The sequence below is a fragment of the Triticum urartu genome, chromosome 7 (assembly GCF_003073215.2).
Source record: "Triticum urartu cultivar G1812 chromosome 7, Tu2.1, whole genome shotgun sequence".
NCBI lineage: Eukaryota > Viridiplantae > Streptophyta > Magnoliopsida > Poales > Poaceae > Triticum > Triticum urartu.
The window spans coordinates 249,874,330-249,946,418 of record NC_053028.1 but is presented as its reverse complement, the minus strand read 5'-3'; the positions used below and the strand labels follow the sequence as shown (position 1 = coordinate 249,946,418).

Sequence of the window (72,089 nt, the reverse complement as noted above, 5' to 3'; positions counted from 1 at the left end):
CAGTGGCCGAATAAATAATTAAGTCGGCCTCGCTGGTATTAGCAAACACTGAGCATCGGCTATAGGAGTACAAGATAAACATGAGGAACACCGTTAACCAGATGCCCTATTTTTCCAATACAATGAACTCTCAGGGCGATATGAAAATATAGGCCATGCATTCTCATCTCAAAGGAGCTTGAAAATCCATCCACCAAAGTGTGAATAGCCGAAATAAATCAGATATTTCAGCTGGGGATATATTGTTGGGCACAAACTCTGATGTGACGGTTGCAGAACATGGATGATGCGCCGTTTGGAGTCTCGTATAGTGACATGAAAATCGTTGTTTTCGCCTACCGGCTTCACGCTTGTCCTCCCTTACTCCTGCTGGCTTCACAACAGGAGTTGGCACATCATTCTCTCCTTGACGGCTTCCCTTGGGGACCCATGCCATATTCCTCTTCTCCAACTCTTTGGCCCTGAGCCGCTTCAGCTTTCTTTCTTGCCAATGTGATAAGCCGAGTGAGCATCCCGGCTGTGATTTTGTTTTGTTCACTAGAAACTCTTTCCTGACCTTTGGCACTTCCAGCTTGGCCTGTCCAGACTCGATGATTGGGTCCTTGAAAGTTACCCGCTTCACTTCCTTTCCCATTAGTAGCCAACGTAGACCCGGCTGGCTTTTTGTCGTCCGGAGTCGGATCTGAAACAGCACACTTGCGGCCATCCTTTTTTACTCGGTACACTTGCTTGACCACGTCCATCTTCTTTGCTGACCCCCAGACCGATTCTTTTTGGTTGAGTCGGTCTTTCACATGTGGTTGTTGAACAAATGATGATCCTCTCGGAGCTGCATAATTTTGGTGATGTGGTTTAGAATATGATGGAAGGTGTGCCCTTGATTTATACTTGTTCCATGATTGATCTGAATAATAGACAGCATGGGAAGGTATCCATGACATCGGCATTGGTGGCCCAAAAGGAGGATATGGAGTCTGTTTTCTCAACTTCTTCCTTTGCCAATCCCAGTCCTCAAATTTATGCCTTAGGGGTGACTTCGATGCTTTTGTTTCACTCGGCCGATAAGCACTCTTTGCCTCACTTATCTTCTGATATTTTTCTAATAACTGCGCGAAAGTGACTTTCGGCCTTTTACCTTTGTGCTTACCATTGCCTTTGCTTTCTTTAACTATGCGTGCATCGGTCTTTGAATTTTCTTGTTGCCCCCCAGTGCTAGATGTCGCCATTGTAGCTTTGATGGAATTCCCATCTTCAAGATTGTTGTTGATGCACTTTTTAACCATATCCTTGCTCGAAGACTTGACCCCATCATCATTGGTGTGTACCTGTTGAACTTTAGGTGAATCGACTTGAGATAGCCGAGTCAACATTTGATTTCCATCAAAACCAATCTGATCCGATTGTTCATATGATCGTGCCTCAACAAACTTCAATCGTCTCGATTGTGCGGCTTGATGAATCACGTTGTTGTCTTTGATATTCTCTTCAAACAAACATTGAATTTGTTCTTGTCCTGATGGCTCGACATCATGATCAATTATAATAGGATTAGTCGACGATGCACCAACGATGTGATCAACTATGCCCGGACTGAAGGTACACTGCTCGTCCATTAACTGATATTGTGATACTAGCTCTGAAACAAAACAATCGAGCAGTGCTGGCTTAGCGTCACCCGACTCGGCTATGCATTGATTTTCATCCTCTTTTCCTAATGCTTTTGAATCGGCTACGAAGGACTTTGGACCTGGCTTTACGTTTCTGCAACCAAAATAATTATAGAATATACATCTCGTCCGAGACCAAATGTTAGCCAGGCATGAAACAAACAAAGTTGTCCATATGAATACAAAGTTCAGTTGGCATGATAAGAGCAACTTTGGTTTTGATAAGTTGTCACTATTAGCCTCTATGAATGATACCATGTGTTGACTATCATGATTAGTGACAATATCATTCCTAACAAATAGATTACTCATTTCAATTGGTCTTTCAAAATTAATTAGAATCTTACTAACGGGTGCATCAACAATATGATTTTGACCGAATCGAAAATTGAGTAAACTATCTGCTAGGTGTACCTTTGTGAAGACGTTGGAAGGAGAAGATGGTTGCACCACCGGAACAATACATTGCTCCACTTCTGAATAGTTCTCCAACGCCTCTTCCTCTTTTTCTGGATCTGGTGCCTCATCACTCGGATTGCCCGAGTATATTTCACTCGAATTGCCCGAGTATATTTCAGTCGGATTGCCCGAGTGGATTTCACTCGGACGCTCTTTGTCAGTTGAACTTTGCTCGACCGCATTTTCTTGGTATTGATGTTCATCATTAACTGAACTGTGTTCAACCATATTACTGTGTTCTTGATGCTCATCAATATCTTTAGCACGAAACTCATAGGGTAGCATGTAAGCTCCCTTACATCCAGAAAAATCGAGCACAGCCAATTTGTTGCGTTTGTCGTTCCTTTGCTCAGCCAAACTTGCATCTTCTATTTTGGTACACGCGGCAATAGTTGGCTTGACGCACTCGGCTTTAGCCGGTGATGCACTCGTCTGGAACGATGCACTCGGCTGGCATGATGCAACGCACTAGGCCTTAAACATCCCTGTGCTCAATCTGGTTTCAACCGAATCCACCGTATTAGCCGAGTGAATCCTTTTTTGCTGGTTTGCTTGCAAAGCTTCTTTTTCATCTTGCCTCAAAAGTGTAGAAGGGCCAAAATGGTTGCTACATGGAGGAAGGCACTTGACGTATTCTTGCAAATATCCATCTCCACGCTTCTTCTTGAGTGCTTCGTAGGCGTGTCGATATGCTGCTGGTAATTCCTCAAGGGTAGGTGTAGTAAATTCGTTGACTCTATTCCCTGTGAGCTTTGGCTTGATCTTGTCCACTTGGGCCAGATATTTTTCTTTAGACTCATCCCTACTTGGATTCGCTTGCCCCCCAATACTTTTACGATCTTTCGGCAATGAATTAATGTTGCCGAAATTTTGCGATTGTATAGGGGGTGTATAACATGCTGCAATGATAGGTGAAGACATGTGCACTTTTGTTGAATATTTTCTCACGCCAATTTGATCAATCGGTAACACTTCATCTTATTTCAAAACCCTAGCTTTTATTGCCTCATAATCAGGAACCAAACCTTTATCATGTTGCTCAAGGCAAAGAGTGGTAATCTTCTTATTTTGCGCTAAGCTTTTTAACGCAGCCAAAGTCACCTCATCTCCTGCAATATTAGACACATACACTCCTGTAGAATCTCCATTCACTCGGCCATAAAAGTGAGCCGAGTCATGAATACTTTTAGTTGCATATGATGCTGAACAATTAATATCATGAGGTGTATTATATGATGACTGAGGATAACTGGCCAAATAGCTAATGGAAGCATGACCGATTCCCCCATCCATCGGCATGTTTGGGGATGAACCCGCCTATTGCGAGTCGGCTGTCGATGGATAAAACTGCGAGACGCCCTCCTGTACATGAGGCGTCATATATTGATCACTCGAACAAACTGTGTTGTTCACCGGCATATTGAAAGATGTTGCCGATGCACGAAAGTTCATATTCATAAGTTGGATGTCGTGATTCTGTAAATTCCTAGTTTCTCCAACGGAATAACTAGTCGGCCTTTGCTCGTTAGGGCTAGCCGACATGACTTGTCCATTGAAAGATCTAGCAACCTCAACATAATGGCTATTTGCATCTACGTAAGGAGATTGATGATACATGTTACCGTTGTAGATTACAGCCGCTTGATGACGCCCTCCTCGTAGCAAGAACATGCTGGAGACTGTTCAAAGCTTTGTCCCCAGCGGAGTCACCAAAAAGTGTGTTCGCACATGAACACGTCACCGTGTACCCTCGACGCCGGGGGTGATGCACCGCAGCTCGCGTCGAAGGAGGTCGGACCGGCAGTGCGATACGCAGGACAGCCGGCAGACGCTTTTGTAGACCCGAAGCCCCGCTTACCCGGGAGGGACCCGGTCAGGGCTCGCGGCGGCTATGGGCTGCTCTAGGTCGATTCGCTCGCCCCTAGAGCTGAAGGAAATATGCCCTAGAGGCAATAATAAAGTTATTATTTATTTCCTTATATCATGATAAATGTTTATTATTCATGCTAGAATTGTATTAACCGGAAACATAATACATGTGTGAATACATAGACAAACTTAGTGTCACTAGTATGCCTCTACTTGACTAGCTCGTTAATCAAAGATGGTTATGTTTCCTAACCATGAACAAAGTGTTGTTATTTGATTAACGAGGTCACATCATTAGTTGAATGATCTGATTGACATGACCCATTCCATTAGCTTAGCACCCGATCGTTTAGTATGATGCTATTGCTTTCTTCATGACTTATACATGTTCCTATGACTATGAGATTATGCAACTCCCGTTTGCCGGAGGAACACTTTGTGTGCTACCAAACGTCACAACGTAACTGGGTGATTATAAATATGTTCTACATGTGTCTCCGATAGTGTTTGTTGAGTTGGCATAGATCGAGACTAGGATTTGTCACTTCGATTGTCGGAGAGGTATCTCTGGGCCCTCTCGGTAATGCACATCACATAAGCCTTGCAAGCATTGCAACTAATGAGTTAGTTGCGGGACGATGTATTTCGGAACGAGTAAAGAGACTTGCCGGTAACGAGATTGAACTAGGTATTGGATACCGACGATCGAATCTCGGGCAAGTAACATACCGATGACAAAGGGAACAACGTATGTTGTTATGCGGTCTGACCGATAAAGATCTTCGTAGAATATGTAGGAGCCAATATGGGCATCCAGGTCCCACTATTGGTTATTGACCGGAGACATGTCTCGGTCATGTCTACATTGTTCTCGAACCGTAGGGTCCGCACGCTTAACGTTACGATGACAGTTATTATGAGTTTATGCATTTTGATATACCGAAGATTGTTCGGAGTCCCGGATGTGATCATGGACATGACGAGGAGTCTCGAAATGGTCGAGACATAAATATTGATATATTGGAAGCCTATGTTTGGATATCGGAAGTGTTCCGGGTGAAATCGGGATTTTACCGGAGTACCGAGAGGTTACCGGAACCCCCCGGGAGCTGTATGGGCCTTAGTGGGCTTTAGTGGAAAGGAGAAAGGGGCAGCCCAAGGTGGGCCGCGCGCCTCCCCCCTCCCCTAGTCCTATTAGGACAAGGAGAGGTGGTCGGCCCCCTCTCTCTCTTTCCCCCCTCGAGGAATCCTATTCCAACTAGGATTGGGGGGGGGGGGAATCCTACTCCCAGAGGGAGTAGGACTCCCTTGGCGCGCCCTCCTTGGCCGGCCGCTCCCTCCCCCTTGGCTCCTTTATATACGGAGGCAGGGGGCACCCTAGGGCACACAAGTTGATCCTTGAGATCGTTCCTTAGCCGTGTGCGGTGCCCCCTGCCACCATATTCCACCTCGATCATATTGTAGAGGTGCTTAGGCGAAGCCCTGCGATGGTAGAACATCAAGATCATCACCACGCCGTCGTGCTGACGGAACTCCTCCCCGACGCTTTGCTAGATCGGATCCCGGGGATTGTCATCGAGCTGTACGTGTGCTAAGAACTCGGAGGTGCCGGAGTAACGGTGCTTGGATCGGTCGGATCGGGAAGACGTACGACTACTTCCTCTACGTTGTTTCAACGCTTCCGCAGTCGGTCTGCGTGGGTACGTAGACAACACTCTCCCCTCTCATTGATGTGCATCATCATGATCTTGTGTGTGCGTAGGAAATTTTTTGAAATTACTACGTTCCCCTACAGTGGCATCCGAGCCAGGTTTTATATGTTGATGTTATATGCACGAGTAGAACACAAGTGAGTTGTGGGCGATATAAGTCATACTGCCTACCAGCATGTCATACTTTGGTTCAGCGGTATTGTTGGACGAGACGACCCGGACCAACATTACGCGTACGCTTACGCGAGACCGGTTCCCCCGACGTGCTTTGCACATAGGTGGCTTGCGGGCGACTGTCTCTCCAACTTTAGTTGAACCGAGTATGGCTACGCCCGGTCCTTGCGAAGGTTAAAACGGAGCCAAATTGACAAACTATCGTTGTGGTTTTGATGCGTAGGTGAGATTGGTTCTTGCTTAAGCCCGTAGCAGCCACGTAAAACTTGCAACAACAAAGTAGAGGACGTCTAACTTGTTTTTGCAGGGCATGTTGTGATGTGATATGGTCAAGGCATGATGATTAATTTTATTGTATGATATGATCATGTTTTGTAACCGAGTTATCGGCAACTGGCAGGAGCCATATGGTTGTCGCTTTATTGTATGCAATGCAATCGCGATGTAATGCTTTACTTTATCACTAAGCGGTAGCGATAGTCGTGGAAGCATAAGATTGGCGAGACGACAACGATGCTACGATGGAGATCAAGGTGTCGCGCCGGTGACGATGGTGATCATGACGGTGCTTCGGAGATGGAGATCACAAGCACAAGATGATGATGGCCATATCATATCACTTATATTGATTGCATGTGATGTTTATCTTTTTATGCATCTTATCTTGCTTTGATTGACGGTAGCATTATAAGATGATCTCTCGCTAAATTATCAAGAAGTGTTCTCCCTGAGTATGCACCGTTGCCAAAGTTCGTCGTGCCCAGACACCACATGATGATCGGGTGTGATAAGCTCTACGTCCATCTACAACGGGTGCAAGCCAATTTTTGCACACGCAGAATACTCAGGTTAAACTTGACGAGCCTAGCATATGCAGATATGGCCTCGGAACACGAAGACCGAAAGGTCGAGCGTGAATCATATAGTAGATATGATCAACATAACGATGTTCACCATTGAAAACTACTCCATCTCACGTGATGATCGGTTATGGTTTAGTTGATTTGGATCACGTGATCACTTAGAGGATTAGAGGGATGTCTATCTAAGTGGGAGTTCTTAAGTAATTTGATTAATTGAACTTAAACTTATCATGAACTTAGTACCTGATAGTATCTTGCTTGTTTATGTTGATTGTAGATAGATGGCTCGTGCTGTTGTTCCGTTGAATTTTAATGCGTTCCTTGAGAAAGCAAAGTTGAAAGATGATGGTAGCAATTACACGGACTGGGTCCGTAACCTTAGGATTATCCTCATTGCTTCCCAGAAGAATTACGTCCTGGAAGCATCGCTGGGTGCCAGGCCTGCTGCTGGAGCAACACCAGATGTTATGAACATCTGGCAGAGCAAAGCTGATGACTACTCGATAGTTCAGTGTGCCATGCTTTACGGCTTAGAATCGGGACTTCAACGTCGTTTTGAACGTCATGGAGTGTTCAAGGAGTTGAAGTTAATATTTCAAGCAAATGCCCGGATTGAGAGATATGAAGTCTCCAATAAGTTCTATAGCTGCAAGATGGAGGAGAACAGTTCTGTCAGTGAGCATATACTCAAAATGTCTGGGTTTAATAATCACTTGATTCAGATGGGAGTTAATCTTCCAGATGATTGCGTCATTGACAGAATTCTCCAATCACTACCACCGAGCTACAAGAGCTTCATGATGAACTATAATATGCAAGGGATGAACAAGACTATTCCCGAGCTCTTCGCAATGCTGAAAGCTGCGGAGGTAGAAATCAAGAAGGAGCATCAAGCGTTGATGGTTAACAAGACCACTAGTTTCAAGAAAAAGGGCAAAGGGAAGAAGAAGGGGAACTTCAAGAAGAACGGCAAGCAAGTTGCTGCTCAGGAGAAGAAACCCAAGTCTGGACCTAAGCCTGAAACTGGGTGCTTCGACTGCAAGCAGACTGGTCACTGGAAGCGGAACTGCCCCAAGTATTTGGCGGATAAGAAGGATGGCAAGGTGAACAAAGGTATATGTGATATACATGTTATTGATGTGTACCTTACTAGAGCTCGCAGTAGCACCTGGGTATTTGATACTGGTTCAGTTGCTAATATTTGCAACTCGAAACAGGGACTACGGATTAAGCGAACACTGGCAAAGGACGAGGTGACGATGCGCGTGGGAAACGGTTCCAAAGTCGATATGATCGCGGTTGGCACGCTACCTCTACATCTACCTTCGGGATTAATATTAGACCTAAATAATTGTTATTTGGTGCCAGCGTTGAGCATGAACATTATATCTGGATCTTGTTTGATGCGAGATGGTTATTCATTTAAATCAGAGAATAATGGTTGTTCTATTTATATGAGTAATATCTTTTATGGTCATGCACCTTTGAAGAGTGGTCTATTTTTGATGAATCTCGATAGTAGTAACACACATATTCATAATGTTGAAGCCAAAAGATGCAGAGTTGATAATGATAGTGTAACTTATTTGTGGCACTGCCATTTAGGTCATATCGGTATAAAGCGCATGAAGAAACTCCATACTGATGGACTTTTGGAACCACTTGATTATGAATCACTTGGTACTTGCGAACCGTGCCTCATGGGCAAGATGACTAAAACACCGTTCTCCGATACTATGGAGAGAGCAACAGATTTATTGGAAATCATACACACCGATGTATGTGGTCCGATGAATATTGAGGCTCGTGGCGGATATCGTTATTTTCTCACCTTCACAGATGACTTAAGCAGATATGGGTATATCTACTTAATGAAACACAAGTCTGAAACATTTGAAAAGTTCAAAGAATTTCAGAGTGAAGTTGAAAATCATCGTAACAAGAAAATAAAGTTTCTACGATCTGATCGTGGAGGAGAATATTTGAGTTACGAGTTTGGTGTACATTTGAAACAATGCGGAATAGTTTCGCAACTCACGCCACCCAGAACACCACAGCGTAATGGTGTGTCCGAATGTCGTAATCGTACTTTACTAGATATGGTGCGATCTATGATGTCTCTTACTGATTTACCGCTATCGTTTTGGGGTTATGCTTTAGAGACGGCCGCATTCACGTTAAATAGGGCACCATCAAAATCCGTTGAGACGACGCCTTATGAACTATGGTTTGGCAAGAAACCAAAGTTGTCGTTTCTTAAAGTTTGGGGCTGCGATGCTTATGTGAAAAAGCTTCAACCTGATAAGCTCGAGCCCAATTCGGAGAAATGTGTCTTCATAGGATACCCAAAGGAGACTGTTGGGTACACCTTCTATCACAGATCCGAAGGCAAGACATTCGTTGCTAAGAATGGATCCTTTCTAGAGAAGGAGTTTCTCTCGAAAGAAGTGAGTGGGAGGAAAGTAGAACTTGACGAGGTAACTGTACCTGCTCCCTTATTGGAAAGTAGTACATCACAGAAAACTGTTTCTGCGACACCTATACCAATTAGTGAGGAAGCTAATGATGATGATCATGAAACTTCAGGACAAGATACTACTGAACCTCGTAGATCAACCAGAGCGAGATCCGCACCAGAGTGGTACGGTAATCCTGTTGTGGAAATCATGCTGCTAGATCATGATGAACCTACGAACTATGAAGAAGCGATGGTGAGCCTAGATTCCGCAAAATGGCTTGAAGCCATGAAATCTGAGATGGGATCCATGTATGAGAACAAAGTATGGACTTTGGTTGACTTGCCCGATGATCGGCAAGCAATTGAGAATAAATGGATCTTCAAGAAGAAGACTGACGTTGATGGTAATGTTACTGTCTACAAAGCTCGACTTGTCGCAAAAGATTTTCGACAAGTTCAAGGGGTTGACTACGATGAGACTTTCTCACCCGTAGCGATGCTTAAGTCTGTCCGAATCATGTTAGCGATTGCCGCATTTTATGATTATGAAATTTGGCAGATGGATGTCAAAACTGCATTCCTGAATGGATTTCTGGAAGAAGAGTTGTATATGATGCAACCGGAAGGTTTTGTCGATCCAAAGGGAGCTAACAAAGTATGCAAGCTCCAGCGATCCATTTATGGACTGGTGCAAGCCTCTCGGAGTTGGAATAAACGCTTTGATAGTATGATCAAAGCATTTGGTTTTATACAGACTTTCGGAGAAGCCTGTATTTACAAGAAAGTGAGTGGGAGCTCTGTAGCATTTCTGATATTATATGTGGATGACATATTACTAATTGGAAATGATATAGAATTTCTGGATAGCATAAAGGGATACTTGAATAAGAGTTTTTCAATGAAAGACCTCGGGGAAGCTGCTTACATATTAGGCATAAATATCTATAGAGATAGATCAAGGCGCTTAATTGGACTTTCACAAAGCACATACCTTGACAAGATTTTGAAGAAGTTCAAAATGGATCAAGCAAAGAAAGGGTTCTTGCATGTGTTACAAGGTGTGAAGTTGAGTCAGACTCAATGCCCGACCACTGCAGAAGATAGAGAGAAAATGAAAGATGTCCCCTATGCTTCAGCAATAGGCTCTATCATGTATGCAATGCTGTGTACCAGACCTGATGTGTGCCTTGCTATAAGCTTAGTAGGGAGGTACCAAAGTAATCCAAGAGTGGATCACTGGACAGCGGTCAAGAACATCCTGAAATACCTGAAAAGGACTAAGGATATGTTTCTCGTATATGGAGGTGACAAAGAGCTCACCGTAAGAGGTTACGTTGATGCAAGCTTTGACACTGATCTGGACGATTCTAAATCGCAAACCGGATACGTGTTTACATTAAACGGTGGAGCTGTCAGTTGGTGCAGTTCTAAACAAAGCATCGTAGCAGGATCTACATGTGAAGCGGAGTACATAGCTGCTTCGGAAGCAGCGAACGAAGGAGTCTGGATGAAGGAGTTCATATCCGATCTAGGTGTCATACCTAGTGCATCGGGTCCAATGAAAATCTTTTGTGACAATACTGGTGCAATTGCCTTGGCAAAGGAATCCAGATTTCACAAGAGGACCAAGCACATCAAGAGACGCTTCAATTCCATCCGGGATCTAGTCCAGGTGGGAGACATAGATATTTGCAAGATACATACGGATCTGAATGTTGCAGACCCGTTGACTAAGCCTCTTCCACGAGCAAAACATGATCAGCACCAAGGCTCCATGGGTGTTAGAATCATTACTGTGTAATCTAGATTATTGACTCTAGAGCAAGTGGGAGACTGAAGGAAATATGCCCTAGAGGCAATAATAAAGTTATTATTTATTTCCTTATATCATGATAAATGTTTATTATTCATGCTAGAATTGTATTAACCGGAAACATAATACATGTGTGAATACATAGACAAACTTAGTGTCACTAGTATGCCTCTACTTGACTAGCTCGTTAATCAAAGATGGTTATGTTTCCTAACCATGAACAAAGTGTTGTTATTTGATTAACGAGGTCACATCATTAGTTGAATGATCTGATTGACATGACCCATTCCATTAGCTTAGCACCCGATCATTTAGTATGATGCTATTGCTTTCTTCATGACTTATACATGTTCCTATGACTATGAGATTATGCAACTCCCGTTTGCCGGAGGAACACTTTGTGTGCTACCAAACATCACAACGTAACTGGGTGATTATAAAGGAGCTCTACAGGTGTCTCCAATGGTAGATGTTGGGTTGGCGTATTTCGAGAATAGGATTTGTCACTCCGATTGTCGGAGAGGTATCTCTGGGCCCTCTCGGTAATGCACATCACATAAGCCTTGCAATCATAGCAACTAATGAGTTAGTTGCGGGATGATGTATTTCAGAACGAGTAAAGAGACTTGCCGGTAATGAGATTGAACTAGGTATTGGATACCGACGATCGAATCTCGGGCAAGTAACATACCGATGACAAAGGGAACAACGTATGTTGTTATGCGGTCTGACCGATAAAGATCTTCGTAGAATATGTAGGAGCCAATATGGGCATCCAGGTCCCGCTATTGGTTATTGACCGGAGACGTGTCTCGGTCATGTCGACATTGTTCTCGAACCGTAGGGTCCGCACGCTTAACGTTACGATGACAGTTATTATGAGTTTATGCATTTTTATGTACCGAAGATTGTTCGGAGTCTCGGATGTGATCATGGACATGACGAGGAGTCTCGAAATGGTCGAGACATAAAGATTGATATATTGGAAGCCTATGTTTGAATATCGGAAGTGTTCCGGGTGAAATCAGGATTTTACCGGAGTACCGGGAGGTTACCGGAACCCCCCGGGAGCTGTATGGGCCTTAGTGGGCTTTAGTGGAAAGGAGAAAGGGGCAGCCCAAGGTGGGCCGCGTGCCTCCCCCCTCCCCTAGTCCTATTAGGACAAGGAGAGGTGGTCGGGCCCCTCTCTCTCTTTCCCCCCTCGAGGAATCCTATTCCAACTAGGATTGGGGGGGGGGGGATCCTACTCCCAGAGGGAGTAGGACTCCCTTGGCGCGCCCTCCTTGGCCGGCCGCTCCCTCCCCCTTGGCTCCTTTATATACGGAGGCAGGGGGCACCCTAGGACACACAAGTTGATCCTTGAGATCGTTCCTTAGCCGTGTGCGGTGCCCCCTGCCACCATATTCCACCTCGATCATATTGTAGCGGTGCTTAGGCGAAGCCCTGCGACGGTAGAACATCAAGATCGTCACCACACCGTCGTGCTGACGGAACTCCTCCCCGACGCTTTGCTGGATCGGAGCCCGGGGATTGTCATCGAGCTGTACGTGTGCTACGAACTCGGAGGTGCCGGAGTAACGGTGCTTGGATCGGTCGGATCGGGAAGACGTACGACTACTTCCTCTACGTTGTGTCAACGCTTCCGCAGTCGGTCTGCGTGGGTACGTAGACAACACTCTTCCCTCTTGTTGCTGTGCATCATCATGATCTTGCGTGTGCGTAGGAATTTTTTTGAAATTACTACGTTCCCCTACAAGAGCCTCATGATTCCGCAGCCCTCCGGCATGAAGAACTAGCGAAGAACGAGAAGAAAGATACAAGGGAGAGATAAAAAGTAGATGAACACGAAAAAGTAGTAGATGTGTTTATTCAATTGGTGTTATTCAATCGGCCATCACCCCCAACATATATAAGAGGCGGCTGGACTTTCCGTACAAGCAAAGGATTCATCTAGGCTTTCCTTACAAAAAATTACATCAATTCACGTCCTAGAGTCCTAGTTCTATTCCAACTCGGATTCAGTCTGAATCTGGCCCAACTTCTGTCTTCCTCTTTGCGCGGGCCGCCGAGCTTGCATATGACCTCCGATCAAGACGGCCCAAATATGAAACTTGTGCGCCTCGACGAGACGAACAATTCTTATGTTGAACACTTTTCCAAATAAGACCATCTTGAATATTCCACGAAGCCATCTTTAATATCCAGTCGGACTCGGTCATGTAACAGACTGGATTGTCTGAGTCTCGTAGTGAACTTACAGGCTGTATACTATCTCATATGATAATGACTCCAAAACCAAAGTTCACCGTTTTGACGATGCGCACAACTTCCGTGTTGATCACTTTTCCATTCGAGGTCACCTAGATTACCTTTCGGGCACATCTTCAGTTTCACTCGGATCCGAACTCATCCACTCGGATATTAGAGTTTTTCGTCCGACTGGACCTTTTCACTCGGATGTTAGAGTCTTTCACTCGCAAGATAATCTTTCACTCGGACGATTATAATTTCACTCGGAAGACAATCTTTCACTCGGATGACTATATTTCGCTCGGAAGGTAATATCTTACTCGAACGTCAAGTTTTCATTCCGACGGTAATCTTTTCACTCGGATGATAATTTCACTCGGATTACTATATTTTCACTCGGAAGCCAATCTTTTACTCGATCGATAAGTTTTTCACTCGACCTTTTACTCGATCGGTAGGTTTTCACTCGGATGGTAAACTTTTCACTCGGATTTCCCGACTAAAAACACAGCCTCATCTTGATTTGCCTCTCCAGGTTGCATACGACCACGGATTAAGACAAATTTTATATGAAAAACAATCGGCTCGACGAGACAAAACTTTTTCGTGTTGAAGCTTTTTCGATTCAAGGCCGTCTTGATGGCCGAATTACTCGCGCAACCTATCAGACAAGTGTGTGGCACCTCGCGCCATATTTCCGTTGAGGTTCGGTCTGCAGTGTATTGCCTCTAACTTTTGCATATGAACTCAGATTGAGATGATTTATATATTAAAATTTATTGCCTCGACGAGACGAAGACAATTCCTTAAGAGTGCTCCTTCATCCGAGGTCATCTTGAAGACGTGATTGGCCAAAAACCACTCGGAACATTGAATTATGCCACTCGGAGTATAGTTTCGGTCCGTAAGATAAAGTCGAATGAATACAACCGAAACATCAAAGTGGTTCCACTCGGCGACGTGAATCTTTTCATGCTGGAAACCCGTTCACTCGAGACCATCTTCATTGCAATCTATATCTTGCCAAAATTGGGTGTCAACAAAAAGTTTCTACGATATGATCGCGGAAGTAAAATATTTGAGTTACGAGTTTGGCCTTCAGTTAAAACAATGTGAAATAGTTTCACTACTCACGCCACCTGGAACACCACAGCACAATGGTGTGTCTGAACGTCATAACCGTACTATTATTGGATATAGTGCAATCTATGATGTTTCTTACTGATTAACCATTATATTTTTGGGGTTATGCATTAGAGACAGCTGCATTCACGTTAAAAAGGGAACCATATAAATCCGTAGAGACGACACCGTATGAAATGTGGTTTGGCAAGAAACCAAAGTTGTCGTTTCTTAAAGTTTGGGGTTACGATGCTTATAAGGAAAAGTTTCATCCTGATAAGTTCAAATCCAAATCGGAGAAATGTGTCTTCATAGGATACCCAAAGGAGACAGTTGGGTACACCTTCTATCACAGATACAAAGGCAAGACATTGGGTTGCTGAGAATGGATCCTTTCTAGAGAAGGATTTTCTCTCGAAAGAAGTGAGTGGGAGGAAAGTAGAACTTGATGAGGTAACTGTACCTACTCCCTTATTGGAAAGTAGTTCATCACAAAAATATGTTCCTGTGACTACTACACCAATTAGTGAGGAAGCTAATGATGATGATCATGTAACTTCAGATCAAGTTACTACCGAACCTTGTAGGTAAACTAGAGTGAGATCCGCACCAGAGTGTTATGGTAATCCTGTTCTGGAGGTCATGTTACTTGACCATGACGAACCTACAAACTATGAGGAAGCGATGATGAGCCCAGATTTCGCGAAATGGCTTGAGGCCATGAAATCTGAGATGAGATCCATGTATGAGAACAAAGTATGGACTTTGATTGACTTGCCCAATGATCGGCGAGCCATTGAGATTAAATGGATCTTCAAAAGGAAGACGGACGCTGATAGTAGTGTTACTATCTACAAAGCTAGAATTGTCGCAAAAATGTTTTCGACAAGTCCAAGGTGTTGATTACAATGAGAGTTTCTCATTCGTATCTATGCTTAAGTCTGTCCGAATCATGTTAGCAATTGCCGCATTTTATGAAATCTGGCAAATGGATAAACAAAACTGCATTCCTTAATGGATTAATTAAAGAAGAGTTGTATATGGTGCAACCAGAAGGTTTTGTCAATCCTGAAGGTACTAACAAAATATGCAAGCTCCAGCGATCCATCCATGGACTGGTGCAAGCATCTCGGAGTTGGAATATACGCTTTGATAAGTTGATCAAAGCATATAGTTTTATACAGACTTGCGGTGAAGCCTGTATTTACAAGAAAGTGAGTGGGAGCACTACGTCATTTCTAATAAGTATATGTGAATGACATATTATTGATCGGAGATAATGTAGAATTATTCTGCAAAGCATAAAGGAATGTTTGAAAGGAGTTTTTCAGAGAAAGACCTCGGTAATGCTGCTTACATATTGAGCATCAAGATCTATATAAATAGATCAAGACGCTTGATGAGTTTTTCAATGAGTACATACCTTGACAAGATTTTGAAGTAGTTCAAAATGGAACAATCAAAGAAGGATTTCTTGCCTGTGTTACAAGGTGTGAAGTTGAGTAAGACTCAAAACCCGACCACGGCAGAAGATAGAGAGAGAATGAAAGTCATTCCCTATGCCTCAGCCATAGGTTCTATAAAGTATGGCATGCTGTGTACCAGACCTATTGTATACCCTGCCCTGAGTTTGGCAAGGGAGTACAATAGTGATCTAGGAGTAGATCACTGGACATTGGTCAAAATTATCCTTAGTGGAGTAAGGATATGTTTCTCGATTATGGAGGTGACAAAAGGTTCATCGTAAAGGGTTACGTCAATGCAAGTTTTGACACTGATCCAGATGACTCAAAGTCTCAATCTGGATACATATTGAAAGTGGGAGCAATTAGCTAGAGTAGCTCCGTGCAGAGCATTGTTGACATATAAATTTGCAAAATACATACGGATCTGAATGTGGCAGACCCATTGACTAAACTTCCCTCACAGGCAAAACATGATCACACCTTAGTACTCTTTGGGTGTTAACCACATAGCGATGTGAACTAGATTATTGACTCTAGTAAACCCTTTGGGTGTTGGTCACATGATGATGTGAACGGTGGGTGTTAATCACATGGTGATGTGAACTATTGATGTTAAATCACATGGCGATGTGAACTAGATTATTGACTCTAGTGCAAGTGGGAGACTGAAGGAAATATGCCCTAGAGGCAATAATAAAGTTATTATTTATTTCCTTATTTCATGATAAATGTTTATTATTAATGCTATAATTTTATTAAACGGAAACATAATACATGTGTGAATACATAGACAAACAGAGTGTCACTAGTATGCCTCTACTTGACTAGCTAATCAAAGATGGTTAAGTTTCCTAGCCATAGACATGAGTTGTCATTTGATTAATGGGGTCACATCATTACAGAATGATGTGATTGACTTGACCCATTCCGTTAGCATAGCACTTGATCGTTTAGTTTGTTGCTATTGCTTTCTTCATGACTTATACATGTTCCTATGACTATGAGATTATGCAACTCCCGTTTACCGGAGGAACACTTGGTGTGCTACCAAACGTCACAAAGTAACTGGGTGATTATAAAGGTGCTCTACAGGTGTCTCCAAAGGTACTTGTTGGGTTGGCGTATTTCGAGATTAGGATTTGTCACTCCGATTGTCGGAGAGGTATCTTTGGGCCCTCTCAGTAATGCACATCACTTAAGCCTTGCAAGCATTGCAACTAATGAGTTAGTTGCGGGATGATGTATTATAGAACGAGTAAAGAGACTTGCCGGTAACGAGATTGAACTAGGTATTGAGATACCGACGATCAAATCTCGGGCAAGTAACATACCGATGACAAAGGGAACAACGTATGTTGTTATGCGGTCTGACCGATAAAGATCTTCGTAGAATATATTGGAGCCAATATGGGCATCCAGGTCCCGCTATTGGTTATTGACCAGAGAGGTGTCTCGGTCATGTCTACATAGTTCTCGAACCCGTAGGGTCCGCACACTTAACGTTCGTTGACGATATAGTATTATATGAGTTATGTATGTTGGTGACCGAATGTTGTTCGGAGTCCCGGAAGAGATCACGGACATGACGAGGAGCTCCAAAATGGTCTGGAGGTAAAGATTCATATATTGGATGATATGGTTTGGCCAAGGGGTCAGGCCCATGGGGCTATAAGTCGGTGCAAAAGGAGTTTTGCGGAGGCCAAGGAGCCAAACGCCGGAGACCCTGGCGTCTGGCCCTGGGCCAGACACCGAGGCCCATGGTGTCTGGGCCAGATGCCAAGGATCGTGGCATTTGGTCCTGGAGTCCGAGTGGGACTCTTGCCTTTCGGGCAAAACCGACTTTGAGGAGGCTTTTGCTCCAAGTTTCGACCCCAGGGCTCAACATATAAATAGAGGAGCAGGGCTAGCACCAAAGACACATCAAGAAACACCAAGCCATGTGCCGGCAACCCCGTCCCCTCTAATTTATCCTCCGTCATAGTTTTCGTAGTGCTTAGGCGAAGCCCTGCGGAGATTCTTCTTCACCAACACCGTCAGCACGCCGTCATGCTACCGGAACTCATCTACTACTTCGCCCCTCTTGCTGGATTGAGAAGGCGAGGACGTCACCGAGCCGAACGTGTGCAGAACTTGGAGGTCCGTGCTTTGTTACTTGGATCGTTCGGATCGTGAAGACGTACGACTACATCAACCGCGTTGATATAACGCTTCTGCGAACGGTCTACGAGGGTATGTAGACAACACTCTCCCCTCTTGTTGGTATGCGTCACCATGATCCTGTGTGTGCATAGGAATTTTTTTGAAATTACTACGTTCCCCAACAGTATTTTCTCAAACTTTTCCCGCCATGCGGTTTTATCATAATCATCTTTTCCCGCTATATGGGTAATTCCCTGTAAGGGACACAAATGCCAGAATTGGCTCTTTTGACTGCATATTCAATCATCAAATTCAGAAATAAATCCGAATGCTCTTTGACACACATGCTTGATTCGACGTTGGTCAAATTAAACACGCATGTTGCTTATTTCATCTCAAATCATGTTGACTGAAAAATCTTCTTCATAGAGAGTACATCAAAAACATTCGTCAACCAAGACTCTCAATGATCTATCTTTTGTCTTTTCTTGGATTAATATCCAATAATTCTTTTCCTTTTAAAGCCATTCTTTAGAGAGAACATACTCCCTCACGTTATGACCTTTCTTGGTCATCTTTCGGGTCAAAAGTACCCGACCATTCACTTTCACGAATGAAAGCATGGAAAACTTTTAGTCTAAGAAAAATTAGCCAATAATCAACAATAATGAGCATAAAAAATAACCCCATGTTGGTCTGGTTAAAAAATATGCACATGAAACTTTTAAAACCTTCTTTTATATTCTAAATCACCGTTGGGCAGAATTAGAATAAAACATCATCCTTCTATATTAATTCCATATCATCGTTGGGCGGAAATGGGAATAATGCATATTACTCATAAACAATGTGATGATAGTATTTCTATTAAACAACTTTACTAAGAAATAATAATCATCAACAACTTTATTGCAATGAACAAGAAATATACATTTCTCTAGTTCAAGAGCATTTCTTGATCTTTATCTGTTCTCTGAAAATTAATCGCTTTGATAAAAAAATTATCAGAGATTTAAGTTTTGAACATAAGACTCGGAGAATTATAGTACTGTTATCATCAACGTTGGTCAGAAAATAACAATACCATATTTTAACTTTAAAACAAATATCTTTCTTTTATCATATCGGAAACTATCTGCATCTTATTTCACCCACAGGGGAAAACATTGCTAAGAATAGTTCTTCCAATTAAATTTTCCCATTCAAATTTAATTGGAGGATAAAACTTTTTCTTTGCAGCGGAAACTTTCAAGATTCTGTGCAGAAACAATTATGCACTCTTTTACTCTCTAAGCAATTTAAACCGGTTGGTTCAAAAAAGCATTAGAGAAGCAACAATTTAATCTTTTACTTTAGTTCTATTCACTTTCAGAGGAGCACTTTTATTTTTATTCGCAGCAGAAAAACATGAATAAAAAAATAAATTCATGAACTTTTTATTCTTTACAGAAACATTTCTTTCACAAAAATAAAAATTCATGAACTTTATTTTTTTTATTTATAAAATTCATGAACATTTCTTTTTTTGAAAATTTCCTGTTTTCATTTTCACAAACTTTTTCTGTTTACTTTTATATTTCTAAACAAATAATTTTATTGGAAAAAAATTGAATAGAAAAAATAAACCATGTGACTTTTGCCCAAAAAACTGGATAAAAATTTCCGTGCGCGCCTCTATGGGCCGAAACTGGCCCATCCGCGCTTCCGCCCAGCCTCCTATGCAGCGCAGCGCCCGGCCTCCCGAGTGATGCGGCCCACTCACCTCCCTTTTGGCCCAGTAGCCCAGCTACTGCTGCAGGGTTTCCATCGCGGCCGTCCACAGAGATCTGGCGGTCACCCGCTCATCTCGCCCGAACAAAACCGCTCAGCCGCTCGAATAGAACCCTAGCGCCGTTCTTTCCCACGCGCGCCGCTCTCCTTCTCGCTCCGCGGCGGCGGCACCTGTTCAGGTCGCCGGGCCACCGTGCCGCGTCCAGCCACCGGCGACGGCTAAGACTGCCACTGGGTTGCGCCGCGGCAGGGAGATGCGGCGGAGCCATTCCCTGCTCCCCTGTGCGCCCGCAGTTCTCTCTGGCCGCCGGCCAGCCGCCGACAGCGAGGCTTCCAGGCGCGGCAAGGCTCCGCCTTTTCGTTCATTTCTTTTCTGTCTTTCTCTTCCACCTCTACCCAGTAGTGAGAGAGAGGAGCCCGACGGCGGAGCGGTCGGCGGTGGCGCCGTTGCCATCCCCCTCACCAGCTGCGCGTCCACCTTGCGGTGAGTGCGCCGCCGTCGAGCGGTTTGGTCACGGCGCCCTTGGCCCCGTGTGGGGTGGTTCTTCATCCCCGCACCTCGGCTTGCCGATGCGTGCGGGGATCGAGAGGAACAGGCGCGGCCTTGTGGCGGCGCACTTTGCCAGCGAATACTAGGCCCTCTCTCGTCAGATCTTTGTCGTGTCACTTTAGGGCTCTTTGGGGAAGGGAAAAAAATTTATGTGATTTGCACTGAAGATCCTAAACCAAACCTGTCTGATACCATTGATATACCTCGCGGATCAAGTAGGTCAGATCATCGGTGGTCCTACCTTCTGTTTGTCCAGACGAGCTCGCGCCAGTCACCATGGTGAAGGGGCAGCGGCATGAGCGCGAGTGTGCGTGGGTGGCGGCGGTGGTTGAGCTTCCCGTCGTATCGTGCTAAAACCCTAGATCGGTAGGGATGTAGGTGGGGTTCTGGACGCACGGTGAATCTCGTGTTGCGTGCGGCCGGCTCCCCCACCCCTTTATATAGCGCGGCAACAGGGGGCCACCAACCATGGTTAGGTTCAGCGCCCCCGATCAGGGCGCGGGTCAAGGGCCCGTTGAGCCGTTGGGCTCGATCGGGAAAAGATCAACCTAACATTTGATATACCTCGTGGATCGAGTAGGTCAGATCATCGGTGGTCCTACCTTCTATTTGTCTAGACGAGCTCGCGCCAGTCACGAAGGTGAAGGGGCAGCGGCGTGAGCACGAGTGTGCGTGGGTGGCGGCGGTGTTTGAGCTTCCCGTCGTATCACGCTAAAACCCTAGATCGGTAGGGATGTAGGTGGGGTTCTGGACGCACGGTGAATCTCGTGTTGCATGCTGCCGGCTCCCCCACCCCTTTATATAGTGCGGCAACAGGGGCCCACCAACAATGGTTAGGTTCAGCGCCCCCAATCAGGGCGCGGGTAAAGGGCCCGTCGAGTCGTTAGGCTCGATCGGGAAAAGATCAACCTAACATTTAATATACCTCACGGATCGAGTAGGTCAGATCGTCGGTGGTCCTACCATCTGTTTGTCCAGACGAGCTCATGCCAGTCACCATGGTGAAGGGGCAGCGGCATGAGCGCGAGTGTGCGTGGGTGGCGGCGGTGGTTGAGCTTCCCGTCGTGTCGGGATAAACCATAGATCGGTAGGGATGTAGGTGGGGTTCTGGACGCACAGTGAATCTCGTGTTGCATGCGGCCGGCTCCACCACCCCTTTATATAGCGTGGCAACAGGGGCCCACCAACCATGGTTAGGTTCAGCGCCCCCGATGAGGGCGCGGGTCAAGGGCCCGTCGAGCCATTGGGCTCGATCGGGAAAAGATCAACCTAACATTCTCCCCCTTGATCTCAACTTTACTTTTAACCTTATACTTTTTAGTTTATTTGTTTCATCACATATTGGTACATAGAACATGTTTCATCGCCACAGCTCAATTACCGATAGAATTAGACAGCCACAACGTACCTTTCTGTTTTGAAACAAATTCTTTAACCTTCGGCCCTTTATTGTCCGGAAATCTTAGACTATACCATAAATCCCATGTCGACTATGTGTTCTCCGAACACACTGGGCGGTAAGCCTTTAATAAGCAAATCTGCAAACACTTGTCTGTTGCTTTTTTGCTTCAAGCATTTCTACATAATTCTGGACTTTCTCCTTTACAACGCATAACTCTGTGTCAGTGTGTTTGGCATCAACACTTGACTCGTTGTCATAGGTGCGAAAAACTTAAAATGGTTATCGCTGTTGTCAACCATTATCAACTCCGGGTACAGGTCTTCTTAACCATTTTGCCTGTCCCTCAGCCTCATATCAAGCTATAAAATGTTTTTGCATCACATTGTTGATAATTGTTTCATTCTTTGGAGATTTTCCACACAAAAACCTCCAAGTGTGGAAGTTAGCGACAATTGTGGATTTCGCTATACATTTCACAAGTCCCGTCTTTGTGCTCACAATCTTTTGAGAACACTTATTTCTTTTAGCATGAGACTGATATCTTTGACTCCATTCCAGTGGTCTATATATGGACTGGACATTACCAAAACAACCCGGATACGTGAGGTATGTCAGGGTAATATATTGAGCTTCCAACAGCTGAAGCATATGGTACCATATCCGTTTCAATCTTTTCTCATCAACTTCTGGAACACCATAGTTTACAGTTCCATTACCCTTGACTATAAGAACAGGCATAGGTTTTCTCGCATGCATACTTTAGAGACCTTTCTTAGCATGTTCATGCGACATTCCTAATACCCATTTTATTCTTTTCTTGGTGAATCTCGATAATTATAATGAGAGACACTCTACCGAGAACATTCTTTTGAACTTTGAGAACAAGAACTTCTTTTCTTCTCCTACAGTAGATTGACATGACCACTAGCAAGTAAGATGTCATCCACATGAATAGGATTAGGAAATGAATTCCCCATTCTATAACTTTGCATGAATACAATCTTCTTGTTTTGTTTAACCCAAAATAACATCTGATTCTTTTAACTTTAAATGCCACTGTCTAGGGACTTGCTCTAGTCCATAACAAACTTCTTGAAGCAGTATCCCTTGTGTTCTTTACTTTCATCTGATGCAACTTAGATCATGATGTCAGTCATGATGTGCCACTAACACTCATTGTAATTTATTCATTCGCTTTGCACGAAATCTTTCCTTTGGAAACACATTGACCTTGTAGACCCTTTACAGCCTACTGTTTATGCTCCATTGGAAATTACTTATGAGTCCCAAACATCGTTGGGATTCACCAATTTTATTTCATCTCATATAGCCTGAGGGAGTCCTCGATTAGGGGGTATCCGGACAGCCGAATTATATCCTTTGGCCGGACTGTGGACTATGAAGATACGAGATTGAAGACTTCGTCCCGTGTCCGGATGGGACTCTACTTGGCGTGGAAGGCAAGCTAAGCAATACGGATATGTATATCCCCTCCTTTGTAACCGACCTTGTGTAATCCTAGCCCCCTCCAGTGTCTATATAAACCGGAGGGTTTTAGTCCATAGGACAACATACAATCATACCATAGGCTAGCTTCTAGGGTTTAGCCTCTCCGATCTCGTGGTAGATCAACTCCTGTACTACTCATATTATCAAGAATAATCAAGCAGGACGTAGGGTTTTACCTCCATCAAGAGGGCCCGAACCTGGGTAAAACATCGTGTCCCCTACCTCCTGTTACCATCCGCCTTAGACGCATAGTTCGGGACCCCCTACCCGAGATCCGCCGGTTTTGACACCGACATTGGTGCTTTCATTGAGAGTTCCACTGTGCCGTCGCCGTAAGGAAGGATGCCTCGTCTCGTTGTTAAAAACAACATCACTGCCGGAGGAGCCCTGGCTATCAGCCAAATTCTCCGGCTTGGCAGTTTCGTCATGACCGCCAGTTCGGCCGCTGCACCGACGATGACTTCTCGAGTCATCAAAAACAGCCTCCACGTCGGCTCGGAATTCGCCGAGCAGATGGATCCAATAGAGCTCTCTTCCCTAAACGAGCTCTTGGATCGTATCGCCGCCTTGGGAGTCGCTACAGACTATGATCAGATTGGGCTGAAACCCGATCAGAGGGAGATTAATTCTCCACCGATCACCCATCATATTGCGGTGGTGGAGGAACAATGCGGCGATTTTTCCTGAGGACTAACTATGTCTGGATTCCTGAGCTCTCCGAGCCGGATACCCATTTACGGGAGGACTTCTCCCAAGCCCTGAACCTAGAGTCAGGCAGCGGGCCAGACTCATCGGGCAACACTCCGGAATCCAAACTTCCAAGATTGGAAACTCCTCGGCCCCTGGGCCTCAGATCGGGTAGGGGTTCGGACTCAAATCCACCCACCCGCCCAGACATAAATGATCTTTCCCACATCAGGCAAGAGCCCCATGAAACAGTACATCACTATTGGGCCAGATTCCTCCTTGTGATGAACAAGGTTAAGGACTATCGCGAGGAAGACGCAGTCTTATTCTTCTGCAATAATTGCACGGACAAGGGAATCCTTAACGCCTTAAGTCGCCGTGAAATATCATGCTTCGCTGACTTGGTGTCCATAGTACGAAAGTACTGTGTGATGGAAAGCGCCTGGAAAACCGAAACGAAATTTTGGGATAATCCGGCTCGGAATATACACCCAGTCCGAAGTAAAAGGGTGCACTATCATAAGGCACCCGAGTTAGTTCCAAAGAAACAAATACCCTCTACAGGGCATGGAACCGTATTGGAGGGATGGCTTAACAGACCCTGCAAAATTCATAATACAGCGGATACCATACCAACACACAGCCTTAGAGCATGTTGGATACTCCGGCAGGTGGCCAAAAGCGGTGAGGATCTTCTCATCCCAAATGCTACAAAGCACCATCCCGTGGATAACGATACGGTATTAACAGTCTTTGAAACCTTCGCATCAAATAATAGGCGCAAGCGAACACTCCGCAGCCTCGCTGAAATCTGCCACGTGGCAGCAATGAATCCATGGAGTGACACGGCTATTACCTTCAATGCCAGTGACGAACCTAAATTCCGAACAGCCCGAGCACCAGCTGCACTGGTCCTCAGTCCAATCGTGGACGGCTTTCGACTCACCAACGTACTCATGGACGGCGGCAGTGGATTAAACCTCATCTATGAGGAAACTCTTCAAAAAATGGAAATAGACTGGAACCGCATTGAGCAAAGCAGCACAACCTTCAGAAGAATCATCCCCAGTCGGGAAGCACGCTGTGCTGGGAAAGTCACACTAGATGTGGTATTCGGCACGCCAGAGAACTATAGGTCCGAATAAATTACATTCCAAGTGGCCCCGTTCAGTAGTGGATACCACGCCCTTTTAGGACGGGAGGTGTTCACGATCTTCGAAGCCATACCCCATTATGGGTACATGACGCTCAAAATGCCCGAGCCCAACGGAATCATCACTCTCGCTAGTGATCCGGACACAGCACTCCGCGCCGAAAACAAAACAGCCGCATTGGCCCTCGAGGCATTATCCGAAACCCTTTCGGCCGAGGAATTAACTGCGCTACGCTCCACAGTGGACAGGGACGACGTGATACTTGACAAGAGATCCAAGTCCACCTCTTTTAAACCAGCGGATGAAATAGTCAAATTCCAAGTCCACCCAACGGACCCTACAAAAACAGCCTCCATCGGGGCACAGTTAAACTCCGTCGTGGACGCCGCACTACGAGAGTTCCTGCGCGAGAATTGGGACATATTCTCCTGGCACCCCTCAGACATGCCAGGAATCCCACGCAGGCTGGCCGAGCACAGCCTCAATATCCTAAAGGGATTTAAGCCGGTCAAGCAGGCTCTTCGGCGTTTCTCTGAACCTAAGAGACAAGCTATGGGAGAGGAACTAGCCAAGTTATTGGAGGCCGGATTCATTAGAGAAATAAAACACCCGGACTGGCTAGCAAATCTGGTGATGGTACCAAAGAAGGACAAATCCTGGCGCCTATGTGTCGACTTCAAGGACCTCAACAAGGCCTGCCCAAAGGATCCCTTCCCCCTCCCCCACATCGATCAAATTATCGATGCTACCGCAGGACACGAGTCATTGTGTTTCCTCGACGCATACTCCGGCTACCACCAAATCAAGATGGCAGAGTCCGACCAAGCCGCAACGGCATTTATCACACCATACGGCCCCTTTTGTTTCAACACAATGCCTTTTGGGCTCAAAAACACTGGCGCAACATATCAGCGCATGATTCAGACATGTCTGGAGAAACAGATCGACAAAACAGTAGATGCATACGTAGATGATGTGGTCGTCAAAACCAAACACATCGACTCTCTAATAGACGACTTGAGGCTCACATTCGACAACCTCCGAACATACAAAATCAAGCTCAATCCGGAAAAATGTGTTTTCGGTGTACCAGCCGGAAAGCTCTTGGGCTTCATTGTCTCCAGTAGAGGAATTGAAGCTAATCCGGCCAAAATCCAAGTTTTGTCACAGTTGGCTACCCCAACAGACCTCAAACAAATCCAGAAATTAACTGGATGTGTGGCGGCTCTAAGCCGCTTTATCTCCCGCTTAGGAGAAAAGGCATTACCCCTTTATCACCTCCTTCGGCGCAACGAACACTTCGAGTGGACGGACGCGACCACAGCTGGATTGGAAGAAATAAAAGCCATACTAGCAACCAACCCAATCCTGGCCGCGCCAAACATTAGCGAACCAATGTTGTTATACATTGCGGCAATTCATCAGGTTGTAAGCGCAGTGCTCGTCATCGAACGAGAAGTGGACGGACATAAATTCCCTCTTCAAAAGCCGGTATATTATGTATCCACTGTCCTCACTCCATGCAAATCACGGTACCCACATTATGAAAAGATAGCCTATGCGGTATTCATGGCATCCCGGAAGCTGCGACACTACTTTCAAGAGTGTTCGATTACAGTAGCCTCGGAAGTGCCACTTAATGATATTATAAACAACCGCGATGCCACGGGCCGGATTGCCAAATGGGCCATTGAGCTCCTCCCGTTCGACATAACATACAAACCTCGGTGAGCCATTAAATCGCAAGTATTGGCCGACTTTGTCGCCGAATGGACGGAAGCCGAACTCCCTAAAGAGTACGGCGCATACTCCAATTGGATCATGCACTTCGACGGCTCCAAAATGCTGGCCGGTCTGGGGGCTGGCGTCGTCCTGACGTCCCCAACTGGAGATATCGTTCAATACGTACTACAGATACTGTATACAGACTCCAACAACACAGCCGAATACGAAGCCCTGTTGCATGGTCTTCAGATGGCAGTCTCCATGGGCATTCAACGCCTGGAGGTGCGTGGGGATTCGAACCTCGCAATATCCTAAATAAATGGAGACTTCGATGCCAAGGATCCGAAGCTGGCGGCCTATCGAAACGCCATCCTAAAGATGGCAGCTCAGTTCGAGGGGCTCGAATTTCATCATGTGGCTTGGGAAAACAATCAGGCGGCGAATATCCTCGCCCGCATCGGCGCAAAACGCGATGCGGTCCCCCCCCAACATCTTTTTGGAGAGGTTGTTTAAGCCATCCGTGGTATGGGAAGGGGACACTAGTAACAATAGTCCGGACCCGGCCAAAATTCCCGATATCGAACACTCTGACATAATCGGAGGCTCTGCCACCGAAATAACACCTTTAGCCCACGTAATAATGGCCGTCATCGCCCTGTGGACAGAACCATTCCTGGCCTACCTAACTAGGCAGGAACTTCCCGAGGACCAAAATGAGGCACGCTGCATAGTGCGGCGATCTAAAGCCGACAGGGTCCACGAGGGAGAGCTGTATAAGAAAAGCACTACCGGAGTCCTTCAAAGGTGCATCTCCGAAGAGGAAGGGCGAAAGCTTTTGGCAGAAATTCACGCCGGACTCGGCGGCCACCACGCCGCAGCCCGAGCCCTTGTAAGCAAGGCCTTCCGTACATGTTTTTATTGGCCGACGGCCCGGGCAGATGCACAGGACTTGGTCCAACGCTGCGCCGGTTGCCAGCTTTTTGCAAACCAAAGCCATATGCCACCCACCGCCCTCCAAACAATCCCCATTACCTGGCCTTTCGCGGTCTGGGGGCTTGAGATGGTTGGACCCCTTAAAGGGGGAACCCATAAGAAAAAAATACTTACTGGTCATGGTGGATAAATTCACCAAATGGATAGAAGCCAAACCTGTTAAAACAGCCGAATCCGGACTGGTGATAGACTTCATATCCGGGGTTGTACACCGTTATGGCGTCCCCCACAACATCATCACTAACAACGGCACGAACTTCACGGCCGACGAGGTAAAACTCTGGTGCAGCAACATGGGCATCAAGCTCGATTATGCTTTCGTCTATCACCCACAAACCAACGGCCAAGTTGAGCGAGCAAATGGTCTTATCATGAGCAGCATCAAACCCAGATTAGTGCGGTCCTTAAAGGAGTCTAACACGCACTGGGTAGAGGAGCTCGACTCCGTACTCTCGGGGCTATGGACCACGCCGAATCGTACTACCGGATACACACCCTTCTTTATGGTGTACGGCGTAGAGGCAGTTCTGCCCTGTGACATAATTTATGACTCACCTCGAGTGCGCATGTACGAAGAAAGAGAATCCGGGCTCGATTGGCAGGACAGTCTGGACACTCTGGAGGAGGAGCGCGACGTGGCAAAAGCCCGTTCCGCATTCTATCAGCAACAGGCTCGCAGATACCAAAGCAGAGAAGTACGGGCCAAAACTTATAATGTTGGTGAGTTAGTTCTACGCCTGCCAGAGAAGAAAAAGACCAAGCGCGAGCCCAAATGGGAAGGTCCGTTCATTATTGACCAGGTTCTGACCGGTGGAGCGTACCGTCTGCAGGATGCATCGAATAATCGACTTGAGCCGAACCCATGGAACGCAGCTAGGCTCCGAAGATTCTACGCCTAGCGCCGGACTCTATGTTCGTCTCCTTCCTCTGTCAATTTTTTGCATATACATTATCTGTCTTTTTTCTCTTTCTTTCTTTTTATTCTTCCTCAAGGCCTTCAAGGGCCAACTTGTGCCTCGCTTGCACACTATAGACGCGCTAACCACGCTCATTATACCTGGGGGCTTCTTACACAGAAGCTTAATTATCTATCTGGGCTTCATGCCCCGCACATGTGTTATTCTTCCGCATGTACCTTTTCTTCGCCATTATATGCATCGATATGACTTAAGTTTTGGCCAAGCTGGGTCGCCTGGCTCTTGTATTTATGCCCTACGTTCCCGTTAATTTGGCTAGGGCATAAGGGGAGCACCTCTGCGATTGTTACTGCCGGGTCAGCCGGATGTGTACCTCAGACTGGGTGAAGCCGAAAGCTAGCGTTCTTAAGGGAATATTCGGTCGGCGAACAAAAGATGATTTTTATTTATTTCCCATATATGCCCCCAGAGGTTTTTGCCTGCGTCTCCTATCGCAGTCCGGACATGCACTTTAGGGCATGCGTACCCAGGGAAAGGAACGCCTAGCGGAACTATTCTCCCTGGAAGATGTTTTTTACTACCCATGTAATATAACATAACTAGTTGGGTACTTGTCTGTTCAAGCACTAATGACCCCTACGCCTGGTCTCCATGCATACCCCGGTTCTTATATAACTGAGCGGGTATTTGGACACACTTCGGACTATCGGGTCCCGAGGTTGAAGCGAAAAGGTCCGCCATGACAAATGATTTACAATCTGGCTAGAAGGCATTATACATGTCACTTTAATTACATAGTCATGTAGACTGACTAAATTCCTTTTCTATACCATCCAATAGGCGGTCTAGCCTACAATCCTGTTGGGAATACTTTGCGGCTAATTCTACTTGCCCGTAGACTAATCTAACGGGGATCTCTTTCCCATCGGGCCCCATAGGTCCGACCTCGGCCATGTGGTTTGGGTCAGCCTTGGTATACCGCGTCTTCACCATGGCCCAGGCTTCCCTGGCACCTTGACGGCAGGTCGATATCTTCCATAATCGGAAGTGCCGCCGCGCTCCCTTGAGCTTCTCCGCAAGCTCTCCAATGCCTTCTGGCGGGGAGACTGATGGCCATAAGGCCTGGGCAACACCTTGCATCACCTGCCGAACTTGTTCGTGCAGTTGTGAGAGCTCGGATAGAAGATCACCTGCAGACCCGGGCATCTCCTCCGCGGGACGACCCGTCAGCATACCTGCAGACATAACTCTGTTAGCCGGCTTCTCTGCCGTCCCCTTTTTAAGGGTTCGTTCAAGCACTTACTGAAAATGTCGCGTCGAAGCCGCTTATTCTCCTTCTCGGAGTCCGCAAGCTGGGCTCGAACATCTTTCAGTTCCACACTCAGCTTGGTATTGGCGTCTTGGAGATTATTATTTTCCCGCCTGACCTCAGTCAGCACGCGTTCGCCAGCCTTTAGCTGTCGTATGGCATGCTGGTCTTCCGGATTCTCTCCGGATTCATCTGCAATATGGTACCTATCATTCTTTGAAACAAATGTTACCTGCTGGGGACTTTTTAGGTTCCTTCAATGCGGCAATGGCGGCCCGAAGTTGGGTCTTGCATTTCTCCAGCTCCTGTGACAGTCGAGTATTCTTCTCTGTAAGAACCTGCACAATAGATGATCCTTAAATCAGTTCTGCTAACTGTTTCAAGTCTCAGGGGCTACTAATACATATAATTGTCAGATTTGCTTACCCGTACATCCCTTACATATTCGTTCGTGGCTCTGGCTAGACCATTTTGAGCAGCATAGAGGTACGCGGCTCCAGAATTGAAGGCATCAAATGCCTCTGGGGAGAAGCAAGCGTCACGGAGTACGGCTCGGCGACGCCTATGATTCATGGCGCTCTCCACTTTTGAATTTGTAGCAGATAGTCTATCTGCATCCTCTGTAGGAGGAGTATTCGGCGTTCGCCCCATGTCGGCTTCCGCCTCTATGTCCGGTCCTGGAGCCTGACTGGTGGAAGCATGATCGGCAGCCACACCGGACACATTCCGGCGAGCATTTTTTCTGTTAAAGAAACATGGACGTCATTACGTTTTGAGAAAGACGACAACCACGGAGCGGGGTTTTTGTCATACCTCTGCGCCGGCGTCTTCGTCCTGACCGCCTTCCTTTTTGGCCTGCCCGGCATCGGTGCCTCTTGTTGACGAGTTGCTGCGGGTTCAGCACGACGTCCCGAAGGCCTTCCCTGTAAAACACCATATGTATATGGTAGGTGAAGTGTCTAAAAGGGGATCCTAGTTTTTGGAGTTGGGATTTTTGGTTTTTCTTACGTGCGACGCAGGAAGCAGTCCGGGATAGTCGGCCGTAATGGCCACCATGGCGCCGTCACAGCTTAATTGATAGAACTGCCGGTCTATCAGCTCCACGAATATGTCCGGATCTTCTTCGAGTCCGGGACCAAGGGCCCGGTCAGGGTCCTCTGGTTGTGGGGATGGGCTTTTGACCTCCCTTATGGCTTTTCGCAGTTCCTGCCGCACAATGGCAAGGTGAATACCTACGACAAAGAATGCGGGAAGAATGGGAGTAGGGAGATATAACTCACCCAGCTTGGAGGGTTGTACATAGAGAATCCATCCCGTGGCTTGATGCAGACGAACTCCTCTTCCTCTCCCTTGAACAAATCAGACAGAATTTTTGCTAAGGCGGCAGCGTTGTCCGGACCCTTACGCCCGCAACGGGTGGCATCGTCTTCCCTGTTAAAACACCATAGGGGGTGCCCTCGATATTGAAGTGGCTACACTCCCCGCATTATGCATATTGACATAACCTCGATTACTGTCAATCCTGATTGAGCCAGCGCTTTAATCCGGTTCATCAGGTAAAGGACTTCCCCATTGTCTTCCTCCTGGGGGCTCCGTGGGCGCCAACTTCGGCGTTTCTTCAAAGGAGCATTGTTGAACTCAAGAAGACCCCACCGAACAGGGTCCGGAAGGGGGACGTCCTCCATATAAAACCATTCCGAAGGCCAGTCTTCGGACGTCTTCTTTGGAGTACCGGACAGGTATCCGGTTTCGGCGATGCGCCATATTTCGGCTCCGCCCACTTGATAAAGTGACCCCTTCTGTGTGCGGGGGACGAGGCAAAATAACCTTTTCCACAGCTCGAAATGAGCCTCGCAGCCCAGGAATAACTCGCAAAGGGCAACATAGCCGGCGATGTGTAATATGGAAGCAGGGGTGAAATTATGCAGTTGGAGGCCGTAAAACTCCAGGAGCCCGCGGAGGAACGGATGAATTGGAAATCTGAGTCCCCCTAATAAATAAGGAACAAGGCATACCCGCTCCCCCCTAGAGGGGCTTGAGAAGCTCTCTGCTTGCTCCCCGCCATTGTAGGTGGCGAGCCCGGCTCGGACGGGAACCATATACGCTGGAGGGAGAAATCCCTTAGTCTGCAGTTCGACTAATCGACTGTGTGGAACTGAACACCTCTCCCAATCACCGGGCTTAGGGCTACGGGGCGGGAGGAGGAGCTGCGGAGGTCGGGCATGTTGGAGTGGATTTTTCCGAAGCGCGCTCCGATGGATTCTCGCTGGGGGAGGATGATATGGATTGGATCTAAGAATCCCCATCCCTTTAATAGACAATTTATTTATCTAGCTAGGGGGGCGAATGTAAAAATGCCCTGGCGCCTCGTATTCATTCGACGCGTGGGAGATAGCCCTTATTGGGCGCAGAAGCCAAGAGGTCCAACATTTATGGGGCCGGACACTGCTTAACAAACGTTCGGAATTTGGAGAAGAACCCGCCTTGCAATGCCGAAGACAACACTGCGCGCCGGACTCATCGTCATTGAAGCCTGGTTCGGGGGCTACTGAGGGAGTCCTGGATTAGGGGGTATCCGGACAGCCGGATTATATCCTTTGGCTGGACTGATGGACTATGAAGATACGAGATTGAAGACTTCGTCCCGTGTCCGGATGGGACTCTACTTGGCGTGGAAGGCAAGCTAGGCAATACAGATATGTATATCTCCTCCTTTGTAACCGACTTTGTGTAACCCTAGCCCCCTCCGGTGTTTATATAAACCGGAGGGTTTTAGTCCGTAGGACAACATACAATCATACCATAGGCTAGCTTCTAGGGTTTAGCCTCTCCGATCTCGTGGTAGATCAACTCTTGTACTACTCATATTATCAAGAATAATCAAGCAGGACGCAGGGTTTTACCTCCATCAAGAGGGCCCAAACCTGGGTAAAACATCGTGTCCCCTGCCTCCTGTTACCATCCGCCTTAGACGCACAGTTCGGGACCCCCTACCCGAGATCCGCCGGTTTTGACACTGACATAGCCCCTTATCATTTGGACAAAGCAGACACTTCTCAAAGCTCGATTGAGCGCTTTAAATGAGGTGGGATCAACCTCCATTTGAATTTCACTAACATAAACTTTATAGTAATCAGAAGTATCTGATTTTCTCCTTCCTTGAGACGATTTGTGTCTCAGGTACTGTCACTTCTTTCATATGTGTCACTTCTTTCATATGGGGCTGTTGTTGCTCTATCATTGCTAAGAGGCAAATTAATTCTATAGTCTTTCATTTCCAAGAGGCAATGGGTTTTACAGGGACCTTTATCACAAGATCCATGTTTACTCATTCCTCCCTTGTAGAGCTAACAACGGGTGTTGTATAGGTTATACAACATGCTCCCCCAGATACAATCTATTCGAGTCTTAGGTATTTTCATACCATGCTCCCCCAGATTACTCCATATTCACTAAAAATGGGGTATCTTTAAACTTTATTATTTGGGTTTATTCTGTTAAAACTATCTTTTTTATGGCACTGTTAAGCGTCGTCTTAGTATTCCTTAGTCTACTTTCGAAACTGTAAAAGATCCAGGAATACAACTATTTCTTTTCTTTAGGGGTATTATTATGACCGTTGTACTCCCCAGACGATCACATTCTTCATTAATGGATATCTCATATTTCTTTCTCCCCCTCGAAATGTGGCAAGAACTTTTCTGCCACAATTTCTAAAAACCATTCACAACTCTTGTGAAGTGAGAAAACTTTGATTATCTACTACTTCATTTATCTGATTACTTCATACGTAATGAAGTTATCTATTAACTGGTATGTGAGTACTTTTTCCTCATTCCATTTCAGAAACTCAATAGAGTTCTTTATCATTAGTACTTTTGCAAGTCACACTTGCATATCATTTTTATCTTTAGGTTCGTCTTTAACTTTTATTCTCCTTGGATTTTGAGTGCTTAATGACCGTGGTGTACTGTCGATACTAGGAAAGCATAATAGTTACTCCATACTTTTCTCCCAGTGTGGGACACATTAAACGCATATGAGTCATCATATCTTTCTCCGGATAGCTCCTTTGCCTACATTTCTCCTGCCATGCATGATTTTTGACATAATACCATGTCAACTTTACCCAGTTACGCAGGTATTTTCCCAGACTTTTCCCGCCATGTGGTTTTATCATAATCATCTTTTCCCGCCATACGGGTAATTCCCTATAAGGGACATAAATGCCAGAATTGGCTCTTTTGACTGCATATTCAATCATCAAATTCAGAAATAAATTCGAATGCTCTTTGACACACATGCTTGATCCGACGTTGGTCAAATTAAACATGCATGTTGCTTGTTTCATCTCAAATCATGTTGATTGAAAAATCTTCTTCATAGAGAGTACATGAAAAACATTCGTCAACTAAGACTCTCAATGATCTATCTTTTGTCTTTTCTTGGATTAATATCCAATAATTCTTTTCCTTTTAAAGCCATTCTTTAGAGAGAACATACTCCCTCACGTTATGACCTTTCTTGGTCATCTTTCGGGTCACAAGTACCCGACCATTCGCTTTCACGAATGAAAGCATGAAAAACTTTTGGTCTGAGAAAAATTAGCCAATAATCAACAATAATGAGCATAAAAAATGACCCCATGTTGGTCTGGTTAAAAAATATTCACATGAAACTTTTAAAACATTCTTTTATATTCTAAATCACCGTTGGGCAGAATTAGAATAAAACATCATCCTTCTACATTAATTCCATATCATCGTTAGGCAAAAATGGAAATAATGCATATTACTCATAAACAATGTGATGATAGTATTTCTATTAAACAACTTTACTAAGAAATAATAATCATCATCAACTTTATTGCAGTGAACAAGAAATATACATTTCTCTAGTTCAAGAGCATTTCTTGATCTTTATTTGTTCTCTGAAAATTGATCGCTTTGATAAAAATTTTATCAGAGATTTAAGTTTTAAACATAAGACTCATAGAATTATAGTACTGTTATCATCAGCGTTGGTCAGAAAATAACAATACCATATTTTAACTTTAAAACAAATATATTTCTTTTATCATATCGGAAACTATCTGCATCTTATTTCACCCACAGGGGAAAACATTGCTAAGAACAGTTCTTCCAATTAAATTTTCCCATTCCAATTTAATTGGAGGATAAAACTTTTTCTTTGCAGCGGAAACTTTCAAGATTCTATGCAGAAACAATTCTATACTCTTTTACTCTCTAAGCAATTTAAACCGATTGGTTCAAAAAAGCATTAGAGAAGCAACAATTTAATATTTTACTTTAGTTCTATTCACTTTTAAAGGAGCATTTTTATTTTTATTTGCAGCGGAAAAACATGAATAAAAAAAGAAATTCATGAACTTTTTATTCTTTACAGAAACATTTCTTTGACGAAAATAAAAATTCATGAACTTTATTATTTTTTTCCTTTATAAAATTTATGAACATTTCTTTTTCTGAAAATTTCCTGTTTTCATTTTTAGAAACTTTTTCTGTTTACTTTTATATTTCTAAACAAAAAATTTCGTTGGAAAAAATTGAATAGAAAAAATAAACCATGTGACTTTTGCCCAAAAAACTGGATAAAAACTGCCGTGCGCGCCTCTATGGGCCGAAACCGGCCCATCCGCGCTTCCGCCCAGCCTCCTAAGCAGCACAGCGCAGCGCCCGACCTCCCGGGTGATGCGGCCCATGCACCTCCCTTTCGGCCTAGCAACCCAGCTACTGCTCTAGGGTTTCCATCGCGGCCGTCCACAGAGATCCGACGGTCACCCGCTCATCTCGCCCGAACAAAACCGCTCAGCCGGCCGCTCGAACAGAACCCTAGCGCCGTTCTTTCCCACGCGCGCCGCTCTCCTTCTCGCTCTGCGGCGGCGGCACCTATTCAGGTTGCCGGGCCACCGCACCGCGCCCGGCCACCGGCGACGGCGACGACTGCCACCGGGCTGCGCCGCGACACTCTTTTCCTTCTCCTTTTCTTTCGTCCCTCCTATCCCACGCCTCCCGACGCGAGAGAGAGGCAGGGAGATGCGGCGGAGCCATTCCCTGCTCCCCTGTGCGCTCGCGGTTCCCTTTGCCGCCGGCCAGCCGCCTACGGCGAGGCTTCCAGGCATGGTGAGGCTCCGCCTTTTCGTTCTTTTCTTTTCTGTCTTTCTCTTCCACCACTACCCAGCAGTGAGAGAGAGGAGCCCGACGGCGGAGCGGTCGGCGGTGGCGCCGTTGCCATCCCCCTCGCCGGTTGCGCGTCCACCTTGCGGTGAGCGCGCCGCCGTCGAGCGGTTTGGTCGCGGCGCCCTTTGCCTCGTGTGGGGTGGTTCTTCGTCCCCGCACCTCGGCTTGCCGATGCGTGCGGGGATCGAGAGGAACAGGCGCGGCCTTGCGGCGGCGCACTTTGCCGGCGAGTACTAGGCCCTCTCTCGTCAGATCTTTGCCATGTCACTTTAGGGCTCTTTGGGGAAGGGAAAAAAATTCTGTGATTTGCACCGAAGATCCTAAACCAAACATGTCTGATACCATTGATATACCTCGCGGATCGAGTAGGTCAGATCGTCGGTGGTCCTACCTTCTGTTTGTCCAGACGAGCTCGCACCAGTCACCATGGTGAAGGGGCGGCGGCGTGAGCGCGAGTGTGCCTGGGTGGCGGCGGTGGTTGAGCTCCCCGTCGTATCGCGCTAAACCCTAGATCGGTAGGGATGTAGGTGGGGTTCTGGACGCACGGTGAATCTCGTGTTGCGTGCGGCCGGCTCCCCCACCCCTTTATATAGCGCGGCAACAGGGGCCCACCAACCATGGTTAGGTTCAGCGCTCCCGATCAGGGCGCGGATCAAGGGCCCGTCGAGCCGTTGGGCTCGATCGGGAAAAGATCAACCTAACAGGGTTTCCTATTTCTCACTCAAATTTGACCTTCAACTTAGTTTTACCTTGTGATGTGTCACGCACCGGAAGCTTCCCCCATCGAAATGGTTTTTCCTTGTTTTTTTATTTTTTTAACAATTTACAGGTTTCTCATTTTTCTGTTTTGGGGTTTTTATTTTGCTAGTTTTTTGGGTTTATCGGTTTTCTGGGGTTTTCTGGTTCTCTATGTTTATTTTGGTGTGTTCCGGCGTGGATCACATGTGCGCTTTCACCTCACGGGAGCACATACGTGGTTAACGTGTAAGTACATGTGTGCTTTCACCTTGCGGGAGCACATGTGTGCATCACCCCATGGGAGCACAAGTTAGTTCACAAGGGAAGCACATGTGTGCTTCATGCGGGGGATCACAGGTGTGCTTTACCAGCAAAAGCACAAATTTGTTCAGTATGGAAGTACAAGTGCGCTCCTGCAGGGAGCACATGTGCACTTCCTCATGGAAGTATAGGTTAGTTCAATTGGGAGCGTATGTTAGTAAAGTTTGTAAGCATATGTTAGTTCATTTGGGAGCATAATTTTGAATTTCAAGCCGAAAAACGTTCGTCACAACATATTAACATGGGATCTAATTTTAAAAATCTCAATGTTAGAAATACAACGGTGCAAACATTTTATAGTTTGGACGCGTGGTTCATGAGATATTTTATAAAAAAATCAATATTATATGAAATAAAACATAAACACCAAGACTCCCATCCCTTGCACGTGAGTGAGAAAACCCGCCAAAACCCTCTGGTGATGACAAGTGACACACATGCACTGCACCACTTATCACCATCGAAGGGAGTTTAGGATAATCTTTGCAAAAGGTACCATTAACGGTACAACTAGTCGACGCGTCCCCCCCCCTCCCCCGGCTGGTTGGGGGTGCGGTAAATTTTTCTGGGTGTGGGAGCGCTTTAGCACTCCACGTCATGCGCCCAGTGTCCCCACGTGGTGTTTGACATTTCTTGACATGAAACTATCTTTTAACGTTTTCTTCTCTTATTTCCTTTCCTTTTGACTTTTTGGTATTTCCTTTGTTTTTAGGGTTTTTTTCTCATTTTTTCCGACGCACATGTGCTCCTCGTGTGCACTGCATCACATGTGTGCTTCACATGGGAGCACAAGCGTGTTCTGTCGTGGAGCACAGGTTCACTTGGAAAGTACGAGTGTATTCGTGCGAGGAGCATGTGCTTTACCCATGCCGGAGTACATGTTAGTTTACTTGGGAGCACTTGTTAGTACAGGTTGAAAGCACAAGTTAGTATTGTTAGAAGCACACACTGAAAGCACTCATGCTAGTGCCAGTTGAGAGCACACATTGGGAAGCACATGTTAGTTTTAGTTGGGAGACGAGTTAGTTTACATTTGGAGCACGGGTTAGTACCAGATGGGAGTACAAATTTGCCCCAAAAATGTTTGTCAAAAACCTATTAACATGAGATTTAGTTTAAAGATATCGACGTATATCGACATGAGATTTAGTTTTGAAAATATTGACGTGAGAAACAATGGTAAGAACGGTTTCTAATTTGGACGCATGGTTCAAGAGATATTTTGTTTTAAAAAAGGATCAAGAAAACACCAACCGATCCAACCATCCCTCGGTCGGAAGAAATCTCACTAAAACTCTTAGATTATGACAAATGACGCACATGCGGCGCCACTTGTCATCGCTAACCCTTGACACACTAATTATTTCTATTATTATTGTTTTTGTGAGAGAAACTAGTTGTTGTTGTTGTTATTATTATTATTATCTGACAAGTGTTTCTGCCCATGGATGCCGATGCAATACTGGGTATACCTCTTTGCATTAGTGGAGTAACCGATTTCTGCTCAAGGTACTTTGAACGAAATGGCCATTTTATTGTGCAATCCACATATCGTATGCTTGTTGATACAAAGACTAGAGGAGAGAATTGGCTCGATGGGGTCCTTGGATCATCCAATACTCAGCAAGCGAATAAAGCATGGATAAATATATGGAATCTCTCGGTTCCTTCCAAGCTGGAAATAATCATTTGACATTGGCACAACAATCCTTACCATCAGGTGAGCTTTTACATCATCGACATATTATCACTACGAGCAGCTGCACTCTATGAGGGTGCTAAGACTCATAAAGGCACTCCCTTTTGGACTGCTCGAATTCTTGGTGAACCTGGGCTTTAAGCCAGGAGAGCATTACAAAGAGTATGGCGGCATGCACTGAACCAAATGCCAAAAAACTAGCTTTTTCAATAAACGAGTCGTTATCACATGCATATTTTCACCTGGTTGATCGTTACTCTATGGGCAATATGGTTTTCAAGGAGAAAGGCAATCCACGAGGATATACATCAGAGTATAATTTCTATTCATCATTTTGTCAACTCTTACAATGCTGAGCTAAATGCTATTCAAGACCCAAAGGCTAGCCAGCCGATACAAGTTCATGATACCGGAGAGAAGTGGCTTCCTCCAGGGACAAGCAACGAGAAAATTAACATAGATGGAGCTTTCAATCAGAACGACAGCAAGGGCACCGCTGCTGCTATATGTAGAACAGAGCAAGGAGTTTATGTTGGAGCCTCGGCGATTGTGGTGCAGAGTACCAAGGACCCATCAAGCCTAGAAGCACTCGCTTGCCGAGAGGGCCTTGCACTAGCCGATGATCTTTCCCTCTCTCAAGAATAGTTGTTGCTTCCGATTGTCAGGTTGTGATGAATGACCTCAAGGAAGGTTCATCCGGGGCATATGGTGCAATCATCAGAGAAATAAAGGAGCGTAGGAATCATTTTTCAACAAGTATAATTTAGTTTACGTAGGAATCATTTTTCAACAAGTATAATTTAGTTTATGAATGTAGAAGCTTTAATTTTGATGCTCATTCTCTCGCAAAGCACTGTTAATTTAGATGTTGGTAGGCATATTTGGCTGGGAATACCTTATGACCCTGCTGCAGTTCCTGTAAACATTGTTTATGAGTAATAAATAATGTGTGTTTTGCCTAAAAAAACTAGTTATTTCTATTTTTTTAGGGGTACTAGTTTTTTTTTTTTGAGGTGAACTAGTTTTTTCCAGTGATTTCGGTGAGCCAGCCATGCTGCTAGTGGATGGGCCTGGTGCGCAAAATGGCCCTTCTGATCTCTGAGCTCTCCACAGTTAAGGCCCATGGACTACTTTCAGCCCGTTAGCAATCGACATTGCCTTCGCTGCTACGCAGTCATGTCTTCTGTCTTAGCCCACAAGGCCATAGTCTCCCCCGCCCGCGGCGGCAGAACACGGCCGGCGATGGAGCACGGGACGTCATCGGCGGCGGCGCTCTGGGGGCACGAGCACCTCCCGCTGCTGGCCCGCGCGCGCTCCAAGGACTCGGTAGAGTACATCCTGCAGGCCCTTTGGCGCACCCGCCGCACCGGCCTCGACGCCGCCGACCGCGCCATCGTCCGCGACATCCTCCAGCTCCCCTCCGACTCCGAGCTCGACCCCGTCCGTACCTGCCCACTTCTCATCTCTGCTCCCCCCCCCCCCCCCCCCCCCCCCCCCCCCCCCCCCCCCCCCCCCCCCCCCCCTCTTCCGCGCCGCCGCTTGCGCCGGGTGCGAGGCATTTATGCGAAAAGCAAGCAGCTTAGCCCTGTGCTCAATGCATACACTTCTCTCCGTTGCAGCTCTTGGTGTGCCTCCGGATACTGACCCGCAGGTGCGTCCATGACAACATCGCGAAGGAGGAGATTCCGAAGCTTTTCCCTGCAGAGGTGTTGCCCGAGCTGCAAAGGCTGCTCACTTTGCTCCTGCAGAAGTTTCAGCCGGAGTGGCGAGAGGACACCTTAAAGGATCAGGTAATACAGACCTGAGCAGCAACGAGGGGCTGTCTTATGAACATTTAATCTGAAAAGAATGCAATTGATCCAGTACTGAGGTCAATAGTTAGCATGTTTTTAGCTTTATCCTTTTCGTGGTGTTTGTATCTGCTTGTTATTGTCTGAAGGATCTGTGGTCTCAGTTTAGTGTGATGCGTTATTTTGTAGGCATCCGCGGCGAATTCGGGAACAACAAAAGGCCACTTGAGTAAAAATCAAGACGCGTTAGAGCAACCAGCTACTGCACAGGTTAGTTCAAACAATTGCTATCATGTGCTTTTGCATAAATGCCTTGCCATTTTGCTGGAAGTTACTTGATCTGTGAGATGCTTATTATTCTTTTGTATGTGAGAGTTCAATGACTGGTCTGTGAAGCTCTCCGTTAAGAAAACTATTTCAGTAGTTTTTGGGGTGCAATCAAGATATATTTGATGAAAGGTGTAATTCGTGTGAATCATCATGTTCCCTGCAGATTCACTGTGGTGCATCATCAACAAAGGTGTCGTCTGAATCAGGAGAGAAAGAAGGGAAGCTACAGTTAGCTAAGGATTCATTAGACAAAATGCTCAACGATGTATACCCAGTCAGGGGCAAAGTGTCAAATGCTGTGAGTAATGATTCTTTAGACAAATGCAGAGCGTTGGCTGATTTATTTTCCCTTTTGCAATTTAACGTTTTTGCAGACTTGCAGTGAGTAATATCAAATGTTTCTAACCATCTTTTGCAGGGCAATACCAACGGGGGTCATGGAGAAGCAGCAAGAAGCACTTAGGAAAGGATGATTGTGCTGCTTCTTTTTTAGCTCCGAGGGCATTTTTTAAATCATTGGTAGATAACATCTTTGCAACTAGAATTATTGTGTTCTTTATCAGACAGAACGCAACTTCTGCCATGTTCTTCGGTCTTTACTGGTCTACGCCCTAGGGTTGATGGCAACATTGGAAATAAGAGCATCTCCAACAGCAGCCTATTTTAATGCATTACCGTTTTATGAGCTTTTGGACCCCCAACCCCCCAAAAAAACCTCCAACAGCTGCTCTTGTTGGAAAATTTTGCAAAATGTTTTTTGTGCAGCCCAAAAAAAGGCAGCGCCGGCTGTGTATTTGCGGCATGCACACGGCTGCTGCAAACGCAGAATCGAGCCACGCACACCCAACTGTTGCCATCCGGAACATTCCCGCAGCCAATTCCCCTCCCGCGCTGCCATCACCCCCAGCGGATCCAGACACTCCCGCCACAGCTGCACTACCATGATGTCCTGATCTGTCGTCCCCCTCCTCCAATCGGCTGCACCGCCGCCACAACACCCATTTCCACCCGCCGTCACGCCGCATCGCCCCACCGACAAATCTGCACTGCTGTTGCGCCGCATCTGTCAGATGTCGTCGAAACGTGTGAAGAGCAAGTTCAGCTACCGTGGCGTTTAGCCACTGGAGTTCGGCCGTTTCAGCATCGAGTTTCAGCGTGACGGCCGACTGTATTGGCTCTGCACCTTCGAGACGGCGAAGATGGCCGCACGCGCCTACGACATCGTTGTGTGGAGGCTCAGTCGGCTGTGGCACGAGATCAACTTCCTGGTGATCGAGACGCGGGCGGATGTGAAGTTCATCGGGCTGCCAGTGACCAGTGAGTCCCGCCCGACAAAGAGGAAGACCCGCATCATCCTCGAGTAGAGGGACGCCAGGGAAACCAATGAGGCGGTGATGGCAAGGTTCACGAGGGCAAACCCGCACCTCATGCAAGCGAAGGAGTTCTTCTGAAAGAGGGACAACGAACACAAGAAGGCGGAGCGCAAGACAGAGGGACAACAAGCTCGAGTTCGGCAACAAGGTTGAGCTCGGCGATGAGCATGACGAGTCCGACAACATTGACTAGGACAACCTGTAGGGTGTTCATAGGAGTCTATTGTAATGTTAGAATGATATAGTAGTTTAGATGTTCATTTAATATATGCAATGTTTGAATGTTCAAAACTTTTAATGTTTGAAGTGAACTATGCAATGTTTGAATGTTCTAAAAAAAATTATTTGCATGTTTGAAGTGCCCCATTTTAGGGCAGCCGTTGGAGATGAAGATTTTCAATTGCCCAAGTCATTTTTTGGTGCCCTAGAATAAGGCTAAGCATAGCGAACATGCTGGAAAATAACCCTATTGAAGAAATAGGACAACTAAGCACTAACCACGATAATTCTCCATCGAACCACCTGCTGTTATGCCCAAAAATTTGTGGTTCATGCTCAATGCTGACACATTCTTAAAGCACTTCAAACATGCATTCGTAAAGCACAAGTCATAGCGATTTCCTCATATCATATCAGCCAACAAAAGCAGTTATTCGTAACGCTGGTAACAAACCAACACAGTTCCATGACAAAGTCTATACGAAAATCACAGAAATTAAGCTGCAGTAGCTTTATTATTTGGAGATATCATGGACTCAGCTGGACCAGCGTGCTGCTTGTTCTAGGCACATCAACATACTTCCTTCACATTTTGGATCTAGATACGCATGATGTATTCTGTATTTTGATCCGATGCCAAGATGTGTTGAGGATTCCTCTCAGATTCCATATGTCCTCCACGTTTTCGGGTTGAATGTTTGCGGCCGAATCCACCTGTTGTCCACGAGGCGCATTTTCAGACTCATTAATCTGAGCAACAAAAGAGTGAAACAGTAATGCTTCTAGCGGGGAATTCTACTTACCGCCTTAGCTACTATCTCGGCATTTGCTGGTATGTCCAATGTGGCCTCAAATAGAACCCATGCCCACTTGTCGCTTTGAGCTCCATCAGAGACGTATGGCACATTGCTTTTCTGATATCTATGAGCTTCAACCCATGTTTTACCCCCATCAACAGATATATCTACTCTCTCAATGCCGCGGCCGCCGCCTGAGACTGCATATCCAGCAATTCTAGCCTGCATAGAGCATGCAAACCAGTGTGTACAACTCATCAGAATGTACTGATGCTACCTACACAAGCTGCAGTATCAGCTTACGCATCCCTTTCTATCATGGAAGTAATGCTAACCTTTCCTTCCTTGATAACATCCACATCTTCCAGGGTGCAAATAGCAGACTGCTTGGTCAAATCCAAAAAGAAATTAAGATAAAATAGACTTGACTTCATTAACACAGAAGCAAAAAAACAAAGGTTTTATGAGAACTAAGTGCTTCAATGTTTCATAGGTGCATCCTGCAATAAATACATAAACAGAACAAACTCATGGTAGATTAATATCTACCAGAATACCAGCTCCACTAATCATAAAAGGCCACATCTAAGGCAGGACACAGCATTCTGTTCCATAAATTTAGAACCCATCTAGAATATTCTTGAATCCAATGTAGATCATTTTAAAATGGCAGATAATCACAAGGAAGGAATATGCAAACAGCCTCCGGCCCAGTATCTGCCTTCTCTATAGTAAATGGATATGAGACTAATCAACTTTTCTGTTCACAGGGCATTATAAAAAAATTCGTAACTGCAGTATATTGTAATGTCTTTTATTTGCGTGGATTTAGTCCATTGTAGTTGACAAAGAAAAAGATGTTTAATAACATCTAGCAGTGGGTTCTGAGTATAACTACATAATTTACTAACTGTGATTACTTCAACAGACAAGGGAAGAATTGCCAGTACATTATACCTGCACAGGAAAATCCATTTGTGGTCTTCTAGTTGACCAATTAATATTGTCCCAATCTACGGTAGGTGGGAACATCTTGTAATCTTTTTGCATAAAAAAACCCTGGTTGAAAACAGCAATCAGTGTTTATTCCCAGAGATTATATTGAAGAGGTACTGCACTTAAATTTTCAGTAAACCTGGCATTCTTCCTTGATTATGTTGATGCTGTCAAGCCATTTTACGGAGCGTGCACCTATAACACCAGGTACGACCACACGGAGTGGATATCCATGGTCACGATTGATGGTCTATACATCGTAAATCACGGCGGGTGAAATACGGAACATAGCAACACAGGAGCCATAACAGCAGAATATTTAGCCAGATAATAAGGTTGCATCTAAATTTGAGCAAAGAACAACTGACAAGTAAACATTTGATAAATCAGAATCTGGTGTAGCAGTGCTAGATGGATAAAGTGCGACACAAAAGCCAACGCACAATAAGCTTAGGGTGGATATATATGTTCAGCAAGAGAAGCTTCAGGTGTTGTTTTCATACTAAACACTCTGCCTTAGGAAGTAAACACCTATATATGCATAATACGCTATTATGTTCCAAGAAAAACCTTATACATATTATGGTATCACAATATGTCAAACTATTGACTCTATTTCATCAAAATCAGCTTCAAAGAAACAAATGCATTAGGTAATAATTAAGTGCTAACAGAAAATCATCTTCAAAGAAACACATGCATGAACAAAAAAGTGAGAAGCAGCAAGCAAAAACTAGGACAAAAACATTCGGAATAACTGATTTTGAAAAATAGTCTGAACCCCAGAGGAACATTAAATCGGTTCAGCTTTCAACTATTAAAAGAAAAAAAAATCAATGCGCAATCACCTCTCCATTCATTTCATATGCGAGTAACACATCAGCATCAGGATCTGTTGCCTGCTTTAGTGGAATTGATGCCTTATAGGGGCCACCTTTCTCCTCCTGAAATACGAAAGTCTCAAGATTACTGAGGTAGGCTACAAGGATTGCTGCTGATCAATAAATACAGACATACTCACTTTACACCTGTCAACACTGACAAACTCAACATGTTTGCCTCCTAAAGATGTGACTGAACTGAGTTTATGTATTCCAACTAGTTCAAGGACATCAGATAGTTTTGCTCCACCCCAAGTTGCTGGAACGATTAGTGCAAAGGTAAAAACATTGTAGAATAACCAAACTACTACCTCTGTTCCAAAATATAAGACGTTTTTGCAGGCTAAACTAGCCTACAAAAACGTCTTATATTTTGATACGGAAGGAGTACAAGAGAACAAAATTGTATCTGAATTATATAAGATAATTGGTGAGGGCGATTCAGGCCCATTTTGTTTTTTATGTGCCATATAATAATCAATCAGGGTATTGTTCTTCATTATGTAGATGAAACAAAGGTACACAGAATAGTCTATGAAAGCACTGAGACTTATAGCAGAAACCTAATTCTAGGGCAAGTAAAAAGGCTCACGATACAAGTAAACTCCCTCCACTTGTACTATTGTTATCCCTACAATTCTTGTGGTACGCTAAATATGTTCATGCAGTAATGGTAACAGCATGCCCATTTCTGGGTGTCAGCATTCAGAAATATGGGTGCATTTCTATAATAGAATTAAAATGCATTCCTTACATTCAGAAAATTCAGATTACCATAATGCGCCTCTTACCATTTCCAAGAGCAGATACATCCCATCCAACACCTCTCACTTTCCGCACCTTACTCATTGCAGTTCTCTTATTGCCTGCACACTTTTATATAACAATTATATTGTTAGATCACTATTTACTAGCAATACTCATACATTAGCCACCATAGAAATTAGAAAGATAAGAAAAGCATTAAAGGGACTTGTCGCAAACCTGTAATGTTGCAGTGACATTGTACTTCGGAAGCATCCTGAGTGTGAAATTTGTGTTGATTATTTACTAAAAGATAATAAGTATTTGAAGGTGCATGATAAGAGATTAAGAAGAACATTACCTAATGTCATCCATGGACAGCTGGATATGCTTATTCATGAGGCCACTGATGGAAACACTGTATCTGTTCAACGGTCATATAAAAGTATAAGGTTTGGTCCTACATTAAGGGTTTGTAATATAAATTATAATGATACATGATATGTATAGTTCTTTCTATAAAAACGGAAACCTTGAGATATCATCAACTTTGGGAATTGGTCCATGATTCCTCTTGTAGAAGAAATCCACTGGGGTGATATAAGATGAAACTAACGCAGATCGATGAGGCTCAGCATTAAATGGCTCCTGCAGAAAAGCAGACAACCCCACCAGGTCAGTGCTATAAGATTCAAATGAAGTGGGGTGAAACATATTGCGAACGTGCTAAATAGAACTCCTCTATTTCTTGTCCTTTCTAGGAATCAGGTATTGTTTCTATAAGCAATGACTTACGACAAAGCGTAGGAATGGGTTCCAAGACAAACTGAGAATACATCAACCTAGCCCGTCCAAATTAATCCAAAACACACAGACAAGTCACAAATGCGTACTTATTCTTTTTTTCCCATCAATATAAAGGAAAAGTTCCTGCTGCACAAGAAATGGTACTCCTATAGAATGTTGTAATTAATTCACATACATGTCACATACTCCCTCTGTCCCCAAATACATGACGCATAAATTTAGTCAAAAATTCAATGCTTTCTAGGTTTGACCAAATATATAGAAGAAAATATCGACAACTATAATATTGGATGAATACATTATCAAAATATATCTAATGATGAATATATTGATATTGATTTGGTATTATTTATCTTAATATTTTTGTATACATTTGGTCAAACTTAGAAAGCATTGACTTTTTGACTCAGTTTATAAGGCATGTATTTCCGGACGTAGGGAGTAATCTGGTTCTACATTTGTTTGAATAAAAAGTTTCGCCAATTGCATGCGTCTAATAAAAAAAGTTTTCTTATGTGTCTTTTTTCTATCTTCCCATTCATCTCCGCTACACCCCTCGTCTTCTAATTCCTTCCGTTTGACTAAGCAATTCTCTATAATAATTCGCAAATCCAAATCTGCTAATTGTTCCCTAATAGCAGCTGCTCCTGTTGCAATTTTCTGATTTTGAAATGTTGCAAAGCCTGGGGTAGAAGAAAAGGGAGAAATGTTGTGGTTACAGGATGCAACTTCCTCTTCAAATAAACCTCGTAATCATATGCTAGGCCCTCCAACTTCTTAAGAAGGAAATCCACATAAGTATTTTTCATACATATGAATAGAGACCATTACGACGAAAGTTCGAGTTTGCGTGTTTCGAGTCAACGGTCAAGTTCCTCAAACAAATCTCCTAGAGAAATCAGCTCACTCCATTCCGACAACTTGTGAGAAATCCAGGAATAGCTGTTGTTGCTAAATGCTAACTACACGTAGCAGCAGGCTGGAATCCCAGTTGGAGTGTACTGGAACGAGGACTTCATCGCCCTAATCAGAACTGGAGAGGGAACCCCGATCGTACGCCTTGGTACCGGCAGTCGAACGCGCACCTCATCACTATACTAAAATCCCGAGCCTAAACACGGACGCCCGATTGACGGCTCATATCAGCAGCCGGACGCGCCATGGCATAAACGGCGACGCCCGCGATCACCCCCCCCCCCCCCCCCCCCCCCCCCCCCCCCCCCCCGCCCCGACGCGGCGGCGCACAAATCCAGCATCCCCAGGCCGCGAATCACCAACCCATGCCGCCGCCCGCGCCGCGACATGCCAAACCCACCCGCGCGACCGAACAGCAGGTACGAAGGAGGGCGGGCGAACCAACCTTGGAGTTGATCCTGAGGGCCGGGTGGCGCGGCGGCTCCTCTGCGTAGTCCGACGGCGCCGTGAGCCCCGGCATCTCTCTTCCTTCGTCTTCGCTTGGTCACTGACCGTGGTTCTGGTTTTTTGACAGGCACGCACGGGGAGTATATTTTGTAGTCGCAGAATTTGGGTGACGATGACACCGATGATTGTGGGTGTGTGGTGAGTCGGGAACTGCAAAGCCGCCGCTCCATGGCCTAACATTCGCTGTGCCATGACATGCGGGCCCTCTCGTCTCTGAAACAGGGGTCTGCCCCGGTTTCATTTCGTTGAAACGAAACCACAGAGCGTTTAGCTACATTGTTTCGTTTTATACGAGGCGAACGGCTCTCTTCATTCCATTCTCTTTTTTCTTCCTTTTTTAGAAAAAAACGTGAGAATTTATTATGATTATTTAGACAGATCATTCTCAAGTCTGCCTATGGTCTCCGCTGCTAGTAAAAGAAAAAAACTTAGGCTGCGTTCGGTTTGGAGGAATGATGAAGGAAATATGCACGGAAATAAAAAGAGAGGAAGTTATACTGAAGTGCCATTTGGTTTGTAGGAAAGAAGTGATTTTATTCCATAGGAAAGTTTCTACAGCTTGTACTTTCACAGGAAACTAAACATCCATCACAAGCATGGGAAATGAGAGTTGAGGCCTACAACATGAGGGAGAAAGTTCATGCATGACAGTTATTAATTAAAACATTGTATCCTGGTTGCTGGGTCCCATTTTTCTGCATGGCCTTTGTTTCCTTTCCCATGAATAGAGCAGTTCCAAATTTTTTCCTTCACATGTTTCTACATTCACAGGTTTCCAGTGGCACCTCAATTATATTCATATACAGTTTTCTTTCCTTTGTTTTCTAAACATCGATTCCGAACGAGGCCTTAGCCGTTGAGCAATGTCACATATAATAATAGTTGCATACGGAATCATTACCGTGTGCCTCACGAATAAACTTCTTCATGTCGGCCGCCTCTTTTTTGGCATTGGCAAGATCATCCTTCGCTTGTTTTGAGTTTCTTCAGTAAATTGTCGTTCTCTTGTCGAGTTTTCTGCATCACGAAATAGCAAACATAAAAAAATCGGTCACTTATGCCCAAATTAAACCTCGAGGGCTACCGGGCTTCGCGCTTTTGTAATTTAGATATATTATAACTGAGCACCTTTCCTGCCCTCTCAGGCCATTAGCATTCGTGGCCGTTGGATCGTCACTTTTGGGCGTTTTCTGCCATCCGATTGTCTCTTAATTGCACCCCCCCCCCCCCCCCCCCCCCCCCCCCCCCCCCCCCCCCCCCCCCCCCCCGTCGCTTCGTTCGATCCTAACGAGCGCTAACCCTTCTTGGGCCGCTGCTCTGGTGGCTTTTTTCGGCTTCTGGGATTAAATTGGACCTACCAGGCCTGTAATCGTCCCTTTTTTTGACTGGGGACTGTAGGGAAAAAATCCCACAGCATATCAAAACTTTATTAAAAGGCAAGACAAGTACAAGTACAAGGGGGATTACAAGGGGTAATCAAGCTAATCTAAATAAAAGAGGAAAAACAACAAACAGGCTCAAGGTGGAAGAAAAGAGATCCATTTAAGGAGATCATCCTTATAAGCATGCTTAACCCTATATTGCATTAGAGCAATATCATGAAGAAAAGCTGTTCTCCATTTATTAAATCCAACTCTCTCATGCCTAAAGACCTTACCATTTCTGACAATCCATATATTCCAGCAAGCTATAAAGACCACTTCAGTGAAGAAAGGTTTCCTAAAACTCCTGTTTGCATTGCTGACCAGCTCCTTCATCGAGTCACCTGATGACCAATCAATTTGCAAATAGTTCCAAACCCTGACACTAAAATTGCAATTGAAGAACAGATGATCTCTTGTTTCCCTAGTCTGCAAAGGGCAGAGAACACAGTTTACTCCATCCTCCAAATGCCAATGCCTCCGTTCCACCATATCTTTGGTATTCAGCCTATCCATAATGAGCATCCAAGCAAAAACCTTTATTTTCATAGTGCAAGAGGACTTCCAGATCCAAGCTGTCAGGGGGTTGAAAGATTGTGACACAAACACATTGGAGTAAAAAAGCTTCGGAGAGTATCCCTTGGCAGTGCCATTCCAAAGCCAAATATCTTTGGACCCAGTGACTCTATCATGGCTTTCCAACAGAGATTGAAGAATAATCAGCTCATCAAAGGCCTGGCTAGACAAAGGAAGATGGAAGTGGTGATACATGTCCTAAGAGTCCAAGAAATCCTTAACAGAAATCCAGGGATCTTTAACATATGAAAAAAGCCTGGGAAATCTGAACTGAAGCTTAGAGTCCTGATCATCAAGCTTCCAAGTGTCTGACCACATGAGTGCAGTGTCTCCTTCATTTATCTGAACCCAAGCACAGTCCCTAAAGTTTTGCAAGACCTTGCATATATCCTTCCACCAGAAGGAGCCACAATCAGAAGTTCCTTGGGGTACTCTGCCATGATAGTAAGAGTCCCAAATTAAGGACACCCAAGGTATATCCTTTTTATTGAGGAAGTTATTGGCATGTTTGAGCAGTAGCGCCACATTCTGAACACCCAGGTTGAGAATACCAAGGCCTCCCTTGTTTTTTGGCCTGCAAATAAGGTCTCAAGCAGCCAGAGAAGGAGCAGGTTCACCCCTATTTTTCCTCCAGAGGCATTGTCTCTGAATTCTCTCCAATTGCTTTAGAATGCCAGCAGGGACAACCAAACTACAAAGAAAGAAGATAGGCATAGAAGATAATGCAGAGTTCAGAAACTGTAATCTCTCCCCCTGATTTAAAAAGGAGGAGCTAGCTGTCATTCTTCTCTCCATGCAGTCCACCAGAGGCATGAAGTCCACCATTTTAGGCCTAGTAGTACCTACTGGCAGCCCAAGGTATGTGAAAGGCATTTTCCCAATTTGACATCCAAAAGCAGCAGCTAAATCTGTCATGACAGCAGTGTCCACATTGATGGGAATGATAAAGGATTTATGATAATTCACATCAAGCCCAGTAGACACAGAGAAGACCTTCAACATGTCCTTCAAAGCAATTAACTGTACCTTGTCAGCAGGCAAGATAATCAAGGTATCATCAGCATACTGAATCACAGGATAGTCCTGGTCATGACAAGGTATTGGGAGATGAAGTATGCCCCTTCTGAACATGTCATTAATTACAGTCTGCAATAGGTCAGCTGCTAATACAAAGAGCAGGGGAGAGACTGGATCTCCCTGCCTAACACCCTTTTTGCATATGAATTTCCTACCAGGAACACCATTCAGCAGAACAGATGAGGTACCTGTAGACAAAAGTTGTTTCATCCAAAGAATTCACTTTTCATTGAAACCCTTATATCTCAAGATTTGGACAATTGCCTCATGCTCAAGAGAATCAAAGGCCTTCTCAAAATCCAATTTAAGTATGACAATTGGCCTCTTGGACTGATGACACTGGTGTAAATACTCAAAAGTCCATCCAATACAGTCCTGAATAGTTCTGCTTTTTATAAACCCATACTGGTTCTTGTGGATACACTGCATTATTACCTCTTGGAACCTATTGGCTGCCATTTTGGAAAGGAACTTAAGACCCATTCCTGTTAAAGAAATAGGTCTGAAGTCCCCCACCTCCTCAGGTGAATGTTTCTTAGGCACCAAAGTGATATATGAATCATTGATGTTCTCTAGATGAGCAGTACCATCATAAAAAGCCTGTGCCAGTTCATAAAAATCTGGAGAGATAATGTGCCAGCACCTTTTGAAGAAAAGACCATTAAAACCATCTGGACCTGGGGCTTTATCAACTGGCATATGTTTGACAATCTTGTCCATTTCCTCTTTCTCAAAGGGCTTAGTGAGAACATCCAAACCCTCCACTGGAACAAGTAAAGAGGAGAGATCAAAGCCCATGTGGATACCCCTTGAAGAGCCCATTCTATTTTCAAAACAATTCCATATAATACCCTCCATTTGAGAGTGGTCAGATACAACAGTGCCATCAGGTAGTTTTAAGCTAGCAATATAATTCCTTCTATGCCTCTCAGTAGCCATAGCATGAAAGAACTTAGTGTTTTCTCCACCCACTTTTATATATCTGATAGTACATCTCTTTTTCCAATAAAGCCATTGAAGGTGAAGCAACTTTTCCACATGATTCTTAACCACTCTTCGAAAATTAGATTCATGCCTGTACAATGATCTGAGCTCCTCAAGTTCATCTAGTAACAGAATAACCTTATTACATTTACAGACAAGCATTTTCAGTTAGGAGATGTTCATCTGCCATCTTTTGAGACACATTCGCAGGGATTTGAACTTGTCAGCTATTCTAGCTGTGATATGTCCCTTTCTAGAAGTTCTTTGCCATGAAGAGTCAACACAGTCCATAAAACCCTCGAGCTCTAACCAATAGTTCTCAAATCTAAAAATGTTAGACTTGGGAATAGAAGTTTTGATTGAAACCACACATGGCACATGGTCAGATGCAGTTTTTGCGAGGGGCGTCACCTCAGTCATGGGATAGTCAGATATCCAATCAACAGAAGTGAAAAACCAATCTAGCTGCTCAAGGAGGGGATTATCCTGCATATTAGACCAAGTGTATGATCTGCCTTTGATGGGCAATTCCAAAAGGCCCAAGTGCCCTATAATCTCATTGAAGATAAACATGTCATTCAGGTCCCCTCCAGGGAAATTTCTGTTATCCAGCGAGCGCAGAAAATTGAAATCCCCCAGGAGCAGCCAATTTTCATCCACTGGAATATTCAGGTGGTATAACAAAGTAACAAAATTATCCCTCGCTTCCCCCTGACAAGGACCATAAACAGCAACAAGAGTCCACCTCTCATTATTTTGTCTGGAAACAAACTCAATCACTACTGATTTCCAATAAGGTCCCCTCAAAAACAGAGGAGTTCCAAACAACTATGATTCCACCAGAGGCCCCCAAAGAAGGAGCAAAAGCAAAACTGTCAAATCTTTTAGGACAAAAACTTTTAACTGATCTGGAGTCAAAAGAAGCACATTTAGTTTCCTGCAAACATGCAATTGCACAGTGACTCTCATCGATCTTTTGCCTGACAGCTCTTTGCCTAGTTTCAGAGTTTAAACCCCTGACATTCCAGCACAGGACATTCCAGCTTTTACATTGAGAATTCATAGATAAAGATCATAAACAGGTCCCCAAACCACACAGCACACAATGCCATGTGTCCAAAAGCCACATTAAGGTCTGAACCAACATTATTACATATCCAAAGTTCAGAAAGTAAAGACATGCAGGGAGAAAAATTTGGGGCTTGCAAAACCCAGCATTTGGAAAGCACACTATTCATTGGAGGCTTGGTTGGTTGTGGCAGAAGGGTCCACCATAAGTGCATCCTCAGTGAGCAGAGTTGCATCAATGTCCAGCTCCTTGCCAATAGCTTGCAGATGACTGACAGGAGTGGGAGGAGGGACATCTCCATATGCAGTGGTGCTGGGCCTCTCAGCAGCAATGGGCTTAGCCTTGGGCTTCTTCTTCTTGGGCTGTGGAACCAACTCATGGAAAGTGGGCTTAAACCCATCACGCTGGGCCGAGCTTCTGGTACATCTGCTAACAGACGTTTCAACCAGAGGTGTTGGCGCCAGAGTTTTACGAGGCCTCCTTGGTCTTGCGCACATAGGTGGAGAGGGGACAAAAGCAGGCGTAGCTTCATCCGCGTCATCTACAACAAGAGCTCTTGCCACAGGTCTAACCGGATCCGGCTCGTTCCATGTCAGTAAAGGAAGATCATCAGGCTGAAAAGCAAGGCTCCATCTTCTCTTGACTGGCGACAAAGGTTTAGGCATTAGAGGTTGCGGTACCTCAAACACCACTGGTGCATTCAGCAAATTCTCAAAAGAACGCCTCCATATCATTTCAGGGGGCAGAGGGGGTCCAAAAGGGACCTTAATTACAGGTTGAGTAAGGGCCACAACATCAATAACTGGGGGTTGATAAACCACGATCGCCCAATTGCTAGCATCTTCCACTTCCTTGGCAATGTTCTCCCGGTCACTTCGGGTTTCCGTTGCAGTTCCACCAACTAGATTAACTGCAGGTGGCTCCTGGAGCTGCACATCTGAACTTGGCTGAGTAGAGCTTTGCTGTGCCGAATCATTGAAAACCATGGACTCTTGGTCCTCCACAACTGGTTCCACAGCAGGCTCATCCCAGTTGCCCCAGTTGTCCTCTTGATCATGGGCAGGAGCAGGCGGCGGTGGTGGCACATCGTTCCACCCCAAAGCAGGGAATGGAGGCAGGATAAAAGGCGGCATTTCTGGAAAGGGCACACCAGGCAGCGGATGAGGGTTGCCATTGATGGGCATCAAGTACTCATCTTGGGGCATTTGCTCAGCGAAATTGGCACCCAGAATATACAATGGCGCCGTCCAAGACACTCTGGCACCACCCCAGGCTGCATACTCCATGAACACCACGTCCCGGGGCACAAGAATATCCTTCGGGAAAGATGCAAAGACCAAGGAGCGCACCAGATATGGGTCCTCACTAATCCAATGATGAAACTTTCCAAAGGTGTTAACTGCTGCCTGAAGACCATTCTCATTGCGAAGATCAAGCGGAATCCCCAAGAACATAAGCAAACCCTGTCGGAAACCCTGAACACCTCTAAAAGATTCCCCCTCATCATGCTTCATAAACCGAACAAAACGATCATTACCCAGGGACTGAGGCGGCATCTGAAGAAGTGAAAATCTGACAGCAGCATCCCGTAGCTCAAAAAGACCCATCGATCTAATCCAAGGTTGAGCAGACCTCACCAAAATCCCATGAGCTTGTAGCCATTGGACAACTTCCTCCCTAGCAACCCCAATCTGATCAGGAGGGGGGATGGGCATTACCTCGGCCAACATGAACTCCTCATGGCGACGCACAATTGGGGTATGTGGCGTCACGAAGGTTCACGGCACTCGAGCCTCACCGCCATCCACAATGTGGTGCCCCGCCGGTACATAGAGCAGAGGGTCAAGGTGGAAGTTGGCCATCAGAGAGGCATGCCCCGAGCTTGCAGCAGACGGCGAGGACTCCGGCGGAGGTGGGGTTTCAGGCGGTGCAGTCGATGGTGTTTTGGGACCAGGGCTAATGGAACGGGGCGAATGAGTTAATGTAGAAGTGCAAGAGAAGTCCAAGTTTGGCAAAAGTTGCGTCAGAGAGATATTCTCGGTGGGAGCTGAGGGATCCTCGGAAGTTGCAACATTACCGGGTTTCGGTTTCCAAACCAAGCCCAAGATCTATGCAAACCGGTTGCAATCTTTTGCAACATGCCCCACCCGCAGACAAGAGTTACAGTGCAACCCGGACGTGCACGCCGTAGCAAAATGGCCCTTGCGCAAACATTTTTGACACGTTAAGATTTCATCCACCATATCTGAAACCAAATTATCGAACTCAACTGCAGCTTGTTGAGAGGAAGGAATAGTGGAAGGCCCAGAAGGTAACACCAGCCCAACTTGATCCGGGGCACGTGTAGATGACGGCCCAACATGGGAGGACACGTCCACATTCGAAGAATCATAATTACCGCCCGAGATAGACGGCGTCCGAGTCGCATTAGGAGGGAGGTTCCCAATCGTACCAAAAGATATGGATGGAGAGGTTGACGTCCACCGGAGTTCAGCCGGCGGCGGGGGATGGATGACCACCCTTTCATGATCCGGGAGAGTATACCCCGCATCTTCAATAGTTTGAATACAGTCCTGTGTGGCTGGATAACGATAACCACGGCAAGCAGGATAACTCTGGAACGTTGAAAAAGAAAGCTTCTTGGCTTGGGCATGAGTAGATCTTACCGAGGACTTTTGGGGCTTGGAATGCATGGCTAGCATGCCAAGGGCAGCTCGACGTTTGGAAGGACTAACAAGTATCCATTCTGCATCACATTCCAACTTCCAAAGCTTGAACTCATGGCCCCAATTTGGGCCCCCATTACCCCAAAGATGGAAGTAACATTTAAAATGATCACAAGAATAAGAACGGAGCTGAAGAACGATCATAGCCATAGCCTTGCAGGAAACTTGAAAGCCAAAAACCTTATCCTTGAGCGGAAAAACCATAAACTCAATTGCAGAACCCCCAATGGCCGCCTCAATTGCTGCTGCCACTGAATCTTCATGCAAACGAAAAACATGCCGCCCAAAAGAGATTACCATGGTGAAGAAGCCCGTGTCATCCATGGGATGTACCGTAAAACCAGTATATTGAAAAACCTTATCCGCAAAAACCAAGCCCTTGGAGAAATCCAAGCCAAGAGTGGATCCAACATCGGAACCCATGGAGATGGGTATTAGGAGGTAGATCTTAGTGCGCCGGAGAGATCTAGTGGAGAGAAGAGGAATCGTCCCTTGCGGGGAGGCCGAGAGACTCTCTCACGCGCAGCGGCTGGGGCAAGCACGACCCATCGGGAAAAAGAGCAGATGTGCGAGATGTTGTCATTTCTCCTCCCCGCAACCACTCCTGCGCGTGGCGGCCAGGGTTAGTGATGTTCGATCCTCTGATGGGGAGCGGTGCGAGGCGAGCGGATGCAAGACATGGCTGATTTCCGATCAGACCCCATTCCCCCGACCTCTTTCTCTTCCTCCTTGTCTAGCAGGCCATCGCGCTACACCGGTGTCGACTTCGAGCGGCAGCGCACCTTCCCTGACCTCAACCTCGAGCAGCGGCACCGCCAAACTCAGCATCCCCTTATGCGCTGCCGCCCAACATGGCCCTCGTGCTACCGCACTGCTCCATGCTGGCTATAGGTACAACTCGTATTCCCCTCTTACGCAATATGCTCGATCGTATATCCCACAAGCAAGTCATGGCTGCAGACGACCTCACGCAGCATAGTAGGATCAAGAATATCTTAATTACATGAGAATTTTGACATAATCCAAGGCCCCCGACACTGATCGTAGATACACTCAGATTGAATCATGTGAATTCCACAGTATCTACACAATATATTTTTTCTATTTATCCTAGGAATCCCAAATAAACTCAAATTTCTCTCTTTCTTTTTTATATGATGGAGTTGTATCTTTGAAGTGTGCACTGTATGTTGCTGATAAGTTTTTAATTGGTTCTTTCTCTTTTACAAAATTAGGCAGAAAAGAGAAGAGCAGATCTTTTTTTAGTTTAACAGAGAAAAGTTGAAACATGAAAGACGCTTCAGTTCTGTCAGAGGAATGGACGTCCAAGTATCTTGTGTTTCACTTTGAGGGGAAACCGCATCAAGAAAAAATCAAGAATCCGTTGTCTAACAAGGTTTAATAAATGTCTATGCATTTCTCTTATTTATTTTATGTATTCATTGCTCATTGTTTATTTCTCTCTTCATCTTTTGAAATTAGTACAAAAACCAAACATATTTCCAAACTGTTGTGCAGAAACTAATATTTGAATCCGACATGAACAACGAGGATGGTTATCTGCTTCTTTAAGCCATCCAATGTCTCATCAATTCCTTTCTTGGCAGCTCCTGACAAAATACATATTCATTGTTTCAGAAAGAAGTGAGCCTCAGTTTTACCTAAATCCTTCAGCACGGAATCTGCAAATCATTTGTACATTTTCTCTTTCTTTTTTCCACAAGATATTTAGTATTAGTTTATATGCATACTGCACATGTTAATGTTCTTTGTGATTGAAGGCTACCTAAATATGCTTACAAATTGCATCCTGCTCGGGTTTTGTTTTCATTGCAGATGCATACCAAAAAAGCTTGCCATTTACATGATGCACTTCGAGCCATTGTTTGACCAATCTGAGCATTTGTTTTATACAGAATTTTACTACAAGCCTTGCTCTATTTGTAGAAAAGGTTAGCACACTGACTTCAACTGGTACGCGTGGGGGTGGGTTTTACAGATCACAAACCTGAATGTGATATTGTCATTTTAAATTGTTATCTTGCCCGTATTTGTCTTCTGTCATCCATCAATTGGCGTATTGTACTATAAATCTTCCTATCACTTTGTTCAACAGAACCCAACTTTTTGTTTATAAATCTTCCTACCCTGGTTTGTTCACTCTACAGTTTAGAATGTACTTTGGACAAAAAATGTTGACATTCTCCGTTTGGCTCTTTGTTTAATCATTCTTATATTGTGATGCGGTGCTACATAGAGTTACGTGAGCTTTTCATTGTGTATACCCATGCTAAAAACAGGTATGTTCTCTTAAGTAGTGATAGGCTATCAATTATTATGATTTACATACGCCGTACATTTTTTAATTATATTTATTCATGCATGTGACTCTTTATGCCAACTTTGAGGCTGTCAAGCCAATATCTACAAAATAATTGTCCCTGGGAGTTGCAAGATGCACTGTTTAGTAGTTGGGTCATGATATTGTCTTCTCGGTTGCTAATAACGGAGCACAATACAAGTTGAGGAGAGAATACTCTTTTATTATGATGTTGTTCAAATGCAAACTGATAATATATTGAAGTGGTACATCTGGAAGATAAATTTCCATATGCAGCGATCTTCGTTGAGAGAAAAAAGGAAATCTTGCACTTTGCCCAAAATTCTTGTCATTTAATATGATATACATAGTATACTCACTACAGTTTGTGCTGGTTGTTCCATCTTGGAAGGCATTCTCCAATTGCAACCAAATTTAGGGTCCATTGGCTCTCGACGCTGTTTGGCACAAATGATTGTGAACCATCACCTGGGCCATGAAAATTTGAACTGGTGATCTCAAGCGAGAAATTCAACGTAGTTGAATTATAGCTTTTTTGACTGCATATTAGCCTCTTCTCCTATAGGAAAAGCTGAATTGCCAGCGCTTATACTCATTTAAATACATTATAACTGAGCATCCTTCCTGCCCTCTCAGGCTATTAGCATTTGTAGCCGTCCGATCAACACTTTTAAGCGTTTTTAGTCGTCCGATTATCACGTATGCTCGGTTCGCTCGCTACGAACGAGCGCTACCGTGACGGGCCGCTACTCTGGCGACAATTTTGGGCGTCCGCTGTTAAATTGGGCCTAATGGGCCTGAGCTGTCTATTTACGTGCATCCAAAAGGAGCTGGACTCTCCATGCAACCCTCGTTCTGCTCGCAAGGTCGCAAGCCTAGCGTGGTGGCGGACGATGGGACGATGCACGACTCCCGTGGCGACGGCGCTGGGCTCCGACGACACAAGGACCTCCTTCATGCTGACCTCTCATGCCCTCCCGCCATTGGTGCCGCTGACCACAACATCGAGCAACGGCGTTCACCGTGAGACATGATTTGCCGGAAGGCGGCACCAGTAGATCCGGCGTCCCAAACAACTGCCGTCCAAAGGCAGGGTGAACACACTCCCGAGCAGGTGTGCCTCTTTCTCTTTCTCCTCTGCTCTGATCTGACACCCGTCGCTGGGGTTGCCTTCTCTTGTGCGCTCCTCTGTTTTTCTATTGTTCCCATGGGGATTGGTTGGTTGGTTAGTCCCGTGGGTTCTGCAAGTGCGATTCCTTCCTTGATCGTTGGGACGGCTCGGGATTCTGTTCCTTGTTTACTGGACAATATAAGGACATTGGAAATATTTGTTTTCGATGAACACAAATTTTCAGCATCAGATGTGCTGTTGACTGGCTTAAAAACCATTTGTACTTCTCTCTCTCTATATATGCCATATGCGTGATGAGTCGAGGCGTTTATGAAAAGTTTGAATAATTCAGCGTGGCCGCCGCCGCCACTATCGATGCCACGAGATCCCTCTATCGCCAGAGCAACGAAGACACCCCAGGCGGCAGGTACACACAGCCACGACATCCCTGTATCGCCCGGGCGACGAAGACACCCCCGGCGGCAGGTACACATCGGACACGCACGAGGATTCGGCAGACTGCAAGAAGAAAAAGGCAGGGCGAGTCGCCGCCGCAGGCCTGGTCCAGCTTCTTTCTACGCCATATTTGAACTTCTCAGCAGCGCCATTGCTGGATCCTATGTCGACCGAGCACCCGATCAGCAAGATACGATCGCGCGTCATATGATCTCTGGGCGCGATCGAAATGCAGGCAACATCGATCGCTAGCTGATGGAGTCACGGCGGGTCACCGTGTCTACAATAGCAGCAGGTGGATGTATACACCCGACCCCTCCTATATACATGTACAGTCGCTGCGATTTAAGGTATAGACCATGCTAACCTGCCGGGGCAATCTACAAGTACCATATATTCCTCCAATTTCTTTCTGTTGAGATGGCGCTCTAACCTTTGCACTTGAATTGTTCGATGAATTGCCGATATGCCGTGAAAAATATGATGTCAGTGTTCACCATTATCGTCAGGTACTTATCTTCCCTCCTAAATATTTAGATATTCTAGCCCTGCAATCCTCACCGCTCACAATCAGACATGGCTTTCTGATGTATCTTTTCGATTTGGTCAATGTCAATCAGATTTCAGGACGTTTGTGAGGACATATATTTCTGATACATATGTAGCAAAAAGTATGAATGTTTCTGTACTCCAAATAATTTATTACCAACTCACTACACAGTTGCAGATTGGTCAATAGAATCATTTTTTATGTAAGAGCTGCTTGTTTTGATTGAAAAAGTATACTGGGGATGCATCGAAGTATTTGTTTTTCTTTCTCTCTCTCCAGCGTTTTGATCTTCGATATATGTTATATATCGCTCTGCTTCTTTCATGCATTAAAAGAAAAATGTGTCAATGGACACGTTTATAAGAAAAAAAGAACTGAAGTGGAGATCAGTAGATCTATTTTTCTTTGCTATGCAAAATGTATCTTCAATGTAAGGTCAGCTTTCGCTTTTAGGATGTTTTTCCTTGGCTGGTGTACCTCTTTCTAAATTGTTGCAAATTCAATATTTTCATACTAATTCACCGGTTTCATGATTGGCTCCTCACTAAGTTATCACCGGTTATATGATTTTTCTCATGTATGTATATATATTGTGTTCATAACTTAAATCCCCATTCCGTCCATTTTGTCATTATGGATGATTGAATATACAGCTTAAACTATTACTATGACCGAAGTTGCTTCCAGATTTTGACTTCTTTTCAAATTAAATGAAATATTATTTCCGTCAAGCTCTATCGTTTATTTTGTGAGCTATTTAGGCCATCCTTCCTCTGATCAAGCCAGACATTTTATTAGTTACTTATGTGTTATGGTGCAGAGGCGTTTCTCTGAGCTTGATGACCTGAAGCGATGATTGATTCAATATAGTTCAAGCGGCACATTTCCAGTACATATGCAGTCTTTTACCTTTACATATGTTTATTTTATGTGATGTCTGAACAGTCAAATATTATCTCTTCCTGCAAGGAATAATGAAATTATATCTGCATGGTGTGGTGTTGTTGCAGCATTGAGGAAATATAACAGCTAGGGATAACAGTGTGCAACATGTGAAATTAACCAACACTCCTATAATTCCAGCTTATAGAGGCTATGGTAGAAGCGTTGAGAGGTATGTCTGCTAGCTGCATCAGTTATTTAATAAATTGAGTCAGCAGAAATTTGGAGATTTGTGCTTTCTTTCTGTGGGCCATCCCTTCATCGGTCTGGTCTGGCCTATTTTCACGTGTTTATCCATGGCTACCAAGTTAAGAGTATTTAGACATTGTTTTGTTTGTTGAGCAAATTGGTCTTGTGAATCTAAATTCGTGTGTTTGTTTGACTAATGCAGGTGCACGTACTCAAGCATACTGTCTGGTCACCTGGGCCTAATTGAGAAGTTATTTAACCTATTCATGGATCAGGCAAAATATTCCATTCGAAAATGTATTTTGTGTGCTTTCAGTTGATACGGCTCGAATTGGTTGGAGGTTATTTAATTTAGGTAAAACAGTTCCAATTTCAACTATATGGTTCGGGAACTATATATAGTCTTGCTGCTAAGAATGGTAGGTACCCAAATATTCTCAGTTTTCTTTATTCTTGCCGATCTTTACATCATAGCGACAAAAACAGGCATGCATCATGACCGGCTCGATCTGGTTGGAAGATTAGTTATAGTATTCTCACACTATTGTTGGGCAGCTTTTTAAATGCCTTCTATTTGACGAAGGGGATTACATGTATTCTCACAAAAAATGACCAGTTTATAGGTGTACTATTCAATATGTGCTGATGAAACAGAAACCCATTGTTGCATGTCTCCATCTCGGGCCTATGGGAATTGTTACCTGTAAAAGAGGTTTCACATTCCTTTGTTAGAATTATTAAACTTGTTTCATTTTAGTGAATACTCCCTCCGTCCGGAAATACTTGTCATCAAAATGGACAAAAAGAGATGTATCTTGAACTAAAATACGTCTAGATACATCTTCTTTTATCTATTTTGATGATAGTATTTCCGGACGGATGGAGTAGATGGTAACCTGGCTGCCGAAGAAATTATTGTTATGTCTTCTATGTTATTTGATTATTTGCAGTTCAGAGTTTGTCCTTAAATTTTTTGGGAGTTGGTTGTGTGTGTTTCATTCCATCATATATGTATCGAATTCCCAGTCATTCCATCGAAAAAATGAACGGGCGCCGCAACGCGCGCCTATCATGATCTAGTTATATACTAGAGTAAATCAATCCCCTGATCAGGTGTGGCCACCCAACCAATGGCTCGGGGCTACTGGCCTTCGCGCTCTATAAGCTCCTGGACCAGGCCGAGGATTTTAAGAACCTCAGATAAGGACGACAATTGCACTTCATGAACGGAGCATGAATCATACGCTCACCTTAAGGGCTACTGGGTTAGCCGGAACACTTTGCAAAATAAAATTACCTTCAAACGTGGCGCTAGAACATCGGCAGCCTCTTTAAGCCCCATCCGAGCAGCCACGACATGAGCATCCATTGTTCGGAGTGTGTTAAACTCCTCATCAGAAAAAACTGGATTTACCAATGATGTCCTCCTCACCCGATGACGCATCAGGCTTTCAACCTCGGAGGCGGTCGCAGGATGCACCGCCAAGGATTCCGTTTTTTCCCTTAAAGAGGAAAGGGTGATGCAGCAAAGTAGAGATAAGTATTTCGCTTAGTTAAGAACCAAGGTATCAATCCAATAGGAGGCACAAGCAAGTCCCAATATATGCACCTGCACAAACTAACAAAAACTTGCACATAACGTGAAAAATGGGTTGTCAATCCTTTCACGGTCACGAACAAGAGTGAGATCTAATAGAGATAGGTATAAAATATAAATAAAAGAGCACACTAAAGTAAATATAAATAAATTACAGTAAGGTATTTTAGGGTTTTTTGGTTTATAGATCTGAAAATATATGATGGAAAATAGACCATGGGGGAATAGATTTCACTAGAGGCTTCTTTCTCGAAAGAAAACATACGGTGGGTAAACAAATTACTGTTGAGCAATTGATAAAAAAACGCATAGTTATGACGATATCTAAGGCAATGATCATGAATATATGCATCACGTTCGGGACAAGTAAATCAAAACAAATTGTGCATCTACTACTATTACTCCACACATCGACCGACTCCTACCTGCATCTAGAGTATTAAGTTCATAAGAACAGAGCAATGCTTTAAGTAAGATGACATGATGTAGAGGGATAAACTCAAACAATATGATATAAACCCCATATTTTTCTCCTCGATGGCAACAATGCAATACGTGCCTCGCTACCCCTTCTGTCACTTGGTGAGGACACCGCAAGATTGAACCCAAAACTAAGCATCTCTCCCATTGCAAGAAAAATCGATCTAGTTGGCCAAACCAAACTGATAGTTTGAAGGGAAATACAAAAATATCTTAATCATGCATTAAAGAGTTCAGAGAAGACTCAAATAATATTCATAGATAATCTGATCATAAATCCACAATTCATTGGATCTCAACAAACGCACCACAAAATAATATTACATCGGATAGAACTCCAAGAACATCGAGGAGAACATTATATTGAAGATCAAAGAAAGAGAAGAAGCTATCTAGCTACTAGCTATGGACCCTTAGGTCCATGGTAAACTACTCACACATCATCGGAAGGGCAGCAAGGTTGATGTAGAGGCCCTCCTTGATCGAATTCCCCTCCGGTAGGGTGCCGAAAAAGGCCGCAAGATGGGATCTCACGGGAACAGAGGCTTGTGGCGGCGAAAAATTATTTCCGTGGATGCTTCTGATGTTGGGGGAATATTTGAGAATATATAGAGGTGAAACTAGGGTTGGAGGACTCCCGAGGGGCCCACAAGCCCTCAGGGCACCCCTCCTGCGGTGCACCCTAGAGGCTGGCCTCCTCGGGACTCTTCTGGCCCTCTCTCCAAGTCACGTAGGTGTCTTCTGGTCCAAGAAAAATCATCACAAAGTTTTATTCCGTTTGGACTCCGTTTGATATTCCTTTTCTGTAAAACTCAAAAATAACGAAAAAACAAAAACTGGCACTGGGCTCTAGGTTAATAAATTAGTCCCAAAAATAATATAAAATAGCATATTAATGCATATAAAACATCCAAAATAGATAACATAATAGCATGGAACAATAAAAAATTATAGATACATTGGAGACGTATCAGAGCATGGGAGAAAAATGGGAGTCTCTGTCGAATGGGACCCTCTAGTGGAACATCAGCAATGTAAAACCACTCGATTGACCATGTATCGTCACTCCCTCGTGGGGTGCCAGAAAGGCAATTCATCCCGGCAATCCTGCACACCTCGGCACCTCCCACTTCAAAAATTACGCCATCTCTGGAACAAGGAATTAGGAAAAAGTATTTCCGCCACAACCCTAAGTGTGCTTCGCAGCCAAGAAAAGCTTCGCATAAAGTGACAAAGCCCGATATGTGGAGAATAGCACTGGGCGTGAGATGATGGAGCTGGATCCTATAAAACTCTAGGAGGCCCCTAAGGAAAGGATGTATGGGAAAGCTGAGCCCGCGGAGGAGGAAGTGTATGAAGCAGATTCATTCTTCCCCATTGGGTGTGGGATACCTATCGTTAAGAACCCCTATGTCTATGGATACCAGTCAAATCTGGATCGGGCAAATACCCTTGTGTTGCCGGTCGATTCAGTTTCCCTTGGATAATTGTGCAACTCTTCCATTCCCGCCGAGGGGACCCTTCGGGTGCATGGATGACCCTAGAGCATGAGCCATTGCTAGAGCTCTAGAAGCAAAGGTGGAGGGGAGAGTTGTGTTGACACAAGGAAGAAGCTAGCAAGGTGGGCGTAGGATTACCTCTCCGCCGAGTTTATATTTACCGTGATGAAACGTGGTGTGGTGGGACGCTTGAAAGCCCCCAATATTTAATCCACGTGTTTTCTAGGCGTTATGCCTTATTCAAAACATAAATTGAGAAGGGAAAGTTTAATACACACTAAAAATGGATCTCAGGGCCACCACTACACCCCTTTAGTGGGTATATCGAGAAGTGGGACCACAAGACTACTAGGAGTCATTGAGAGTCCTCAGAAGACAAAAACTTTGCCTATAAGCAATCAACCTCAGCGTAAAAGAATTTTGGATTTGGAGTCTTTAATAAAACATCTTTGAGACTAGATAAAGTCCTCGAATGTAGAAAGCCGGCAAGGAAGACAAACTCGCCTACAAAGCTGAAGACCAGAAGATGAAGCTGCTGTGAGGAAGGATCGGCGTCCTCGGCTTGAAGACTAGTTCAGGGGCTACTGACGGTGCCCTAGATTAGGGAGTGCACATCACATCGGCTCGCCGTTTGTGGGACGGGCCGAGGACCCACCAACAACTGATGCGGATGGTGGAGATCGTGCCAATGGTGGCTCCAACTGCAATCTGGAGAGATTAGGGGGACATTGGCGACTGTGGGTAGTTAGTTCCGCCGATGGTTTATTTAATACATAAGGAACGCAATTTGTGAGGCGTCAGGCTTCAATTGAATCGATGACATTGGGCTGGTCTGGTGTTGTACTTCTATCAGACTATAGATAGAAAGTGTTTCCCCTGAGATTATCACTTTGATCATACTTAGTAATTGACCATTCCACATTTAAACCTCGAATCAAACAATTACCTAAGGTAACATCATTGTTGACAAGGCATCTAATGATTTTTGCAAATAATACATACCATTTTCACCCTTATCGTACTTTCCCCTTTAGTGGTATCTTCCACATTTGGCTCAACTCTGTGTCATTGCGTTTTCTCTTTTGTAGCACTTCCACATGTGTATACTCACAAACACATTAGTCCCTTGACCATTTTTGTCGTCGACATCCTAAAATCGTAAAAGGGGGCACTAGATGCACTTACAACTTGGGTCTTGTTGACTTGATCATAGCGAAAATTCAACCTTAATAATTAAAACTTGCTTGCCGTGTGAGTGCCTTGTGGATTCTTCCTCGTGGGAGATGTGGGGGGAGACAAGGTAGTGTTATGTTTGCGGTTAGGTAGGTGGATAGGGTAGTTGATCAACGTCCCTTTACTTGTATGCGCTCTCTCATATTATCTCTAATAGACACAAGTAGTAGTGTGTGTTCGTAGAATGCTTAGTGCTTGTTGTCTCTTGACCCCATATATCCCCTCCTTTGAGGATAATGCATAAGTAGATAGATCTGATGTAAGTCTTGTGAGACCTTGCTTAAATTACACTTTTTCCTAGATTGTTGCAATCCAGGCGACAACAATTCAGGAAGCAGGTGTGTTTATGTACGACAATAGCTCATTATCTCATAGACAATAGTCCGTACATGGATATGGACGCCCTTTGCTTTTTTAATGCCTTCTTAAGGCAATTTGTATTCCTTACGTGTCTAAGGTATACAAGCTTCTGTTGTATGAGTTGTCTCTTGGTCACAAGACCCTTGTTGTATTTATTCGTTAAATTTGTCTCTCTAGAGCTGTTGTGCATATATTTGTTGTTGTCGCAGATGATTTTGTTACTTGTGTAGTGATACCATCCATTCCTTCCACATAGCATGCATGTTCATGTGTACATTGTGTGAAGGTGACGCCTTACAATCTATATTATGCGAAGGTTACTAGATCTGCATAGTGCTGGTCCCACAGTGCTACAACAATCTCTCGTTCCCTATATCAGTAGCCCCCAAGCACGTGTACAGGAATATCAAGAAACATAGTATTGATCCCACTCTCAAGAATGCCTAGAGACGCTCACAATTGAAGATGATGGCACTATCGTCCCTGACTCGTTCCCTCTTCTCCTCTTTCCCCTCCCCCCCCTCATCTGGACCACATTTGTAGAACCCCCCCCCCCACACACACAACCCAAGATACCTCACATGAGCTCATCACTTCGTGGTCCCTCACCATCTCCCACCAACCCCAAGCTAGCACTGTGAAGCCTAGCTCAAGAGCATAAACAAAAAATATTTGCTCCTCGTTGAACGCACCGACACTACATTGATGCTCCATTCATCTGTTCCATCACCTCAACCCCACATTTGAAACAACACATTGTTACAACTCATAGAGATCGTTTCGAGAAACAGAAGCTTGTGAAAGCTAGAGGTCTTGATCGATTTGCGAGGCACCGCATTGGAAACATCACATTTTTACAACTGATACGTCCATTTTGCATCATGCTTTTATATTTATATTTAATGTATTATGGGCTGTTATTACACATTATATCACAATACTTATGCATGTTCTCTCTTATTTTATAAGGTTTACATGAAGAGGGAGAATGCCGGCAGCTGGAATTCTGGGCTGGAAAAAGGAGCAAATATTAGAGACCTATTCTATACAACTCCAAAAGTCCTGAAACTTCACGGAGCACGTTTGGGGAATAAATAAAAAATATTGGGCAAATAAAATACCAGAGGGGGTCACCAGCCAGCCACAAGGGTGGAGGGTGCGCCCTACCCCCCTAGGCGCGCCCCCGACCTTGTGGGCCCCCTGGTAGGCCTCTGGTGCCCATGTTTGGCTATATGGTGTCTTTTACCCTGGAAAAATCAAGAAGAATCTTTCAGGATGAAGCATCACCGTCTCGAGGCGGAACTTGGGCAGAACCAATCTAGGGCTCCGGTGGAGCTGTTCTGCCGGGAAAACATCCCCCCGGGAGGGGGAAATCATCGTCATCGTCATCACCATCGATCCTCTCATCGAGAGGAGGTCAATCTCCATCAACATATTCACCAGCACCATCTCCTCTCAAACCCTAGTTCATCTCTTGTATTCGATCTTGGTCCCAAAACCTCATATTGGTACCCGTGGGTTGCTAGTAGTGTTGATTACTCCTTGTAGTTGATGCTAGTTGGTTTATTCGGTGGAAGATCATATGTTCAGATCCTTAATGATAATTAATACTCCTCTGATTATGAATATGCTTTGTGAGTAGTTACGTTTGTTCCTGAGGACATGGGAGAAGTCTTGTTATAAGTAATCATGTGAATTTGGTATTCGTTCAATATTTTGATGAGATGAATGTTGTCTCTCCTCTAGTGGTGTTATGTGCACATCGACTACATGACACTTCACCATTATTTGGGCCTAGGGGAATGCATTGGGAAGTAATAAGTGAAGGAAATATGCCCTAGAGGCAATAATAAAGTTGTTATTTATATTTCCTTATATCATGATAAATGTTTATTATTCATGCTAGAATTGTATTAACCGGAAACTTAGTACATGTGTGAATACATAGACAAACATAGTGTCACTAGTATGCCTCTACTTGACTAGCTCGTTAATCAAAGATGGTTAAGTTTCCTAGCCATAGACATGAGTTGTCATTTGATGAACGGGATCACATCATTAGAGAATGATGTGATTGACTTGACCCATCAGTTAGCTTAGCACTATGATCGTTTAGTTTATTGATATTGCTTTCTCCATAACTTATACATGTTCCTATGACTATGATATTATGCAACTCCCGAATACCCGAGGAACACTTAGTGTGCTATCAAACGTCACAACGTAACTGGATGATTATAAAGATGCTCTACAGGTGTCTCCGATGGTGTTTGTTGAGTTGGCATAGATCGAGATTAGGATTTGTCACTTCGATTGTCAGAGAGGTATCTCTGGGCCATCTCCGTAATGCACATCACTATAAGCCTTGCAAGCAATGTGACTAATGAGTTAGTTACAGGATGATGCATTACGAAACGAGTAAAGAGACTTGCCGATAACGAGATTGAACTAGGTATTGAGATACGGACGATCGAATCTCGGTCAAGTAACATACCGATGACAAAGGGAACAACGTATGTTGTTATGCGGTTTGACCGATAAAGATCTTCGTAGAATATGTAGGAGCCAATATGAGCATCCAGTTTCCGCTATTGGTTATTGACAGGAAGTGAGTCTCGGTCATGTCTACATAGTTCTCGAACCTGTAGGGTCCGCAGGCTTAACGTTCGATGACGATCGGTATTATGAGTTTATGTGTTTTGATGTACCAAAGGTTGTTCGGAGTCCCGGATGTGATCACGGACATGATGAGGAGTCTCTAAATGGTCGAGACATAAGGATTGATATATTGGATGACTATATTCGGACACCGGATGAGTTCCGGGGGTCACCGGATATATATCGGAGTGCCGGAAGGGTTATCGGAACCATGGGAGAAGTAATGGGCCTTATTGGGCCTAGGGGAGAGAGAGGGGCTGCCAAGGGCTGGCTGCGCAGCCCCCTCCCATGGGCCTAGTCCGAATTGGACTAGGGGGAATGGCGGTGCCCCCTCCTTCCTTCTCTTCTCCCTCCTTCCTTCTTCTCCTAGTAGGAATAGGAAAGGGGGAGTCTTGCTCCTACTAGGAGGAGGATTCCTCCCCCCTTGGCGCACCTATGAGGGCCGGACGGCCTCCCCCTTGCTCCTTTATATACGGGGGCAGGGGGCACCATAGAACACACAAGTTGATAGTTGTCTTAGCCGTGTGCGGTGCCCCCTCCATGGATTTCCACCTCGGTCATATCGTTGTAGTGCTCATGCAAAGCCCTGCGTCGGTAACTTCATCATCACCATCATCATGTCGTCGTGCTGACAAAACTCTCCCTCGGCCTCAGCTAGATCAAAAGTACGAGGGACGTCACCGAGCTGAACGTGTGCAGATCGCGGAGGTGCCGTACGTTCGGTACTTGATCGGTTGGATCACGCAGACATTCGACTACATCAATCACGTTTCATAACGTTTCCGCTTTCAGTCTACGAGGGTACGTAGACATACTCTTCCCCTCTCATTGCTATGCATCTCCTAGATAGATCTTGCATGATTGTAGGATTTTTTTTTGAAAAACTGCATTCCCCAGCAGTGGCATCAGAGCCAGGTCTATGCGTAGATGTTATATGCATGAGTAGAACATAGAGGAGTTGTGGGCGTGGGTATATACATATTGCTTGCCGTCACTAGTTGATTCCTGATTCAGCGGTATTGTTGGATGAAGCGGCTCAGACCGACATTACGCGTACTCTTACGCGAGACTGGTTCTACCGACGTGCTTCGTATACAGGTGGCTAGTGGGTGTCTGTTTCTCCAACTTTAGTTGAATCGGTTTCAATGAACAGGGTTCTTTCTGAAGATCAAAAAGCAATCACTATACTACGTTGTGGTTTTTATGCATAGGTAAGAACAGTTCTTGCAAGAAGCCCGTAGCAGCCACATAAAACTTGCAACAACAAAGTAGAGGACGTCTAACTTGTTTTTGCAGGGCATGTTGTGATGTGATATGGTCAAGACGTGATTATATAAATTGTTGTATGAGATGATAATGTTTTGTAACACAGTTATCGGCAACTGGCAGGAGCCTTATGGTTGTCGCTTTATTATATGAAATGCAATCGCCAAGTAATTGCTTTACTTTATCACTAAGCGGTAGCAATAGTCGGAGAAGCAATAGTTGGAGAGACGACAATGATGCTTCGATGGAGATCAAGGTGTCAAGCCGGTGACAATGGTGATCATGACAGTGCTTTGGAGATGGAGATCAAAGGCACAAGATGATGATGGCCATATCATATCACTTATATTTGATTGCATGTGATGTTTATCCTTTATGCATCTTATTTTTCCTAGTTCGGCGGTAGCATTATTAGATGATCTCTCACTAAATTTCAAGTTATAAGTGTTCTCCCTGAGTATGCACCGTTGCTACAGTTTGTCGTGCCGAGACACCACATTATGATCGGGTGTGATAAGCTCTACGTTCGCATACAACGGGTGCAAGCCAGTTTTGTACAAGCAGAATACTCGGGTTAAACTTGACGAGCCTAGCATATGCAGATATGGCCTCGGAACACTGAGACCGAAAGGTCGAGCGTGAATCATATAGTAGATATGATCAACATAGTGATGTTCACCATTGAAAACTACTCCATCTCACGTGATGATCGGACATGGTTTAGTTGATATGGATCACGCGATCACTTAGATGATTAGAGGGATGTCTATCTAAGTGGGAGTTCTTAAGTAATATGATTAATTGAACTTTAATTTATCATGAACTTAGTACCCGATAGTATTTTGCATGTCTATGTTGTTGTAGATAAATGGCTCGTGCTGTTGTTCCGTTGAATTTTAATGCATTCCTAGAGAAAGCTAAGTTGAAAGATGATGGTAGCAACTACATGGACTGGGTCCGTAACTTGAGGATTATCCTCATTGATGCACAGAAGAATTACGTCCTGGAAGCACCGCTAGGTGCCAAACCTGCTGCAGGAGCAATTCCAGATGTTATGAACACCTGGCAAAGCAAAGCTGATGACTACTCGATAGTTTAGTGTGTCATGCTTTACGGCTTAGAACCGGGACTTCAACGACGTTTTGAACGTCATGGAGCATATGAGATGTTCCAGGAGTTGAAGTTAATATCTCAAGAAAATGCCCGAATTGAGAGATATGAAGACTCCA

The 72,089-nt window shown here is 44.7% G+C and overlaps 2 protein-coding genes across 2 annotated transcripts; one reads left to right on the top strand and one right to left on the bottom strand.

Annotated features, from left to right (window-relative positions):
* The first annotated feature begins 40,126 nt into the window (after positions 1-40,126).
* LOC125525757 lies at positions 40,127-41,757 on the top strand. Its single transcript, XM_048690765.1, has 5 exons — positions 40,127-40,406; positions 40,586-40,756; positions 40,946-41,026; positions 41,250-41,384; positions 41,505-41,757. Exons 1-5 carry the CDS (start codon positions 40,143-40,145, stop codon positions 41,547-41,549), a joined length of 696 nt encoding a protein of 231 aa, XP_048546722.1. The 5' UTR covers positions 40,127-40,142; the 3' UTR covers positions 41,550-41,757.
* Positions 41,758-43,056: 1,299 nt separating this feature from the next.
* LOC125525756 (sulfite oxidase) lies at positions 43,057-48,475 on the bottom strand. Its single transcript, XM_048690764.1, has 12 exons — positions 48,264-48,475; positions 46,629-46,744; positions 46,458-46,520; positions 46,337-46,373; positions 46,144-46,225; positions 45,493-45,611; positions 45,320-45,415; positions 44,611-44,721; positions 44,433-44,534; positions 43,811-43,858; positions 43,482-43,697; positions 43,057-43,392 (listed from the first exon to the last, which is right to left on the bottom strand). The coding sequence occupies exons 1-12, from the start codon at positions 48,336-48,338 to the stop codon at positions 43,264-43,266; spliced, it is 1,194 nt and encodes a 397-aa protein (XP_048546721.1). The 5' UTR covers positions 48,339-48,475; the 3' UTR covers positions 43,057-43,263.
* Positions 48,476-72,089: the final 23,614 nt, after the last annotated feature.

Bases quoted from the DNA above. Each gene is read 5' to 3' on its own strand.
- LOC125525757 (XM_048690765.1), top strand. From the start codon at position 40,143: ATGTCTTCTGTCTTAGCCCACAAGGCCATAGTCTCCCCCGCCCGCGGC. The intron at 40,407-40,585 runs GTCCGTACCTGC...TCTCCGTTGCAG, and splicing joins CCGACTCCGAGCTCGACCCC to CTCTTGGTGTGCCTCCGGAT. The intron at 40,757-40,945 runs GTAATACAGACC...GTTATTTTGTAG, and splicing joins AGGACACCTTAAAGGATCAG to GCATCCGCGGCGAATTCGGG.
- LOC125525756 (XM_048690764.1), bottom strand. From the start codon at position 48,338: ATGCCGGGGCTCACGGCGCCGTCGGACTACGCAGAGGAGCCGCCGCGC. The intron at 46,374-46,457 runs GTAATGTTCTTC...TTTCACACTCAG, and splicing joins CTGTCCATGGATGACATTAG to GATGCTTCCGAAGTACAATG. The intron at 45,416-45,492 runs GTGAGTATGTCT...TTCGTATTTCAG, and splicing joins TCAGTGTTGACAGGTGTAAA to GAGGAGAAAGGTGGCCCCTA.